The following is a 71,019-nucleotide window of genomic DNA, read 5'->3' as shown; positions in this document are numbered from 1 at the left end:
TTTACTGCTCAGGAAGCATATTCAGGAAGACCAGATACAGTGGTTATAAAATAGAAAGAATGAGAGTGGATTGTTGTAGGTTTTTCATTCCTGGTTTTTAAGGCTACTCCAATGAAAAATGTGAGAGGAAAAATGACATGTATGAGCAGTTACAGCAGGAACTGACAAGGATGAGGAGCATGTAAAATGTAAGTGTAACACCTGTTAACTGCTGGTTGGAGTGGTCACAATGGCAACTAAACCACACTAAAGCCACATGTGCTTCAGAAAGCATCACTGATAGATGCAGATTACCAAGGAAGGTGGTTTGACCAAAGTTAGATTTCCATCAGTGATTTGTGTGCCTCAACCTAAAGGAACCTACTAATGAATAAATAAATAAATAAATAAATAAATAAATAAATAAATAAATAAATAAATAAGGAGATTATAAACCTATTCAGTGCAATATATTTGCTGGTCTCTTTGCAAAGTGCTTAGTATACTTGGAGCACACCATAAATAATAATGATCACTTCCCCATTGCGATGGCCACTACAGCACTTTATCTTTATTCTTTGTTGACATGAGACTTGCTAATGAATTAAGTGTTTTATATACTATGAGTATTTTGAGTGCAGCTATCCTCAGAACATATATATCACTCATCCCCAGTGTATATTAACTTTCAATTAACCATGAAACAAGAAGCAATCAGTCTACTGAAAGTCAAAAATCACTTCTCCTTCAGTAGAGAATACTTCCGTAAATATCATTAATAATAAATTGGTTAAGTATCAGGATTTTACATCAAGCTTGTTAAATACGAGAGGAGGGGAACTGTCAGCAGAAATGAAACCTTGGGCGGATTAGGCAGTTTTCATTTTTGCCTAGGACCAGGCAGTGATGGAAGGTAATCTGGGTCTATTAGAAAAAAGTAAAATAAAATAAAGGACAGAGAGAGATCAATCTAAACACAACAGATCAATCATCTTAAACAGAACTCAAGGGTACCAGTACAAATACCCAGAAGAAAGATAAACCATTTGATAGCATAGTTAAACCTTGTAACGTTCCCATGACGCTGATAGGGCAAAGTTATGAACTTAAAGAAAGCTGAAGGTGTCCATTCAGACAATTCCCCAGATCCATGAGAAGGGACTACTCCTCTGCCTGGGAATTTCTCCATCAGAAGTGGGAAATGGATGGGAAAAGCAGCAGGAAGCTGCCCGAGTAGCTGCAGCACGGCTGGGATTGATCCTCAGCAGCCATGTCTGAGCTTAATTAAATGGGAGCAATGCAGAATCTCAACCAAATTCAGCAATGTCATCGACATTTTTGTTGGTTTAATTCTACTTTAACATTTTTTTTTTCTTTAAGCTATGGATAACTTTCTGGTTTTGAGATGTCTCATTGAGAGTATCCATGTTCCAAGAGAACTGGATCTGCCTGAGGCTATGGTTTATCTTCTTATTTTGGGAATAACTAGTTCATAGTTCGTGGTAGGAGTGTGCTTGAGTGTCCTCCCAACACCATAAAACAAGACCAAACTCCTGTGCAAACACAAGCTCCAAGATAGCCCTGAGCCTGAGTTGATACAACTAACTAGCAAAGAAAGCTGACATAGGGTATTAATTTTTCTCTTCTTATTAATTGCTGCTAATTAACACTTCAAACGGAGTCCCCAGCCATACTGTTAACAGCAGCATGCTGACCTGCCTGCCACCACCACCACCAAACAAGCACTGCATGCTGCCCTTCGCTGATTTCCATCCATCCAAAGAAACACGTGTCCCAAATTAAGGACCACAAGTAAACCAGGGGATGCGAAACTACAGCAAAAGATGCTCAAGGTGACACTACATCAGGCAGGAACAGAAGGAAAGGGATTACGAAATGCAACTGAAAGAGGGAGGAGGGAAAAAAGCCCCTGGTTGCAGATCCCTTGTTCACTGTGTTTGCACAGTGGTGGTTCGAACCGATCCGATGCTTCCCCCACGCAGCTCCCATTCCCCTGGTATTTAATTCACATCCAGACTTTTAATTCACAGGCAGGAAGAGCCAGCCAATATAAAAAAGAATCTCTTTTATTTGCTTCTTCCCACGGCTGTCAGTCTTAGCCGCATCATTATCTCAAACATGCTGCCTTGTCATCTCTATCAATATTGGCTCTTCGAATAAGTGCTGGCATTGGCTTTCTCACACCATTTTACATTTCTTGTCCCGTGTGCTCTATCCTGTTTTTCCTTCCTTCGGAATAAAACCCTGTAGGGAGAGGTCCGCGCACACACACACACAAATCCAGCACCTTTGGGTTCTCCCTTGGAATTACTCCTGAAAAACTCACCTTCCCCCTCCAACACATGCTTGGTTAATAGGGCCTGACATAAAAATGGTAGGCTGCTGGAACAGAGGATGCAAAAGAGATCCTACATCCTTGGAACTTCCTATCTGGGTAATTTATGTCCATCACTTTACGCCAACGTACTGCTGAGTCCTGAATGGAGAAGAAGCACCAACCCCACTGCTTTCCAAAGGATCTGGCCCCTGCCCCAGTATTCAGTAACACTCAGTGAAGGTGATGAGCACCACAGCCTTGCTGCATCTGCTGTGGGGCTGCCAGTGTTGCCCCATGCCCTTGGCAAAGAGCCCCTAACAGGGATATGGTTGGGTGTTCCTGAGCTCACTGCATTTCCAGAGCTCGACCCTAGATATGCTGGTGGGATTTCTTTTACCTAGACGCTCCTTTACAGCTAACCAAGAGAAACCTGCTCAGGGCAACTTGCGGGGCTGAAGCGAGACAACCTAAGCTTGCCCCATAACACCAGCCCTGGGGAGGGTCCCTGTGCTGGCACAGGGCCTGCTAAGATTTTAGATATTTATATTTGCCAGCAAGCAAACTGAAGGAACCAAACAACACAAGCTCTGCACTCAGGGTGAACTCAGCCCTGTGTGATTAGGTCTAGGATGCAGGCAAGTTGATCACCTCAGGATTGATCTTGAATCAGGCTCTCCCCCCTCCATCATCCTTAGGTGACCACAAAGGCACCTTGTGACCCATGGGACACAGTATGAGACCAGTCATCACCCAGCAGTCAGGGCAAACAGGAATCAAGTCAATCCCCAGCCCACCCTAAAGCATTTGCCTCCACAGCATCCCTTTTGAGGGACTCACCCTTCATTGGGTGTCTGACCCAGCACTGAGCTCCCTTCCCTGCTAGCCTGGAGATACACATGTCCCAGTGGCTCCCAGCCCCAGTAAGTGCTGGGCTCAGTCTCCCCAGTAGCCATCCTGCAGATCTCAACACACAACCTCTACTTTTTACAGCTCAGGTCAAGTCAGCAATGCTTTCTGCCAGGTCTAAAAGTCTGGATGTGCAGTCTTTGCCTTAAACAACGCAGGTGACCTTTTTCAAAGCTCAGAGACCACCTCCAAAAGCACGCAGGGCGATCAATGCGGTCTCCAGCTTCCCCCAAAAAGCCATCTCACAGGCAATGCTGCAAATCTCCCATTTCATTTAACACGACGATGCCCACGACTAAAGCTGTGCCTGAGAAGAAAGCCTGCTCCTCCAGGCAGAGGTCCCTAAATAAAACCATACTTCATGCAGGATTGCTAGTGGCAGCCTGCCACAATATTTACACCCCCCGAGCATCGGCACAATGCGAACGGAGGCTCGTTCAGAAGGGCTATTGAACACATCAAGGAGCAGCTTTCACCTCCCAGAGAAAGAGCCTGTCTCTCTTCCCAGACAAAGTACCAGTTGGAATCCTTTTAAGGATCACTTCTTCCAAATTCCTGTCCTTTCATTTATTTATTTATTAATTCGAGCGCTCCCCTCGCCCAATGTTTTCATTTATATCAAGTGACAATTTCTCCTTCACGTTGAATACCCCACAGGACTTGATTAGGGGCACATCACTGCTTTGAACAGCGCTGTGTTGGTGTAAATATATTCTAAGGTGGAAGAAACAAATTTCACCTAATCCAGAGAACCCGAAATGTTCAAAAAATACAAATATGTAACAAGCCACTGACCAGAGGAAGAGAATAATCTGCTTTCCATGTTCTTGGTGAATAGAACAGGAAGGTTTGGGTTTAAACTACAGGAGGAGGCATTTGGTATGGGCAAAAGAAAGAAAATCATTAATAATGAACTTGGTGAGGAAGTGGAATAGACTGTGGGAAGGACACAGGGCTCCCCTGATCTTTCTAGAGGCAGGTCTTGGAACAGCTATTCCTGCGCTAGGGTTAGAGATGGTCTGCACAAGCCCTGGAGGTCCCTCCAGCCCTCCTACCCCAGCCACTCAATAAGGCTGATCTTTCTGCTCTATCAAGCAGGGTGTTGTTTTTTTTTGTTTTGTGTTTTTTTTTTGTTTTGTTTGTTTGCTTTTGTTTTGTTTTGTTTTTTGCACCTGTATCATTTGTGCGCTAGCAAAGAAAATAGAACGGTTAACCCTGGAGGGAAAAAATGCAAAAATGGGAAAACAGAAGAACGATCAGAGCAGGGAAGGTCCAGATTTGGCATCCTAAAAGGGAAGAAGGGTGGGAATCAAACTCTCTGCAGACACGTGCTCAAAAAGGGATTATGTGGGGTGGTGACAGGCCTCTGTAAGTGAGCAGGTCCTTGCACTCCTCTGTCCTTGCCCTGGTGCCAAATGCCTCGCACTTTCAGGCTGATGGAGACAGACCTGTTTCACTAGGTGATTTTCTCCTCCTCCTCACCCGGCACACCATGGACTCCAGGATATGCATGGAGATAAATAGCAGCAAGATAAGATGACAGAAAGTAAAATAAACCTAATTAGAGCAACTAACTTGTTTACAGTGAAAAGCCCTGCAGTATTAGGATTAAAAAAAAAAAAAAAAAAGACAGATGAGAGGCAAGCACACAGATGTCTGGCTGAGGTACTCATCCCACTCTTAGCTGCCCTGTGCATAAATGCAGCCTAAGGACTCAGAGATAGACTTAAAGCAAAAACCTACCATGGACTTCAATGAGAATTAGATCAAACCTCTAAAATTAAAAGCACTTTTTCCTTAAAATTCCCTTCTTCCACATGAGCTGGAAGGTTTATAACCAAGCACAGCATCGCTGCCACACCTGTAGCCCTGCCTGCTAACCCTGGACATCCCCACCTCGAGCATCCCATGGGACACATGTGCAGGGCACGATCCTGTGCTCAGCACCCACACCAGACACCTGGGGGAAGCCTGCCAGATTTGGGTGCTGATGGCAGGATCTGGCCCCAAGCCACTTTTTTGTGCTGCCCCAAACAGCAGGGCAAGCCAAGGGGGCACCTCTCCCCTGTGCTGCACTTGAATTATTTATGCTCATCCCAAGCAGCTGTAAAAATCCCCTCCTGCCACAGCACAGCTATTTTACATCCTCTTTGCAGAGAGCTAAATGCCAGCAGAAGGTGCCAGGACAGGGAGAGGGAGGTCGCCACGTGCTAACCTTTCTCACTTCAAGTTGCTCCATCACCTGCTAGGTGGCTGTCACCTTCTCCATGATTCAACAGGCAGTCCCCATGATTCAGCCCCGCCTTGGCATGTGCTTCCACACTTGCTCAGCACTCACTGAACACCAGCTGCTTTGGGAATACGGCATATTTAAGATTAAGCATCTTTTAAAGCGCTCGGCTGAACTATGGCCATGGAGCAGACTGAACTGATATCCCCAATGCTGCCCTTTAAAACAGGAAAAAAAAAAAAAAGAAAGAAAAAAAAAAAAAAACCTGCAGGGAAGAAGCAGAGCAGCAACATCAACCATCTGCAGTGTCCCTTCTTCTGCCACCCCTGGGTCGGAAACAAGGGAGCCTTTTAGTGGGGTAACGAACGCGCACAGCTGCTTATCATCCCAAAACATCTCATTTAGCACCAGCCACGTGGACCGAAAAATAAAAGAAAAATCAGCCAGACCCCCACAAAGGGACCAATCAGCCAAGTCACCAGAGGGAGACACAAAACACTGTTTTCACAGACTTCATTTAGGGCCCAATTCAGAAGCCTCTCACCAGCCAGAACTCCAATTGCCCGGGGCAATGAGCGCTGCCTTTTACATTCTCTCTGACTCCTGCAGGGCACCACATTCTCAATAAATAAATAAATAAATAAAAATACGCAAACTGGAAAAAAAAATTAAACATCTGCCATCTGATTCCAATGCTTTTTAGGAAAAATGACATTTTAGGTTCCTGGCGCCGTTTGGTTCATTTACACAGCACAGCTGATTAGCACTTGGGCTTAGTCCTGTGTGTGTTCACACCCCTCCCAGTGCTTTACATCCAGATAAGCTCCATGAGGTGGGAGGATCTGCAAAACCAAATTGCAGCCCTCATGGACATCTCCTGCCACTCCTACCCTTCCCCTGGGACAAGTAGAGAGCAGCCAGCAGCCCCTGCCAAGGTCTGACCAGGACCAAATTCCACAAGACATTTTAATTCAGAGATCTGCAAGTCACATTTAGGGGGCTAATTACACCCCTTTGCTCCAAGACAAGACTGATTGGATTCCCTTTCATCCCACAAGTGGCCTCTGAGAGATGCCATGGCGAACACATGAGCTGCCCCAGGTCATCCATAATGAATTCCCCACACAGCAGAGGATCCCAACGTCTGGCCTTGCACCTTCCCAATAACTTATATTCAAACTGGAGCTCAGGACTTTGTCCAAGCAATTAGGGCTCCCTTGCACAAGCCACCTGGTGATGTTTGGAGCATTAATCACGAAAGCAAGAATCACGAGCAGGAGAAAAAAATAGCCTAGATTCCGCACATACCTTTTTTTAAGCTTCACACCTACTCAGAAATGATCTTTCGGTCAGCTGTCAAGATCTGCCTGGTTTGGGGGATTTTATGGCTTTTTATTACTATTTAATTTTAGAACAAACGTTTCTGATTCATGAAAGTGGAGTAACTGTGATCACACTTTCTAAAGCAGCCCTCTCAAAACCGCTTTGTTTAGGCCTTGCAAAAAGGCAGATCTCAAAATAAACTTTTTCAGGAGCTGTTAAATGTCAGTGACAAAGCCTTTTGCTCATACTCCTGCATTCCCTCTGCTCTGCAACCCAAACACTTTGACTCACCATAGGAGTGCCACCTAAGACACAGAAAACAAAGCTAATATAAATCTTCTGGCTGAAAACCCAAAGGGTGGATTTGACTGGCTTCCTCAGAGATGACTACTGTAAAAAGATCAACAGATAGTTTGAAACGATGAGACTTAAACGTTGGCAAGGTACCACCAGCCACTCTAAAATAACTGCTCCTGAGGATGACATTGCAGGGATAGAACAAATTCAGTATTTGCAAGGAGCATCACTATTACCAAGAGCATCTCATTTTCTGCACTGAGGGCCCAGCTGCACCACTCAATCCATGGCACACGTCAATACACAGTAATAAAGGACTTGGGACTCTTCTATCACCTTCAGGTCATCTGAAAAGTGGCCACCCCATTAATTTTCCCTGGGCACCTTCAGAAACGTGCCTCTGGATCCTCCTTCTCTGTTTCGTCTCCACAGCCTGATTCTTGGAGCTTCCACAACTCCTTGATTTTGTCACTTGGACATGAGCAGGGAGTAGCCACCTTCCTCAACCACCACCCCTGGGACCCCCCAAACTCCCCCATCCTACACCAATGTGAATTTAGCCAGCAAAAAGTCCGTGAAGAAACAACACAGCACCTTCTCTCCCACGGCCTGTCCCACAACAAGATATTTTTCACATCCCTTTGCTGATGCTCACATATTGTGGCCATATCCCTGCAAAAAGGTCTGAAAAAGCAACTTGAAATACATACAAGTATTTATTTTATTTATTTTATTTATTTTATTAATTTAAAGGGTCAGCAGCCCACCCTGCACAGCACAAGCCATGGGGGAAAAAAAAAAAAAGTATCCCTAGACTAAAGAGCTGACAGTTGCAGTATTGATTCTATTTCTGGCAACACCGCCATAAAGTTTTAATAAATGTTTCATTAAAACATCAGCTGTCTGTCCAGCCAGTCAATTATCACTCATAATCACAGCCACACAACTACATACTGCCTTCTACAGATGTTCTTACAGCTGCGCCACACACTCTCCACCACTGCAGCACCCTGGAAACATCTGTTGAATATCTGTAAAAGTTTTCTCAATATATAAATGAAATGATACTGGCTGCCTACTATCCTGTTATGCTGTCCAACCCAAAAAATCAGTAAAAAGGTACTATTTCCTTTTTGTTTGCAGTGTGCTAGTCGCCCAGCATCTCTTTGCTGTATCTATTTAAATGGCTTTTACATTTTCACTTAGTAACATATTACACTGAGCCTCCATCTTATCAGAGGAGTTATTAGGATCTAATCCTTTATAAACACTGAAGTTATTAGACTTGTGAGACTATTTTCTTCCTTTCCATAAATAATCTGCTGGAAAAAAATGGGGAAAAAAGAAAAAAAACAAACCACTTGTGTCCTTGTTCCCCTGGGCTACAATCACAAACTCTGAGAGCAAACCTGTCTTGCCCACGCCCCCCAACTCCTGCAGAGTCTACCAGCAAATAATCCCCTTGCCCCCCAGCAAAGGAAATCAAAAGTGCCTGTGAAGAATCCTCTCCCTTTGTGGGAAACAGGAGCAAAGATTTGGGGGGTGCAAAACCGTCCCATAAACACAGCTCCTCAGGGTGATGGGGTGTCCCCTGCCCTGGCGGGTCTGGGGGTTGCACCCCATGTTGGGTGGGGGTCTGGATGCAGAGCCTGAAATGGGCAACACTAGTGCAAAGTGAGGTGTTCCCATCAGAAAGCGCAGTTTGCAAGTACCATTTTAGGCTGCTTTTTCTATTTTGAAGCAAATTCCTTTAATGCAAAGGAAAGAAGAAGAAGAAGAAAAAAAAAATATATATATATATATACCCCCAGGAAAAGGGATCTGCAGAGACCTCTGCATTCCCTCCGTGCCCCCATCCACAGCAGGACCCTACCAAGTTGCTTTTGTGCTCAGCCTCCAGCTCCTTCTGCTACAACACTTCCTGCCCCAGTGCCCAGGGGCACAAAGTGCCTTCAAAAGCCCCTCTGCCAAGGGGCAACACACATGGAGAGGGGCAGATGCAGGGCAGGGACAGGGGAGTTTTTTCCCCATTTTGCAATGGCTCCATCCCTTCCCACCCCACAGAAGATCCCACAGGCTGACTCCACTCCACTTGGATTTTGCAAGCTCAGTCCTGCTGCTGTTTGACAGCTGCCCCCCAAGCAGCTTATAATTAATGCTCTGCTTATAATTAATGCTATTTTCTAATAACAGGTCAGAATCCTTCCCCCTCCCTCGTTCCCCCGGTCCCCACCCCTGCGAGATCAGTTTGCTGGCTCCCTGAGTGGCAAAACTTGGTCCTGAGCGGGAATGGAGGCTGGACAGAGGGCAAAAATGGAGTGGGAGGATGGAAAAGAGCCCCGTTGGAAGGCAAAACCATGCTGCGATGGGCGAACTGCATCTCCAACCCCTCCTGCTAAATAAAAGCATGGTGGGTTTCTGGAGAGCATCTCCAAGAGGCTCAAGGAAATCTTCCCCCAAGGATCCTCCCCGGCTCCTCTATCCCCGCGATGCTAGAGCTTCCCATCGCCTCCCAGGGCTGCAAAATACGGATGTTCCCAAGTTAACACCCTGCCACCACGGTGAAACGATCCCCGGGACAGCAGCACCAGAGCACTCCCGGCACTGGAACAAGGAAGTTTCTCCTGCCTCAGCGCCAGCCTCGCTCCTTCACTCCCCCGAAAAATGCATTTGCAAACGGCAGCCGGGGAGAGCACAAACAACTCCCGGCAAACTCCTCGCAAACTCTCATTTGCTTGCTCTGCAAAAGCTGCGAGTCGCCTCCGCCGTCGTGGGCTTTTTAGGGTCCCTCCGCGCAAGAGATGCTCGTTGCGCCACTTGTTTGGCAGCCCCGATTTTCCGTGCACGGCAATTTCTGAGCATTTTTGTTAAACAACAGAGGGGGGGGGGAAATAAAAAGCACATCCCCGGTTGACTGCGCCGAGCGGGGAAGGCTTGACAGCTCCAACAGGACATCTCATCCCACGACATGTCTACTCTTAATGCAAAATAAATCATCGCCGCGTCTCTCGGCATTTTTTTTTTAGCTCTCTCTCGTGGCACGCCTGCGATTTTGGCATTCAAAGGCAAATCGGCCGGGCTCCGAAGTCTGCGTGCCCCTTCTCGTGGTTCCTTCCCAGCACACACAAATCCCTTGTACTTTTCCCACCAGTGAGTCCTGCAGGGGGGGGACCCGGAGGACCGATCCCATCCCCACCTCTCTGCGTTTAGTTCACCGGCGCACCTCTCCCGAGCAACAAAAGAGAGTTGAGCCAACGTATGACACCTTGGCTTCTCTCTTTTTCTCCCCTCAAAATGTTTATTTTCAGTTTTAAAGACACCTTAACCCGCCATGTTGAACTGACAAGCTTTATAAATATTCATTTACCGCAGTTCGGGAGCGCTACGGGGGAAAATATGTAGAGAGATCAGGGCTGCACGTTTTGGCACAGCTGATTGCTTTCTTTTCTTTTCTTTTTCTTCCCCGCTATTTGCGGCGGCTTTTTTTTCACCCTTGCAGATTCGGAAGAAAAAAAAAAAAAAAAAAAAAAACACACCCAAAATAACTCTTTCCGAGACACGCAGCAATTTGAAAGGGGGGTTGCATGCGAAGGATGCCCCCGAAGGATGCCAGGGAAGACCCCAAAAAGATAGATTACTTTAAAGAGGAAAAAAAAAAAAAAAAAAAAAAGAAAGAAAGAAAGAAAGGAAGAAGAAGAGAGGGAGAAATGAGGGCATGCAGAGTATGCCAGGAAAAGAACCCGCTGACAGCCGGCGGGGAATTGCGGCCGCAGTGCCCGGGGAGGGTGCGCGGGGAGCGCCAGCCGCAAAGCCGAGCGCAGGTACCGGCTCCAGCCGGGGCTGTGCCCCAGCAGCTCCGCAAGCCTCCCGCAAACACTTCCCAACAACTCCACCTCTTCGCACAATACACCCACAGCAACCTTCCATCCCTCGGCTTCCCTTTAAAATAAGAGAAAAAAATCCACCCGACTCTCTCCACCCAAGCGCTGCGAAAAAAAAATAAAAAATTAATAAATAAAGACAAATGCCAGCAAGGAGAGTCCCGGGGGGTGCTGCTGGATGCGGTGCCTTACCTGAGGAAGTTTGGGGGGTTAATATTTTTTTTTTATTATTTTTTTTTTTCCGCGCCTCAGCAGCGGGAGCCCGCGGTGCGCGGCGCTGCGCGGAGCCGTCCCTGCGCCCGCACCCGCGGCAGCCTCATTCCAATATGGCATCCGCGCAGTGCGCATGCCTGCCGCTCTTTTTAGGGCTTTTTTTTTTTTTTTTTTTTTTTTTTTTTATTTAGCAGCCAACTCCTTCAGTGACCTTTTTCAGCAGTTTAAAAAAAAAAAAAAAAAAAAAAAAAGAAAAAAAAGAAAATCCCCCGCATCTCTCCCCCCCCCCCCCTTCCTTGCACCAGCCGGCATCACCGGGGAGCGGCGCAGGGAAGCGCGCAGCGGGGTCTCGCCTTGCGCGCAATTTTTGTGACACAAAATGCCCCAAAGCCAGCAGTGCTGCTAGCCGAGTGGGACATCTCCCTCCCATTTTTCCCTTCCCACCGTTCCCCGCAAGCTTCTATTTCGGGTTCTTGCCCGATTTTGTGTCGCAAAGAAACTTCCAGGGAGGATGAGGAAGCAGGGAAAGGAAAAAAAATGCACCGCGTCCCCTCTGCTCCGACTGCCTGGACTTTCCCCTGATCCTCTATTACCTATTCTTTCCCTGTTGCAAAATATAAAAAATAAAAATAAAAACAAGAGCAGGCGAGGCACAAGGCAAGATGCAAAATCAGCCGGGGCACTCCCCTCCCAGCGCGCAGGCACACACACAACTTTCTGGATGTCGTTTGCGCGTTGGTTTTTTTTTTTTTTTTTCCTTATTTTTTTTCTTCCCTCCCTCCCCCCCTTCTTTGTTTTTTTTTCCTTTTGTTTTTTCTTTCTTTTATTTTTCCTTGTAGTGGCTGCAGGGGATCCGCGGCAGAATCGCACCGAACGTCGCCGTGCGGGTGTGCTTGTGCGGGGGTGTCTGCACGTTCAGCCACACTGCGGGATTTTTCTGTTTTATTTTTTATTTCTCTTTCAAGATCCTGAAATCGGCCCCGATGTAGGGCTGGAAACCGCCCCATGCCCCCCGCCCTGACTGCTCCAGCACCCCGGAGGGGCGCAAGAATTCCCGGGGGCGATGAGGGCAATAAAAGCCCCCTTTGAAGCCATTTTTTGGGAGGATGCCCCGACTCAGCCATCTCCACGGCTTTCCCTACCCGGCTTTGCTCAGCAGCGGGGCGGTGGAGGATTTTGCAGAGATTCCTCTGCCTGCCTTGCAGCCCTGCCCAGAGGCTGCACAATGCTCCTCGCTGTCGATTTTGGGATTTTTTTTCATATCCCTCCTCCTTGCAGTATCCCTGATAGGTGTGAAGATGCAGACAGATACCTTTGGAGCATCCTCCGGGACTAGGGCTGGTGCAGCACATGCATATTCAACAGGTCCAGAGGGGAGCAGAGGGAAGGGGCTTCCTCACCACAGGGCTTTGTTCTTTCCACCCATGAAATTCACCCCAAACACCGGTGTATTTGCCCTCATGCCAAGACTGTAAAGTTTACATCTCCCCCCACAGGCTCAGACACAATCTCTATCTTGGTTGACTTTTTCTGGTCATTTCTGAGTGTAATAGAGAAGAAGAAAAGTGTGCTTTTTTTTTTTTTTTTTTTTTTTTTTTTTTTTTTCTTCCCTGGGATTTGTTCATGGAGGAGTTACTGAATACTGGAGAAAACAGCAAACTCTACAGACATTGCATTTCTTTCCCGCAAACCACCTTCTTGCCATTTGTGGTCCATCTCCAAAAGGCCATGGAGAAGGATTCAGCCCCTCTGGTTCCAGTAGAGTTGCTGTAAAACACATAAATCGGGCAGTTCGTATTTTTTCTGGCTTACAGGATGGATGGGATTTCAAAACAGCAAGGGAACACTGTCCAAACTTCAAAATAACACCCAAAATCTAAAAGATGCCAGGAAAGTGGCTGACATTTTTAGCTGGGAGGCATTTCAGATTTTCAACGTACTTTTGAAAAAAAAATAAAAATTCTGCAAGCACAATATCTGTGTGCTTGCTCCTTTTCACCTTCTCCAGATTAGGTCACACCGAAGTTCCCCTCACTGTAACACATCTGTAGGTGCTGCTGCCAGGCTCTGACACTACCACCATTCAACCTAGGGTAGCAGAAACAGCTCTCACATCACTGCAGATGTTTCTTCATCTCCTTTCTATTACCACCAGCTGCCTTTGTCCTCTGTTCCCATTCACACTTAAGGGCTCTTTGCTTTGGTTCCACTGACCTGGACCTCTTCTCTCTTGGCCCTCTCTTATTTCTATTTACAGACTAATTGTGAAGAGCTGAGAGCATGTTTGGCCATGTTCATAGAGATGTAGAAGAAAGCATTATCCTTGTCCAAAGAGTTTATCATCTAAATTAGCTCCATGGAAGGTGTCCAAAAAGGTGGATTAAAAAAAAATAATAATTAAAAAAAAAAAAAATTGAGGCTGAGGAAGGAAATCCCTCCAGATTTTTTTTCTAAATGGCTGCTACCGTAAGACTTTCAGATATGAATGAAAAGGTGCAGATTTATAGCAGGCCTGATCTGAACATGACTGTATCAGCTCCTGTTGGCAGCAAAGACTTTGGATCTTGTTCAGAGCTGAGAATACAAATTGGTTTGGTGGACATAAATTGCAGCAATATCTGAGCAATTTCATTTTAGTACTACCTTTCAGAGTATCCTTGGGAAAAAGGAAACACTGAGAAATGCTGAATTGTCCCAGCTGAGCATCCCAACATATAAAATGGATTTAATCCATCAGTGAAAAACCACACCAACATTAGCACAGGTTTTAGTCTCAGTGGCCCTGTGTTCCCAGGGATATGTCTCCAACATTACACTAATTTTGCTGCTATTGATGTTGCTGAGTGTCAGACCTGTTGTCAGCCACCTAACGCCCATACTTGCATTTGGAGTAAGGAATAGAAATTTCTCAACTGATATTTTTTGGTTGTTTTCAGGAAAAACACTTTTATGCAAATAGCACTGATAAAAGAATAAATTGACCTGAGTATTAAATACCCAAGTTATGATGATTGTCCATCTGCCTTGCCTGTGATATTCACCTCCAAAGGATGTTCACACCCTATAGTTTTCATAGCTGAACAAGAGGAACATTTCCAACCCAGTGAAATTTCAACTCCAATTACTTTAGATAAGGTACTGATGGTTTCTGACCTCCAGGATAGAGGAGATGTGGGGATATAAAAAGCCCCCCCTACACAAAGAGATGCAATAACATGCGCATACAAACCATATGACATTAACACTCCCAACTTCTATCTTTTTTCCAGGCTTGGGAAGATAAATGCCCTGGGGGAGAGCATTTGGTAGGATTTATGGATTGGTGTGCATCTTCACATCCTTTTCTGGCCCCAATTTAGCCAGGAGCCTCAAGGACTCAGAGTGTCCCACAAGCTTAACACAGGGCTGAGGTGATCCTGTGCAATGTGCTCTAGGTGATCCTGTTCGTCAGGGGGGTTGGACTGGATGATCTTCAGGGGTCCCTTCCAACCCAACCATTCTGTGATTCTCTATTTGCACACAGTATATGGACTTCTCATAAACCTAAATAAATGGCGTCAGTCCTGCAGGTGGTGCAAATAGTGGAGCTTGATACCACGTAAAAAAGGTAAAACTCTCCTGGAAGCTGGCACAGGGATGCTCTAAGCCTAGTTTCACAGTGCCATCTTCTGGAGAAGAACATCAAATTTACAAAGCGTTTTGCAGACGCTTTTTTTTCTCCCGATTTACCGTTGAGCGTAGGGTGCTTTGAAGGCAGGTGTTTAAGGCATGATCTAAAGGAGAGATTAGCATAAGTGAAGTTAATCCAAAATTTAAACTCTCTCGCTACGCTCCATAGTAAAAGTCCTGCTTGTTAAGCACTGCGAGCAGCAGTGAGATTACTGGTTTGGGAATTGTATTTGTAAAACCTTCCCTTTGGAAAGGGAAGGAACCTGGTTAGCATCTCCCACCACTTCGAACCCTTTCATTTACAGCACCAGCCCTGCATGGTGGTAAAAATCCAGTTTCTAGCTCTACCCTTTCTCCTGCAACAACTCAAGGAAACTGGTTTTAACATTAACTCAAAAATCTGAGCCAGTGCATCATGTCTGCAGCTCAAGAACGCTATGAAAATGTGCTGAACAGCAGCTCTTCCACCTTAATAGTAAATAAAAAGGAAGCACGTGTTATATCCAATAAATCACAGCACAGAGGTTCAATACTGAGGCTCGTAGCTGAGAGTCTTATTGATCACGCTTGCACTACAGAAGAGATCCACTCCCATGGCAAGGACTTGCTCATTTGTAGCATTTATTAACAGCTTCCTTATTTATTTTGATTATTTACACACCTTTACCCAGCAGGAAAACACCTCCTGGTGTGCTTAGCCTCTAGGAGCTGGGGTTGGGAAGGGAGGCTGGGGAAACTGAGGCCAAATTCTCTGACCGACAAGCAGGAGCAGGAGCTCATGTCTTATAAACAAAAGCTGAATTCTGCCTCACATCTGCATTTCTCGTCATCACTGATGTGTCCCAGTAGAGAAACAGAGCTTCTGCTGCAAGCTGAGAGCATTTTCTATCACAATACACAAAACACTGAGTTGTCCTAGCCCTCTGTGCACTCTTCTTGCACAATGGACTCAAAAACCAGCACAGGCACCACCACAGTTTTGGTACTGAATCACATTTATGAGATCATAGAATCATAGAATATCCCAAGTTGGAAGGGAACTATAAGGATCATCAAGTCCAACTCCTGAGGGTCAGTTGCAGGCTTAAATCTCCTGGCACATTCCCATAAAAGCTCAAAAGCCTGTCCACAACATGCTTTGTGCTGAAGTTTCTCCTGTGAACATCTCCCTTTGGCAATTTCCAATGAGATGGACAAAACCTAGAAGGGATGCAATATGCAAAAAGTACCAGGAAAAATTACTCTCAGGTTACAAAAACAAAAACAAACAAACAAAAAAACTCATCTTGCAACTGTATACTTGGCCTTTTCCTCCCTCTTTCCAGCCCCCATTCACTGCTACCCCCAAAATAACAGCAAAGAATTAAAGGGGCACGTAAGTAATGTTTTTGACCTACAAAGATAAGATGAAAATGATACATTTGGAAGTACCTCTCCAAAGCTGACTGTGAAGCAGGCACGTGGATGGCTTTTACTGTTTTAATGGCCCCTTCTGTATTAAGGAGAAAGATTAAGAATAAAATGCCACTAATTGCACATAAAGGCTTCGGTTTCCACAGTAGTGTAAATGTACATTGCATTCAGCTTAATCTCCATCTGCCCCTTAGAGCATAATTGATTTTTTATTTTAATTTGAAGGAGCTGACACTTCTATTTTTTCACTGCCAGGTTGCTAAACACATTTAATAAGAATGCATACGAGTGCAGGAGTCTGCAATATGCTATTAAAGGTAATAGGTAACATATTTAAGGTCATAATGAGCTCAGGACTAAGTATCTCAGTCCAGGGATCAGGAGCGAAGGTATATAAATACTTTACTTACTAGGATTCTGCCAAGCAAGACGTGGCTGTGGGTTAATAAATAAAGAAGGAATTTCTTGTGAAAGCTTTCAGAAAAGGAACTTTTTCTTACAAAGGGAATTTTCTGGTCTCATTTGAGGCCACGTCCCTTTGGCAGTTCATGTCCTACCTACTGCCAACTCTAGACTCTGATAGCAGACCCCAGCTCACCTCTGACAAGAGATGGTTTCCATGCCTCAGTTTCCCCATCTTTAAAATGGAGAGAGAAATACTGTGCTGGCTTTATAAATTGCTTGGAGATTCACTGCTGAAAACTGTCAGTCACTTGTGTCTTGTATTTGAGCCTTGTCATCTTAGTGAGCCCTTTAAAGCAAATCCTGTTACATCCCTCTTCTCCATTCACCAGAGCTTCATCTATGTCAGGCCCACTCCCTCCTGAGATAATGAAGTATTCCTAAAACTACATCTTAAAAAAAAATAAATAAAAAGTAATGTGCTTGTGGGTCTTAGCTGTACCTCCAATAACCCACAAGCCTTAAATATAGAGTTCCTGGAAAAGAAAGAGTTGAAAAACTAAAATTCCTGGCCAATTTGTGTGCACAGATTATCCTCAGCTGCAGCACAGTGATTTCTGTTCTCAAGTTTTTCTCTTCCCTGGTCTTGGAGAAGGTTTCCTACTGGGCAGCTTTTGGAAGTGTGTACGGCTGGGAGGGTGGTAAGGATGAGGAAGGCAGCAGTGTTGGGGCACAGGACCAGGGTGAGCTCTTACTGAGCCCACATCTGCATTAGATGGATTTTCTTAACAGACAATAAAGCACACCCCTGTTAAACGAGATGTTTTCTGTTTCAGATTTGAAGCTAGAAGATAGCAGAACGGGTGGCATCCAGCCCTAGATCCCTAGGGCTCCTTTACAGGTTCCTACTTCCCTTTCATGGTGTTCCGAGCTCTCTGTGGACTGTTGGGGAATCCAGCCACATAAATAGAGTTTTGACGAAAAGTACAGTAAAGGTTATTTGTAGCAAAAGCCTGATTCTTCTCTGGTACTGCTTGGACTCAGGGAAAATAGTCCTTGCTTCTTCCACATCCTTGCCTTATCCATTTAGATTCAGAAAAGAAGCATTGTGCAGGTGGGAGGCTGAAATGTAAGGGAATTAAAAGCCAGGTCCATAGAGGTACTTAAGAATTTAAGTCTTTGTTCGTCACTTATACTTTGTTTGCAAACAATTGATTTTAAGAATATAAAAATGTTTTTAAGAACCCCAAAAGGCTGGACCCCCAAGGGAAGACACCCCCAGGGAAGGCACCCCCAGGGAAGAGCCAGGGAGATAAGGTTGGATTTTGGCTGTGAGCAGACATCCCCACTCAGAGCTGGCTTCAACCATATACCCATTTGATTTTCATTAACTGGTTCCACTGGAGGCCAGGACTCTGTCCAGGTTTTTTCCAGCTGTCCAGTGTGGACATCTGACCATCTCCTAAATCCTGCCTGGAAGCCAAGGAGCAGTATAGGAACAGCTTCTGACATCCATGCTAGCCATACTTTTCAGTGTTTTCAGCTGCATTGTGAAGTATCCTACTTTCATGGCACATTCTTGTTGCTTTTGTATCAGCTGTGGGACATAAATATTATTTATCTCCCAGGTTTTCTTTTGGATTGAACAAACGAGTTCCCTTTGAGCTGAACCCTGGGTGTATTCAGGGGTTGTTTGAAGGATTTCCCTTTGTAGGCAGTATGACCCATGCTAAATTTGCCTCCTTCTGTCCTACCCAATCCTCCAATACTATCCGAGTAAGCCTCAAATCCTCAAGTACCCCTAGGACACTCTGCCAGGATCCCAATGGAGGGATGTAGTACAGAAATGCCACTCCATTGGGATGCATTTTGCCCTAAAAATTAACTCTGATCTTAGGACCAGAGAGATGCCATGTGAATCCAGGAGGAGCCCATGGCCAAGCACCAATGTATGTGGACACAGCTGGTGGCCCTGGAGGAGGCCAGCCATGAGTTGAATGGCCACAACTTGGCCTGGAGGCTGGACATCTCCCCTTGCAGCAAACAACATGAGAATGGTAAATACAAGAAGAATTCACCAGCATTGGGTGGGTCTACTGACCACCTTTCACTATAGTTGTGGTGGCATCACCATCCCTGGGGGTGTTCGAGGAAAGGTTGGTTGTGGTGCTTAGGGACATGGTTTAGTGGGTGACATTGGTGGTAGGGGGATGGTTGGACCAGATGATCTTGGAGGGCTTTTCCAACCTTAATGATTCTATGATTCTATATAAATGTAAAAGTTCTTTCAAGAAAAGAATAGGTTTAATTACTCTGAAAATGTTTTAATATGCCTCTTTACACAGGCAGGAATAATGTTTTTATTTTCTCAACACAAACAACTTCTGTTTTCACGTTCACTTCTATAATTTCATGTTGTAAAAACAAGAGAAGGTTTTACCCTGACAAATCAGTTTAGTGCTTGTCTCACTGTTCTTTAATTTGCCTCCTTACAAACAAAAAGATATTGCCCTGTCCTGTCAAGTGGAAGTGCCTGCTGAAAAGCACTGGGTTTAAAGTAGTGTTTGGGTAAACAAATCATGCTCATAGTCTAGTATTAATTAATTTTGTTACTGTCTATGAAATATCCTGTTTCTCCAGGATTCACAAGAGGCAGTTCAATACATTAGCATGAACAAAGAGTGCAAAGCAAGAGCTATGGCAAAGGGGGATGCTGGAGGAGATGCTGACAAGACAGGGCCAGGGCAAACATCTTCTGTTTAAAAAGCAAGAAGTTAGAAATGCCAGGGATGGAAGATCATGTAACATGTCCTTCTTAAACTGCCAGGTGTAATGTCACTGCCACGTAACTGGGATGTGCTGATTCCTAGCATTTGAAAGGTTTATTTGGGCGTGTTGCATTTCCCCTCCGTCATCGGGATGCAGGCTTCACTGATATCGCTCTTGACTCCCATTTGGCTTTACAAGAAGCATACCTACAAAATTAGGTTGTTGGGATGCAGCTCCAGATTAGCACACTTAAATCTAGGCACCACCAATGCAGGCATCTCCATGTAGGTCAGGAGATGAATTCAAGTACCCAAATGGAGATGTTCAGTGCCCCGTGATTTGTCTTAGTGTGTCCCCTTTGGTCTCCAACTACCACATTAAAAGGATTGGGTCTCAAACATGTCTTCTGATGCATCTGGTAGAAGATTTTCTGCTTTAGGTAACCAAAGCCTATACCACCAGGTGTCCAAGCTCAATGTCAATAGAAATCCAGCAGCCAGATTATCAGTAGGGTCTGGAGAACAAGACAGCTGAGTAAATGCTGGTACCCAAGGTAGGGGTGAGTTGAATTGCTTTGTAGAGTTGACTGACTGCTCTGACCAGATATCCACCAAGTTCAGGCATGCAGGCCGTATGAAGACACCTGAATTTGAACCTTCAGATTAATCTCACCTCATACATACTTCAATAATGCCCTTGAGAGCTTCTGGGTACCCAAGAAAGCAGCCCAGAACCAGGAATTGTGATTCTGTTCCAGAAAAATGTCAGTACATAATTGTGGTAATTTATTATGAGCACTGTGGAAAATCAGGAAACTGAAGTCTGTGAGGCCTTTAGTATGACTCTTATGTTCTTATAAGATAACTTGTGCCCGGCCCAGCAGTAGAATGGAACTGGTGAGCTAGATACATGGAGGCATATCCCAGTCTCATTGCTATGACAGCACAGGGAAGAGAGGTAGAGGAGGAACTTTCAGTCATGCCAAGCCTTAAAATGGACTTGATTTTCAGCACAAATATTAAAAAAAAAAATAAATAATAATAATAATAATAATAATAAAAAAATCCACTATAAATACATTCCTGGTACAGTTGGGACCCCACCTCCTGTCAGAATAGGCTCCAAAGACATTTGTCCAGCAATTTCAGCACACTCTGCTACAGCAAAAAAGACAGAAAATTCAACAACGATGGAAGATACACAAAGTAATTCAAAGGTGTTTGTTCAGCAGAGGCATAATTTTCAAAGGAGGCAGAGCAAATTCAGATCCAGTGGGAAAAGGCACAACATTTCCTTTGGACTGCTTGGAAAATCCTCACTCAGTGTGCTGAGAAAGAGGGCCCTTGTGAGGGCAAACCATGCATTTACAGAACAATTTCCAAAAAGGATTAGCATCAGCACTTGCCCGTTTGAGGCACAGAAAGGTGACTTTGCCACGTCACTGGTCACAGCCCAATGATCCATCATTAGGCCATTCTGCCTCTCCATTTTTCATCTCACCAGGTAGTTTTAATGCTAATCTTCTTAAATGCCTTTTTATAGCTGGTAGCTGGAGGCTAGTTGAGTTTTAAAACCTTTACAGTTGTACAGTCGTTTACAGGGCTGCTTTAAGACATGACATATATTATGTATGAAGCTTTAGAACAACCAGCCGTATCAGGGCTGATGGAGAACATGAAAGCAATACAGCAATGCTCCTTCCTATAGCACTTTGTTACAGGTGACAAGAGATAGGAGATCCAAACCTGAGTAAAAATGGCAGCAGGAAATTATTTTCCTAAGAGACTCCTAAAGAATTTAATGGCAAATAAGGTTTTTAAAGTTATTAATAAAGAAAGGGCTCCTTTAATTAAAAAGAAATCAGATTCTGTAAAATGCTTAAGGTTATATCCATCTGCCTGAATAAGGACATATTTCGACATCTACATTTAAAATATTAACTCCCTCTCTAACTTATGGGGAAATCACTATAGGTACTGGGCTTGGAAAATCATATCACTATAGGGTAACTAGCAAATAGTATACCTATGCTTGAGGCTTCCTAGTTCCCATGTTTGAGTATGATGAGAAGATGAGAAGAGTCCTAAATCCAACCAAGAGATAACAAGTCATGGTCCCATGGGAGCAGAGATTTCTCATAGGGCCGTGACTCATATGACAAAATTATGCCCGTATGTAAAAGTTTTCTGTACTGGATCTACACTGTTTTCAGTCTCTTTAAATTAAGCCCTCAATGAGCATCCATGGGGACTTCTTCTCCCAGAAGACAAACTGGAATCTGCAAAACTACCTTAAATTCACTGTGGTTGTAATCCTTCCCAGTCCATAAAGAAGTTTGAACCATTCTCCCTCCTACCCCAAAACAAAGTCAGCAACTCCTGTCTCCTCCCTGGGTCATTTTCCAAGGCTGATTGGAAACAGAAAGTCTTTGTTCTCCTGGAGTTTAAACAGCTTTGGTTTTATGCCAAAGAGGAGCACAGAAGTTGAGTTTCACTCTCAGTGGTTTCAGACTTCTTTCTGGAGAGCTCAAGAGCCGGCTCCTGTGAGTAAAACAGTTTCACAACACTAAAAGCTTCTCATTGACACCCACAGAGCACTTGAGATGTCTTTTCCAAGAAGTATATTTGTGTTCTCACTCCTTACCATGGTGGTCTACCTCCAGGTAAAGCAAACCTGTCCAAACACATTATAAGAAGTTCATGAGAAAGACGCATAGTCTATTGAAAGCCTGGAGGGAAAGCATTCTCTCCTAGGAGTATTATCACATTAGTGGCACATAGTGGTTATCAAGAGCTTATGTCCCCTTTAAGTGGTATCAAGAGCTGGAGCAATTGAAAGATAATAAGAAGAAAATGAGTAATGAATCAATTTTATTGGGTGCCATTAAACAGACCTCACTGGAAGAATATGTGTTGATACTTCCCAATAAAAGGGATGGATGGGAATAGACAGCATCAGGGGCTAGCACTCCCACACTTTCTGTAGAAATAAATTATTTTTTGAATGAATTTTGCTTTAGCCATAGGCATCTGCTGAAAAAAAAATATTTTATTGTGCCATTCAGTATAAGTGGAGCAAGTGGACAACTTACTCTTTGTTTACAGAGAGAAAATAGGAACTCGTTGGAGATAAAAATCCACTTTGCACACAGAAAAGCTGACATTTGTGCCACTCAGACATCCCTGTGGGTTTCTGCTTTGCTGTCACATCTCTTCCCTTTTTTCATGCCCTACATCCCTCAGCCACCATTCTCTGTTACACCTCTTCGGTTTGGAAGAGGTTCTCAACTCATGTTTGTGTCAATGCTGCAGCACACATATCTATCATATATATATATATATATAGCCATGTGGCTGCTATATATATGTTCCCTGCTGAAAACAGAGTAAAATGAGCCTGTGTGGGCATTTCTTCCTACTACAGCAAGACCAGTTCCTGTAAACTAGCTTGGTTATCTTCCCTCCACACTGAATTGTGGAGATATATGTAGAGCATGCTGTCTTCAGAGACAATGCTCTCTGATGCAAAGACTCCTGATTAATTAGGGCCATTTCACACACAAGTTCACATCCCATATTCACCACAGCAGCCATCCTCTCAGATACAAGTGGCTGATATAAGCTGTCTTGATGGCGATTATGGATAAACAGGCACCTCCCATGCCTTGATCCCAAGGACTTTCAGATATTTCTCATACAGCAGGAATTTCATGTCAGAGCTGTGTGTCATTGCCTAGAAGAACAGTCTAGACAACAATCTTAAGTGATCTTCCCAACTTCTCCTGGCTGATTCTCAGTAAGAGTCCCCCAGTGTCTCTGCATTGCCTTTATGGTGAGTTTTTGTCTTGGGATGGACCCAGCTCCACCGTACCCTTGTTGTAATCCCTTGTGGTGCATCTGTGAGTCCAAGATTGCCAAACAGGGTGAGTGGCAAGAAGAAAATCCAAAGCTATTTCAGTTCCATCATGATGAATGAGTTCCTTTTTTTTACTGTTTCTTATGCTTCAATGTTTTTATCCCTGTTTAATTCTTCATCGAGAGATAATTTATGTCTAATTTCCAGAATTTGAGTCAGCTCTGGATTTCTCTAATATCAGTTCTTCCCTGTGTTAACTTGCAAACATCTGTGATTGCAAACAGATGTCTTCTGGCCTTTGGAAATCCCTGGGCATTCGGGGCTCTGCGTTTCAGTTGTAACATCCAGTAGTGAAGAGGCCAAAGGACGAGAACATATGTTCCACGTCGGCTTTAAACTAGCAGATCTCCTGCGACATCAGCAGCCTCTTATTAGGACAAGGGTGAAAAGACCTACTTAATTATGTAGAAACACCATTTGGGGTGAATCTGAAAACAAAACAGAACACCAACCAACTGACCAAAAAAATAAATTTTAATTCAAGAATAAAACCTTATTGAATGTTATGCAATAACTGACCAATTCTCCCCCCAGCCAGAAAGTTTTGGGACCCCACCTTGAGCTAAGCCAAAAGCTAAGATCTGTGGGAACAGATGGCCAAAGTCACTTTGCTTGGGCAGAGTTCTCCTTGATAAAAGCTAGGTTTCCAGCCTGTAGAGCTGCTATTCTGGTGAGATGAATAAAAATAAGTAGGTCAGTTAAAGCTCCATTTTCAACAACATAACTGCATGTGTCACAGGGCAATGGCTGTAAAACATCACCCTTTGCTGTGTAACATTGTCAGAAAATCTTTTGAAGTATAGGTTTGGCCTAAGACATATATATATTGACTGGGGATCTGTAAAGCACTTGGACAAACATGAATTTTCTATCACTTTTTGTTGTGGTTAAAAGAACTACGCTGTGTTATGAAAAGCATAGTTAGGATTTTCCTCCTCAGGACTTTATGGAAAAGATTGCCTTGCAAATACTACTTGAAAACCCTGCAGAAAAAACAGTACGCATATTTCCATGGGTGTGTATGTGCATGGTCACTTAATCATATTTCTGAATGACCCCTTCAGACAATGAACGCAGATTTACCTACAGACACCCTTCAGATTCTAAGACCCACATGTCAGATCAGTCCCTAAACAGAAATAATCTTTGCTTGGCTACCTCTGGGAGCAAACACCAGAAAATTAAAGCCTATTTATCACCAATTGGCAGAGTCCAATTTGCAGAGCTGTTTGCTGGGAAGCTGTGAGTGTGGGTACAGAATCGCTTACCCTTTGCATGGTTGTCTTCAAGCAAAGTAGTCTAGGTAGGACATTAGGAAAGCAACACTACATCTTCCTTGTTCAAAGAACAAATGAATAAATAAATAAAAAAGAAACTCCCCTTAGGACCACCTTCTCACATTGCAAAATAAACATTTCAGTTCCTTTAGGGAAAGGCTTTTCTTTGAGGTTTTTTTCCCCTCTTCTTTAACAAAGAAGGGAAAGATGCCGTTTGCCTCGAGGTTATACCCATCCCTTCTGGCCTTGGACAATACAGCTATTCCTGGAAGCCACGTACAGCTCCAGGTACTATACGACCAAGGCTCCCTCCTATGTGTAGAGGAGGTCACCACCCTTATTCCAAAAGCCTTGCCATTTCCCACACTGAGAGAGATTGTGGCCATCTAATATTAGGCACTTCATTGTAGCAGGGAATGAAAAGCTGCTGGAGGAAGAGGAAGCAGATGAGATGCACAGATATACAAGCTGGAGCAACAATATGAGCAGAAGTTACAAAGCAGTTAAAGTCCTGTTTTTCAGAGGCTTATACCTGGCAAAATGCATCTGGGGAGTCTGCAAGGCAATCAGACAGCTGCTGGAAGAGGACAGATAGGGATTTCTAACCCTCCCCCCCAAAAAAAGAGCAGGGCAAAGGCTGTGGTTCTTCTCAACTAGACGTAGCTGTTCAGGAGTGAGTTGTCCAAATCCAGAGATGGGAACTGTTGGAGAGCAGTTCGTCTCACTATTCCAGACAGTGGTATTAAAAGGAGGTGAATCTCCTTTAGAAACTTTTGCTTCCCTCTGTGGGCTCTGGAGGGAGCTCGGACAGCTGAGACTGATGGACTAACTTCGGGCAGCTATAGCTGAGTGAGATTAATCTCACCCCCCTTGTACCGGGGTTTGGGTGGGAGATGAGTACCTAATGGTTTTGGACATCAAAAAACAGACCAAAGGCACTGCAGCCTCCTTAGGAGCAACATGTGGATGTGCTGAACTTATGGCAATCATCCTTTTTTTGTTATAACTGCCACCACCTTAGCTCTCACTTTTTTTATTACATTGTTTTCAGCTTTGCTTTGTCACCAAATTTTTCAGCAGAATCAACACTTTTTTATCATGATATATGCTCGGGGATAATACTCTTTCTGAGGAGATATTGCTCTTCCTTTATCTATTTTTATGTTTCACATTTAACTTTATCTATATAGATGCTATCTACCTCCCTTCAGGGATGCTCTTTTGTTGTTTCAACTCCCTTAACGAGAATCAGGGGTTGATTTGATTCCATCAGTCAAATGCAGCTACCTGAGGATGATGCCTCTAATTTAAGGCAGAGATTCAGGCTCCCTCTGTAGTCAGTGGAGAGAGATGGTTGCTTACAGAAGGCAATTCAGCTTATATCTGACCCCAGTTAGATGGTCTGCTTGGTGGGAGTGCTCCTTTCTCCTGCTGCAACTCTCAGCTGATTGTCCACGATCCTACCTTTTATACAGGTAAGGTTAGTTGAAATTCATCTTACCCATAATATTTGTGCATTGTTAGTCCAAATACAGGTGCCCTATTTCCTGAATATTAATTTTTGTCTTGGAGCAGTGTCCAGCTTACATCTTTGTTCCATTTTTCAATTCACTTCACACTAATAGAGCATCTTTGGCCAAAGAAAGGACACAGCTTGGGCTGATGCTTGCTTTCATACCACCTGTAGTCCTTAAGGCTGGTTGCTGAAAGCTCCGTGGTTGGTGGACTGTAGGATTTCCCTGCAGCATTTCCACCTCCCTTGCTTCCTCACCTCCTCGGTAGCATTAGTTTTTTTTGTCTTAAGCTACTGCTACACTGCTTTCCAGCCAAAACCATTGACTTCCCTGGCTATTTTCTGTAGCCCAGAGGTTGGACTCAATGATCTTGAGGTCTCTTCCAACCTAGAAATTCTGTGATTCTGTGAAATTATGATCATTTTTTCTAACTTTAAATTCAGATATTTTCACAAGCTCCTTCTGAGAATGCCTAGATTTTACTTATTATTATTATTATTTTCTGTGTGTGTGTGTGCCCATTCTCCTTTACGGCTGGCCTCAAGTGAGGGATTGCACGAACCCTCTGAAACTATACCTTTACATCAGAAAACACCATTTCTTCACGCTTTTCCCAAACCTTCTCCCTAGTTTGGTATTCACTGATGCACGCGACATCTTTCCTAAATGTCATTCCTTGCAGGAATGCAAAAACCTGCAGCACAGTTTGATATTCAGCCCCAGCATCTGAAAGAGCCACTTCCATTTAAAGTCTTGAGAAGCAACATCAAATGCAATGCCTCGTGTGAGCACTACAGTGCCTGTAACAGAGCTTCAGGTCTGGAGTGGGCACTGCATTTACAAGCAACCAGCTCAATAAATAAATAAAAGACTAATAAATTAAAGTGGAAAAAAAAAAAAAAAAAAAATCAGGGAAATACAGGAGTTTGTAGGCTCTACCACAAAGACGCTTGCCCTGGGGTAAATAACAATTTCTGCTTCTATTTCTGCTCACCACATGGTGTGTTTCCAGCATGATCTCAGTCAGGGTTCCAAGTTTGTGTATGGGGGTATCATTAATAAAAAGTAGGCAGTGCTGTGACTTGGCTCTGCTCCCTAGAGAAAATCCCTCAATCTTTTAAGCAATTATCCTGACTGCAACCCCCAGGGTTTTGCCAGTCTATCCCCCTAACACTTCAATTTCTCACTGGTCTCCCTGCCAGGTGGTGATGGCTCTGGGACCAGCCTGACCTCCATCAGCAATGCACATGATACAGAGGGTCTCCCCAAAGGCAGGGGGCGAGGAATTGCCACCCAAAGAGGCCTCTCAGTGACCAGAGGAAGCCCAAATGGGTAGCACAGATTACACAAGGATTATCTTGGACTAGATTCCACTTCTGGATGGCCAAAGATAGGTCACCATTACTTTCCAGCTTGTTCCTGTGGCACAATGCTCAGAAGTAAAAATGGCTCTAGCTTTAATCAAGACACTGCTTTTTTGTTTGTTTGTTTGTTTGTTTCTATTATTATTATTTTTCACTTTATACAGATGGCAAACCATGGGCACAGAATAGCACAGCAGTACAGTGCAGAAATATCCAGGATGCTGTCTAGGTACATCTCAGTACCAGCAGCAGTGACAAGCTAAGCAGAGGGTCAAGAGGAAGGTTTTCCCTCACCCGTGTTGTATATCCATATATAATAAAAGAAATCAAAGCTTTAAAATCTAATCTGCCATGAACTCTGGGAAGTATTCCAGGCAGTTATAGAAAACAAAAGCAGGGCTGTAGGATGGGATGAATTTGTACAAATATCTCTAGTGGCTGCCGTCTTGTCTCTACCCCTTTTTCTCTTGCTAAAGATAGAAATGCAACAAAAAACACTGACTGCTCTGGAACACAGCTTCTCTGGGCAGCTGCCATGCATTTCACAAAGCCTTACATCCACACACACTGCAGGCTTTGGGAATCAGAGAAAGAATTAGAGCCTGGCTTGTGAGCTGTGCTTATCCAGCTGAGCACTGGGGTTCCCTTTAAACAGCTTAGAGCAGAGTTTGTGTATCTTTATGCTTTAGTAGTTCTGCATGAAGAGCAGGCGTATGTTGGCTGTTGTGGCATGGGTCCACTGTTTGGGTACTAAAATGTGAGAGCACATCTCCGAAAAATTGACTCATTCAGCTGAGACTGCTTTGTAGCAGAGCTCATATGAGGATGTGCTTTACAGATCCAATCTATAGCCAGCTGGAGCCAGTAAAAACATTCCTCCTGAATTTAGAAAACATGGGTCTAACCTAAACAACATCATCACTGTGTCTACTGCTTGGTAAAATCACTGGGTCTCATAATGGTTGAAGAATACTAACGTCAGAGTGTGTGTTTTAGAGCCAGATTATGGTTACCTCCAGATTATTGCTACTACCAGATTTCAGGTAACCTGTCACAGGAGAAACGGGCAATTCCCTCCTTGGTATTTTCCTTTTGTTTCTTGCTTAAACAGAAGAAGTCAGTAGGCAGGGATTGAACCCAAATACCCAGTTAAGACATCAGCACGTGGTCCTCCAGGAGATCTGTCTCAGGCTAACCCCTTCTTCTGCCTTCTGCCACATTTGCTTCCTACAGTGCAAAACAAATGTTTGTTGGTTAGGTGGTGGACTGGGCTGGGACACACACTGGGAGTTAAGGTCCTGAGAAATTTAACACAAGCCTCATTGCTTTTGTTCCTCCCACCCGCTTCATTTCCAGTATGATCATTACAGACTCTCCTTGTGCTTCTCTTACATCTACCAGGAGTGTGTCTGTCTCCATACGTGAGTTTTATCCTGAAGAAAGGGGGTGGATGTTTCTCATCAGACACCAGGTAGGAAAGTAACAAACAGCACTTTGAAGACAGTTCACGTTTGGTTTGGTTTTGTGTTTGTCTTTGTTTGTTTGTTTTTGTTTTTTGTTATTATTATTATTATTATCATTATAATTCTTCTTACTATTGTTATTGTTATTATTTTATTTATTATTTTTTTCAGCAATCCCTTGGAAGAAACACTGCAAAATAGCACAGAGGTAGATTTTAATGAGCCAGTCAGGCTTCTTCCTGAATTATAAGAAAGCTTATTTGCTGCAGTATCCATTGCATCATTTTCATGACCACCCTGCTTCCTGCACACTCAGGTGCTCTTCTGGAAGGAAACAGTCACATCAATCCAAAGAGCGAAATTTAGCCAAAGGATTGAGTCCTCTTCAGAAAGCTTTTCTGTACCTGTGCACTTGCACCACGCTTCAAAATGCTCCTCACCACTACTTCTGCAGCTGAGATTGCACCGTAGAAGTGAAACAGAGTCCTCTGGCAGGTTATTAACTTAAAGTTAGATAGAATTTGCCACTTTAGAAATATCCCATGAGAGGTAGCTGAGGTCTCTTCTCAAGATGACAGTCTGCAGCTTCAACTGAAATAATATCACTGCTGCAGCTGTAAAAAATGCATTAAAGGAAGTCAAAACTGTCTTAGCAATAACATTTATAAAACATCAAGGGTGGCTTGTGAAGGAACCTGTGGTTTTCAAGTGCTAATTGAAGAAAGGCTTGGGAGCAGTGAATATTCACCAGGTCTTGGCAAATTAGCATTTTATTTCAAGGCTCTTGATGAGCGATACAACCCAGGGGAAAATAATCAAGGTCTTCTCTGGTTCATGCTACATGAATTTTGTGAATATTTAGCATTTAATCAGTTGGGTAGGTCCCCATTTCCTAAGTGATCTTTTCTCATAAATTGTTACCCAGAAAGTCAGATCCCAGCAAAAGATCTAAAAGGCCTCATCCATACCCACTTCTGTGGCCCTCTTTCCCCCGGGGAGATCTCAGACCTGTCAGAGAGACAGAAGAGCTGCAAAGAATAAAAACATATCTGATTTTTTTTTTTTTTTTTTTCTTGTCTGAGCAGGAGTCTGATCCTCTCAAGTGAAGGGTGTGAGACACGCGGACAGGCGAGCAATGTGATGCTTTCCTCCAGCAGCTTACAGCACCTCCTAACCATCCTTGCTCCTGGAAAAGGCTTCCTGATGCAAACCTAAATCCACTCTGTTGCAATTCAGACCCAGGGCACCCTGCCCAGGCCATAAATTCTAGTCTCCTCTCAAGCTTGAAGGAACTTGGATCTGTCCATCTCATTCTTACACAAGATGGATCTAAGCCATCAGTCCACACGTGGTGTGCTCCCAAAGCTCAGCACCGTGCCAGGTGGCACAAAGAGCAGACTGAAATTGTACTGCAACTTTTCTTTAACCGTTTGGGAAGGAAGTTTTATCTTCAAGGAATAAATGTATCAGAAAAGCAGATTTTGAGCCTTCTGATAACTTCTATTCTTATCTAAATAGCCACAAACCTGGCAATCATCTGACCTCTATAAACACCGTGTTTGAGGTGCAGACATCTGATATGCTTATGCAGGTGCTTGTACTCCAGTTAGGCAATCCCTGCTTGGCTGTCTCCTCTCCCTTGTTAGGATATAGGTATAAGTATTGCTATAGGATACCTCCATTTCAGTGGCAAAGTTGATCTGAGATATCCCAGCTCTATGGTTCACCACCTTCATCAGTTGTGCCAGATTAAGCTTTTTAGGAGTTTCCCTATACACAGCAAAGTGATCTGAGTTAAAGGTGCACCACATCATCTTGGCAATTACTTGCAGGGCTCCCAATATAATGTGCAAATATTGTAGTAAAGCCAGTCATTAAAACTAGGGTTTCAGTCCACTCTCACGATTATCATGATTAATCATTAACTCATTCTCCCATCAGGCTGGAACCCTACAAACAGTGGGTGAATGGGTGAGTCCAGGAAAAATTCTGCCCTCCAGGGCACCAGTAGTGCAGAAAGGGGATTTCTCAGCTGCTGAGCTCTTTGCAGGACTCAGGAGCAGGGTCTGACCTCCAATTGCTTGCACTGGTGAAGATGAGCTGCCCTGCCATCACTTCAATCTTCAGCCAGAGATAGTGTAGGACCACTGTAGGGATGCAGGGTGGTGTAGGATTGTCATCCCTGTAGGGATGTCGGGTGATGCAGGATGCAGGGAGGGTCCACCGTGATGTAAGACATCATTTCTGTAGGGATGGTAGCACCTGGGGAGGTCCCTCTGTGATGGTGTAGGACCTTCCGTGTTTGTATCGTAGCACAGGAGAAGGGATGGCCATGTAGTGAGATGTGTTCAAAGGGACTGATTTGCCCCAAAACAGCTGAGGGCATGCAAACACACTACACAAACAATACCACAGGCCCTGTAAGGTGTGAAGCTGTTCCCTTTTCACTCCATGCCAGGCACTGAACCTCTCATAATAACACAGCTCAAGCACTTATTGAATATACAGAAGAACCATCTTGTCAAGGACTCCCTGGAGTATCCTGCAATACTATGTCTTGCTGGATGTTAAAACTGGTGTTGGCCGTCTTCTTATGAACATAAGCTAAAACTGACTGTTAAATGTTCCAGACCCTGTATAAAAAGAAACAATTCAGCAAGAATAGGGTCTATTTACTCTTTAATCAGCAGGGATCATTGCTGCTGGCAGCATGAATGAAGTCTGTTTCAAGTATCAGTTAAAGCAAGCTTTCTCAAGGGACATTGTTTCAGAAGCAGTTTCTCCACCAGATGAAAAATAAAATCAAATAAATAATTTATGTCAGTGTCATCCAGAAGAGGGCAGTTTTCTGTGCCCTCCTCCAGCTTGTGGCAGAAACTGTCTGCAGACCTTCCTCATCCCTGCCATCACACTGGGGACCTCAGGGAGACAAAACACCTGAGTCCTTATGGGGCAAATGAGTTGAAGAAACCAATGTTGTGGTGTTGTAAAAATCAGCATTTCTGTTCATTTTTTAACACTTTTTTTTTTTTTCTGACACATGGGGCTGTCACTGAGCTGCTGGTGAACAGAATGAACCAACCAGCCAACAACAATAGCCCAACACCTTAATTCAACTCAACACCATGGACTTATTTCATGCATTTTCAGATCTGGCCAGCCCCAAACACTTGCACCAATCCGGCTGTTAAGTGCTTCTTTTGTTGATGCTGCTCATCGCTGATGTGGGTGCAGATGTGCTGAGCCCATCAGCATGACCACGTAGGGGGGGACTGGCATGAAAAATACCCTGGTGTTCTTAATCGAAGTTGGGTTTAAATGGTTAACGAGATGCCCTTCCCTGTGCTCCCGTGATTATGGGGCCCCACCGCTACAACTCAAGTGAATGAGCATGCTGACTTTGAGCCCCCAATTAACACATGGTTCTCTCAGTCATTGTCTTCTCAGCCAGAAGAGATATAAAGACAACTCACAGCAGTGCTGTCCTTTTGAGAAATGAATGAGACATGGAAAACAACCCTTTATAATAATTCCTCTACATGAAGTAGTTCTGTAGAAGCTGTTCCCCAATTATGCCTATTGCTCCTGCAGGCTTTTCTGGGGAAAATAAAATAAAAATAAAAATATCCCATATTCTTTCTCATTCCCACTCTCTCAAATGCTTGTCATTTTTCTTGCCTTCCTCTCCACTCCAGCATGCTCACCTCTTTGTGTGATAACAAAACTGGGCTGAAGATTGGAGATAATGGAGCAATGATCCCAAATATTCCATGAAACACTCCTGACGACCTCTTGGAACAGGATATGCTTTCCCCGCAACACCTTTTTGTTACTGACTAACACTTTGTCTGCAGGCCATTTACACCCCCCATCCTCTTCCCACCCAGGGATGCCCCATTCTCCCTCCCCATCATTCGCTGCATTTCATTCTGTTGACTTCAGAGCATCCCTCCAATTTCATGAAATTATTTCTAATTCTAACCCTAACCTCAAAAAAATGTTTGCAAATTCTCTTAACTTCATAGCTTTGCTCATCACCTAGGGGTGGCATTTCCCTTACATAACTTTAGATGCCTACCTGAGAGCCCTTGCACCTCTCCCAGTGCAGCAGCAAATGGCTTTCGGAGCATTTATGGGGGTTTGCAGGGAGGTGCTGCTCCTGCCTCCCACAGAGCTCAAGGCAGCCAGATATTCCCAGCTGATTTACGAGTGTCACCAGGGCAGCAAGGTAAACCTTCCTTGAGTCAAGGCACAGCCAGGCTCCTGCCTCCTGCTATCCAGCAGCCCAGCTGCCCCGTCGGAGCAGAAAATGAAACTGGCTTGGCGTGATTTATTTTTCTTAAATCCATGCTAGCTGTTTTTTATTACCTTATTATCCTCTAGGTGCTTATGAATCGATAGTTTGATAATTTTTAATAATATGTCCTCTCTCTCTCTCTCTCTCTCTATATATATATATATATAACTTGAATAAAGGTGGCTTGGCTCCAATCCACAGGGCCATGCACAATGCTTGCCCTTCTCCAGTCCTCTGACACCCCCTTGCCGTATCCCTTGTTAATCCCCCAAAAAACACCTCTTTCTCTGCCCATTTAATTCCTCCTGCACCCATTTCTTCAGGCCTTTGGATACCTCATATTTGCCTCATCTCATCTTTTAACCTGTTCTCGCTCTGTTCTCTCTCTTCTCCCCTTGTTTTAAATTAATTTTACTTGCCAGCTGGGCCTGGCTAATCCTTCTTTATAGAGTGAAACAGAGGAGGTATTTTCTGTGGTTTCCATTATTTGATTTTCCACTCTGAGAATTCACAGATTTCCTCCATCCTTCACTTTCCTCTGGCCTTCATGCATGTGCAGAATTGCCAGGACTGCTTTTTGCATCCCTGGTTACTCAAAACTATTTCAGTGTCTTGGCTTTTCTGATTTTAAGTTTAGACCCATGCTCTAATACTTAAATTAAGTTTTATTGGGTCTTTATTTTCTTTCTTTTGATTACTCCTTTTTAATTTCTAGTTCTTAGGGAATTTCTGGCACAGCTGCTTACTTGGGTTTCCTTTTTCTTACGTGGTTTCCTTTTCCTTAACTTTGCTATTTTGGCACGTGGCATCAATAATTCCCATCTGTATTTCTGTAAGCTCACAAAGACAGATGGAAGAAAATCAGCATCGAGTGACCAAAGTCCCGTGAGCCTCTCCAGACTTTTATCCAACCAAGGCTAAGGGTAAAGGAAGGATCACAGCCCTTCTCTTCTGTATCAGCGAGATTGCCTGGAGAGCCCTGCCATTACCCAGCTTTCAAGGGCCTTACCCTGGGCAGATAAGGGAACACGTTTTCTCTCTGAACTCATCCAAAGTCGCTGTGCCTGCCTGGAAAACAGCTTTGCATCAACAGCGAGGATAAAATTCACTCACACCAGGGAAATGACAGCCACCTTTGCCATTATCAGTGCCCTGCCTGCTAAGCGAGTTTGGGATTAAAAAACAAGTTTTTAGCTCCGTGATGCTGTTTCACAAGGCTTTGTGAACGATGGCTGAGTGCCCATCAGCTGTCTGCACCATGGGCAGAGAGGGATGGAAATACCCAGGGAGTGATTTGTGGATGAAATCCCACTTAGGAGCCCCAAAGGCAAATTTCCCCAAGAAAAACAACAAATTGAGATGTGGCACCTAAAGGCACCGACCCACTGATACGGGGTTAGCAGCTGTGGTGTTTGGAGCAGGGCTGGGGGTAAACAGCACCCAAAACCTCAGTGCCTCTGCAGAGAGATGAAAACCCCTGGGGAAAAAAAAGCAGGGAGACAGCTGCGGGTCATCTTAGATGCCAAAATAATACAGCAGAAATTTAGGAGCCCGAGCACACAGACTCTACATCTGGTACAGCTGAGCTTTGTTTTTTCTTTTTTTTTTTTTTTTCTCATGGGTTCAGAAAATCAAAATATTTTGAAGTGCAAATCATGTTTTTGCTAAGCCAAAGCTGTGGTTTCACGGTGGAGTGCGGAGAAGCCGCTCAGGGACAGCTGCCTCCTTCTGCAAGGAAGGGAGGGGAAGGGGCGAAATCGGGGTTTTTCTCGTAATTGCCCTTTTTATAGCCTGCGTGTTTTCACACGTGCAAAGTACCGGGCTCTCTTGTAAACGTATCTGCACTCAGAAGTAAGGTTTTGGACAACTTTTCATTGCTGAATGTGACAGCAAAGAGAAATCAGCAGGAACAGGGAGGATGCATGATGGGTGAGAGAGACTTGGGAAGACTTTCCGACTTTCCCCTGGTGCATCCCACATACAACCTTTGATGGATAATTTGAAGGTTATTCGAAGAAAATGAAGTTTTAAGAAATACCAATATAGTTTAAATGCTTTTTTTTTTTTTTTTTTTTTTTTTTTTTTTTTTTCTTTTGACTGTGTTCCCCAACAGCTGTGCTGTACTTGGGCAAATAGAGTCTGAGGCAATTCCCGGGTGAAAAATTATCATCCAGCATCCAATTCTTGAAAATGTTTCTTTAAGAGCAGCCTAGGAAATCTAAGAAAATGTAAAATGTTGGAGCCTAAATAAATCTCTGATAAAATACATACTTGCTTAATAGACGCTACCAGGGTGTTCAGCTGGCTTTTTGTAAGAATATCAGCTTTATTTATTGATGTTGAATTTAATATAGAGGCAACCGATTGCAAGACACAGACAGGTTTACCAACCCAGGGGAACGAACCTTTTAATGAAGCTACCGATTACTACACATATGAAATCAGCTGAAAATGACTTAGTAAAATCAAACTTCCAGCTTGCTGATTGAACTCATGATTAAACTGTGATTAGAACTGGTGACTTGAGCATCTGTCAGCCCACAATTTGCTTCTCCCTTGAAAAAGGAAGGACTGTTTCTGGTTGATGTGTTGGCTCAGCTGAGGGACAGTTCCCACGATGTTCTTCAGAGTTCTGTAATGTTTATCGTTGTTTTTAAGGCCATTGCTTGGAGTCATGCGATATGATGAGATCTGCAGCCCGCTTGGTTTTGTAACGTAATGCAAGCTCCTACACCTCAAAGTCAGGGAAGAAAACTCAGGCACGGGACCCCAGTGCTCCCTAAAGAGGGCCACAAGGATACCAAAAAGAGAGAAAAAAGTGAAAGCAGTGCTCTGGGGGTGGTTGTAAAGGGGGCTGGGAGCTGCATTAGGCAGAGCAGCAGAAAACACAGGTCTGAGAGTGCTGTTTGAGATCCCAACCCCATCAGCAGCCCCTGACATCTCTCAGATCGTCTTGCCACAGACCATAGGATTAGGATCATAGGACTTCCTGAGTCCCTGCCAGGACCGCTGCCTGCCCTCCCCAGCCCACCACCCCAAACCCAGCTAGGATCCTCTGTGCCCTTCCCATCACAGCACCCCAAATCCCACCAGGACACCCATCCTTGGGCCCAAAACCCCATTGAGTTCCCTACCCACCCTCCCTAACTCAGCAACTCAAACCCCAATGGGACTCCCCTCACCGCCAGCCTAGCACCCCAAACTCTTCTGGGATCTTCCCTACCCTTCCCATGCAGCATGCTAAACCCTCCTGGGACTCGCCTCAGCCCGGCACCTTAACCCCAAGTGGGACCCCAACCCTCTTTCCTCATCCCAACACCCCAAATCCCAATAGGACTCCCCTCATCCCAACCCCCCAAACTCCACTGGGACCCCAAAACCCTCTCTCCCCATCCCAACACCTCAAACCTCACTGGGACAGTCCTTCTCCCCCCTCCCCTGCCCCCCCCCCCCCAGTTATCCCAACTCCCCAAACTCCACTGAAATGCCAACCTGCCCCCATCCCAACACCCCAAATCCCACCAGAAATCCTCCATCTCAGCACCCCAAACCCACTTGGACCCTAACCCTCCCTCCCTTCCAATCCCAACCCTCCAAACCCCACCAGAAACCCTCCCACCACCCCATCCAAACACTTCAACCCCACCAGGACCCCCCAAACCCCACCAGGACACCCCCACCGCATCCCAACACCCCAAACCCACCGGGACCCCAACCTACACCCCATCCCAACACCCCAAAACCCCACTGGGACCCACACCCCCCATCACATCCCAGCACTGCAAATCCCACCAGGACCCCATCACTCTCCCCATCCCAACACCCCAAATCCTACCGAGACCCCACACACACCCTAAACCCCCCCAGGACCCTAAACCCCTCCTAGACCCCCCCCCTACATCCCCATCCCACCGCCCCGCCCCCGGGTGTGCCCTCAGCAGCCGGGACCGGGGCGGGGAGCGGAGCGGCGGCGGCGGCTCCGCTTTGTAGGCATCGGGACCGCTCCGCTTCCACTCCGGTTCCGCTCCGCTTCCAGCTCCGCTTCCCCCAGGCCATGGCTGCCCCCCGGCCGGCTCACGGCTGCGGCAGCGGAGCGCTGCTGGGGCGTTTCGGTGTGCTGCTGCAGGCACTGCTGGCACTCTGCGCCTTCAGCACCCTCATGTGTGAGTCCCCCATCGCCCCCCAGTCGGGCATCCTGCCCTGGGGATGGTGGGGGTGCTGGGGTTGCTGGGGGTGCTGGGGTTGCTGGGGGTGCTGGGGGTGCTGGGGTTGCTGGGGTTGCTGGGGGTGCTGGGGGTGCTGGGGTTGCTGGGGTTGCTGGGGGTGCTGGGGGTGCTGGGGTTGCTGGGGTTGCTGGGGGTGCTGGGGTTGCTGGGGGTGCTGGGGTTGCTGGGGGTGCTGGGGTTGCTGGGGTTGCTGGGGGTGCTGGGGTTGCTGGGGGTGCTGGGGTTGCTGGGGGTGCTGGGGTTGCTGGGGGTGCTGGGGGTGCTGGGGGTGCTGGGGGTGCTGGGGGTGCTGGGGTTGCTGGGGGTGCTGGGGGTGCTGGGGTTGCTGGGGTTGCTGGGGTTGCTGGGGTTGCTGGGGTTGCTGGGGTTGCTGGGGTTGCTGGGGTTGCTGGGGTTGCTGGGGTTGCTGGGGTTGCTGGGGTTGCTGGGGTTGCTGGGGGTGCTGGGGGTGCTGGGGGTGCTGGGTTTATTTCTGAGCCACCTTTGCTTGGTGCTGCTGGGGGCTTTTTATTTATAGGGCGTCCCAAATTTTGTGCGCAAACCATAGGGTTTGGAGCAGAGGGGAGTGCAGTGATTTGTGGCAGTTTGGGGTGCTGGGTGCTTGCTGTTAAAGCTGGTGTGTGAAGCCTTAATCTGAGTAATCTTAATCTTGATCAAGCAGCACGGGTTTGCAGCACTGGTATGGAAAGCTCAGCTCGGTTTGAGCTCAGCTGCTTAGAAAAGTTTAATAAAGGGTGAAAAGTTGTGGTGTAAGTGGATGGCTTGCTGGGAGGACTGAGAAAAATAGGCAGAGTCAGGTATGGTGCTGCTAGATGAGAGCACTGCTTCCCCTGATGGGGTTCTGGTGGTGTTTTGTTTAATTTTCTCAGCCTGGGAAGTGTTAGGGCTGGGGAAGGATTTCTTTTTTATTTTATTTATTTATTTATTTATTTATTTATTTGGTGTTACTGTGAGGGATTGGTAGGGGTTGGTAATGGAGAAGCCCTGGGGAGAGCTGGGGGCACTGAAAGACCTGCAAAAATTTACTCTCCGCACAGCTGCGCCTTGCTCCGAGCTCTGGGTCGCTTTTCTTTTGGGTTAAGTGATTTAACACAAGCTGAGTAACTTGCCAGAACTCGATCTGTTTTCCTTGTTTAAAGACCTGGGGCGACAGGGAAAGAAAGCTTTGACTTTGGTTAAGTAGCTGCAGATTTTGAGGCTCACTCATCCTCTTCTACTGTCTGGAAACCCCGTCCAAAGGCTGCTGCTAGTGCCAGGCTGCCACTAAAGCTGCAACAGGTTCTTCCTGTGATAGCTGATAGCTTTTTCCAGCAGCAGTAGCCAAACTTCAGTGCTTCTCTGCCTGCCTTTTGCCAAACACTGACTGTAAGAACAGCCTGACTTGGTGTTTCTGTTCCTATATGTGTGATGTGTGTGTGTATTGGCCTGTAAATCCCATGGGGTGTCCTGTGAAATGAAGGGCATTAATTGCATTAAATGCTCCTGTGGATGAAAGTTTTGGAGCACAGCCACTGCTGGCAAACTGTCAACCCCAGGGTTTGTCGCTCTCCCTCTTGGTGCAAGGGCTAATAGGTCCTTAATCATTAGCATCCTCTTGGCTAATTAGGAAAACCAGGCAGCTGGGCAACTGCTTCATCTAGGTGTGGGGACAGAGCCATCACTGGAGCTTGAATTTGAATGCAAAAAGTTTCCAAACTGTGCTCCTGCTGCTCAGACGATGCAGGAACATCTAGAGGAACTGGGACTAATGACAGGACAATGCTAAGCAAGATTTTTGCAGGTGCTTATCCATGGCTTGTGCTCACAAGGGTACATGTACAGAATATGTAGGGTTGTATGTATGGTCTGCAGCAGGATGGATAAGTATATATATGTTGTTATTAGAGTTTGTGGCCTTGATTTTCTGTCTCTTGGGTCTGTGGGAGGATTACCTCCTGCTAGGCTGTTAGGAGAGCCTAGCTGCACGCTGAGCTGGAAGTCAGTCCTGTGGGACTGCCTGAAGTGATGCTGTGTCAAGTGCATGTCTAGACAGCAAAGCACAGGCTGTGTGCAAGCCTGGAAAAGAATATTTAAGCATGTGGATCTGTCACCTGCAGTGTGAAGTGGGGTTAGGACAGCTCACTGGGTTCCCTGAGGCCACTTTTGCCTGCTGCAAACGTTATAAAAGGTTAATTTGGAGCAAAGGATCTTGAGCAGCAGAGGGAATAACTTCTTTCACTGTAGTAGGAGGAGTGGGATGTGTGCTCCCCTCGATGTGTATATGAAATGAGTCCTTTATGGGGTATAACTGACCCACAGGTAGAGGATGCCCAACTTTACCTTAATGTGGTTGTATTAAGCTCACCCTTATCACCATGAGCAGTGGTGAGGGCATTCCCTTTAAGCTCACAAATATTTTCTTGCTTTTCCAAGCCCTCTCCTGTAACGTAGTCAAATCAAATTGCGCTGTGGTCCTGGGCTTGCTCTGGGTGCAACTCAGCCCCACTTGGCAATCAAATAAAAAAAAAAAAAATGGGTTGTAAACCTTCCCACCTGCCTGCTGTGGGTGCTACAAGCACTGAGTGGGAGCACTTAAAGGAAGAGGCAGCAAAGCCTTGCAGCTGTGGGTTTTGCAATCCATCTCCCCTGTACAAGAGCCTTCCCATTGGGAGGTCAAGACAAGGAGGAGTGTGGATAATTGAGCAATCCCAGCTGGAGCAGTTCTTCGCACTGCCTTGATCACCGCTTGCTGAGTGGAGAAAGCAAGCTGCAGGAGCTGGGTGTGATTTGGGGGTTGAGACCCTGCAGTTGCTGCTACTGAAATTTAAAACTTTTTTTTTTCTTTTTTTTTTTTTTTTTAGGAAAGGGGCTGTAAACTAGCAAAAGTTGCCCTGATTTGTCACTTGGTCAGCAAAATCCCTTTGAAATGGGCGGAGATCTTGCACAAAAATCCTAGCCATAGCATTTTTTGTAGATTACCAGGGGCACAAGAGAATCAGATTTGGGGAGTTAAATGATTTTTTTTCTCCCTTGGGAATGGAAAAAGCTTTCCTTGGAGCAAACAAATTTGTTTCCACCCCACCACAAACAATGTGAAGGACATCTAAGATCAACTATTCCTCTTCCAATTTCCTCCCTTGCTGAGGCTCTGAGCTTCTGGAGGAGTTTTATTAGTATTTGTGCTGCAGGTGTTAAAATAAGCTCATGGAGGGGGTTGGTCCCACCAGGCAGGGAGAGCTCTGCTGCTCTGAGCTCTGTAACATGCAAGTAGAAAATAAAACATATGATTTTCTGCTTGGCTTCTGTAAATGGCTTTGGGCCTGCCTAATGTGACAGCAGTGTCCCTTTAGATCCTCTTGCAGAGCTGCTGGATGCTCCAGCACTCCTTGCCTTGAGTTTCTGAAGACCTTTTCCCCAGACACTGATCCACTGGCAGGGTTCAGTGATGGAGATGTGCTGTTAGCAGCTAGGGTGAGTGTTTTTATTGTTCTGGTCCAAGTAGCTTGTCCTGAGGCAGGCCCACAGAGCAGGAGCTTGCCAGACTGTAAAACAAGCAGTGGTTTTCATTCATGGTGGGGGATCCCTCTTGCTGTACATGTATTTTTTATCTTTTCCTGATCCATGTGGACTTACCAGCATCCTGTTCCAGTGCATCTGAGAAACTGACTGATAGATCACCGAATCCATGCAGACTTCTAAAATAAGTATGCCCAGGACATGGGAGCACTGCAGGCTTACCATGCCCAAGGCAGGCTCTGCTGACTCTGCTTCCCCTAACACAAATGCTAGCTCTGGTTATTTATACCTACTCATTTATACCTTAACCATAGTTCTTTGATTATTTTTACCTACGTTGGGACTTCACCACAACAAATGCTTTTCCCTCTTGAGGAAAGAGTTACCCTTTGTCGTTTTGTTGTCTCGGGAGGTGTGAAGCACAGGGCTGTGCTGACTCCAGGGGTCAGTTTGCATGTAGGTTAAGCAAAAAGCTGCATGTGGCAGGATTCTTACGATGTTTTCAGCTTCAATACGTTTGGAAACCCACATTGCACTTTGTAAGCTAGAAGGTCCACATGGTATTTGATGTGCTTTGTTACACCAAACACAGCTTTCCACAAAGCTTTTGAATTTTGGTTGGTTACGTTGACCTCTTCTTGGAAGACACCTTCTGTACAGCTAAACCTTGTGCTAAATGAATATTGTGAGGTTTCTAGTTCCTGAAGGGACAAATGGGATGGGATGGAAATGAGCTTCTGGTTCCAAGCACGACAATGGTGGCCATAAAAATCCATGCAGAAATAAGACACAGGAGTGATGCACCAATTGCATGAGGTAGGAAAAACTGAGACCCATCCTGAAGCACTGCATGGCCTTCACTTGTGCACTTAATGTGTTCAGATAGCTGGGTGCTCCAGCTGAGGATCTCAGGATGTCTCTGCACGGTGGATTATAGGGAGGTGTTGTTGTTCTGTGAGTTCCAGAGCTCCTGCACTGGGCTTGGGGGTGACTCTGGATTGGGATGGGGAATAGGAAGGGATGGGCTGAACATCATCAGCAACACAGGAAAGGGAAAAGGAGTAGCTGTTAGGTAGGATCTTGGGGAATAAATATGCCTAATTCTTTTTCTTTTTTCCAAAATAAATAAATGATTACCTTCCTTAAGGTCCACCTACATCAGCCGCTGAGTTCCATGGTACTGTGCAAGACTTCCAGGGTTTGTATTGCTCGAGCAGGGCTTTCTGAGGACCTAAATCTCCTATCGATGCATGTTCATCTTGCAACTTGAAGCCCTCTATGCCAGAAGAAACTCTCTCTAGAGGATGCTGTAGAGTAGCCAAGCAATAGCCAGATACCTTCAGTAGGAGCTACTGCCATCTTATGTCCCAATTACCTCATGTCCTGCAGAGCATATCCTCCATTCTTACTCCTTCCTCAAGTAAAGCATCACCTCAGCCAGTTTTGGTACAGGTGTGTACGTTTCTGAAGCCTTGGTACAAGGATGTTTGGGAAGGAATGACTATATACATATATAAAAAATCCTATATGTATAATACATGTATAGGAATGACTATATATATACTATAAACTAGAGAATATATGTCAATAGCCTCCTCAAACCACAGAGAGACCATCCCTTGCTGCTCTGTGATGTTGGGTATGTGTTCTGAGCTTTTCCAGCCCAGGCACGCGCTTATCTTGCCAGCAGCATGCTGGCTGCTATCTGCAAGCAGGGGCTGCTGCTTCCTCCCATTGTGTCCCAGGTCGAGCTGTCTGGGTAGCTGTGAGCTCAGGCTAAGAATAGTGAAGCCCCCGGGGCTTTGGTCTCCGTATCCTGCATGTTGGTTTCTTCCTGTCTGGGGCTTGGAAAAAGCCTGGGAAAGGGTGTGTGCTTCAAATAGGTTGAAACGTGTTACTGGCGACCCTACTGCCTATAAATAAAGCAGAGGCTGGGCAGGGGGAGACCTTCTGTTTCCTGCCTGGTACAGGAGCTCTGAGCCTTTTTCTGTAAAGGACAGAAATGAGGTAGTGTGGTGCTCTCTCAAAGATGGGCTTCCTGGCTTTATGGTATGGGTCTTAGCTGCCATTTGCTTTAAAGCAACTAACAGTATACCCAATTCTGTGTATTGCAGCCTGGGTTTTGGTGGGCTATTCACAATGTAATATATCCTCTAGAGCCTGTTGCTGAGCTCCATGGGGCCAGGCTTGGTCTCTGGTAAACCAAATCCTGGAGGATTTGAGGTTTAGAGTCGCCAAAGGGAGATGTCAGCTCCCTTCTTGAATCTTTTGGTTGTTTGCAGGACAACTTACCAAGGAGATGATCTGACCCTCAACCAAGCACAGCCAAGTTTCTCCTAGGGAAATAAGTTTCCCCCTTTGATCTTGTAGAGAACTCATTTAGGGGTCTGTCTTGATGACAGGGGTCTGTCAGCTGCTACTGAATCTAATGCTGCCTAAATTAGGTTTTATTTCCAAGAGGGGGCCACAGGCACACAGCTGCTGCCAAACATACATGTGGCTGATGAGGGATGCAGAGAGGATGCTGCACATGGGAGTGCTCCCATGCACGGGGTGAGGAACAGCGTGAGAATCAGGTAACAGGTGCTGTGATTGTCTTAACTGAATGATTATAATTGGGGATTAATTAAAATGAGTAGGTTGTAGGACAGCACTGCTGTAATCTCATAACTTTAAGAAGGAACTGTACAGCTCTAGGGCAGGCAAAGCTGTACTCTTTGTGCTATGTGAAGTAAACACCCTAATAAATGTCTACCTTCTGTTGCTCTGCATAAAAAAAAAAAAAGTAAAAATAAAAAGGGGATGGTTCTAGTTGAGCTTCTTGTCTTCTAAGTCTTTACATATCTGTAATGAAATACTCTTCTCCTAAATGTACTTTTTACATTTTTAGGTCCTTATTCAGATGTCCAACTTCACCCTAGCCTGGTGGTCCTCAGGGAAATTCAAGTGTCTATGATCTTTATTGTCCTTGACTTGAAAAGGAGGGGTCTGGGAGTATTTTGTTTCCTGCCCTGCCCTTTCTCAGCAGCAGACAGGGTATTTCTCATTGCTCATCTTCCTTCCCTTTGCTTAACTTCATGGTATTTGGTCTGCAAAAACTGGAGCCAAGTAGGGGGAGAGTAACCCAAAGGGCACCAATTCAAGAAGGCAGCTGTCCCCTCAGTTGTGATCCTATCTCTTGAATGAGATAGGTTTGGGTCTTCTGCTCCTAAAATAGTTAGGAGCAGCTTTTTCCTACCTTCCCAGCCTTTTCCTGAGATGTTTTGGACCACACAACAAGGTTAAATGTCACTCAGTGCCTCACCTCTGTGCTGCAGCACAGCTCAGGACAGTGGAGCAGCCTGTGAGCTTCTGAGTGGGCTGGGACTTTGTGAGGCTTCCTCTTGTTTTTGAAGACTGTCTTTGAAGCCTTTCCAAAGGAAACGCATTCCTACAGTGTAAACTATTTTATTGCTGACATCCACACGCTTTACTGTTAATTGATATTTAATTGGAATAATTGAGGGTGAGATTGGATTAGGGGCTAACCCTGCACTGCATCTGCAGGAAGAACCCAGAAAAGAAGTCTCAATTTTTCTTTCCTCCCCCCCCCCCCCCCCCCCCCCCCATGTTGCTTGGTGTAGCACCCTGCTCTGCTACAGGGGACCTCAGCTGTGAGGATGGGGAGTTCAGCTTTATTTCACCCACCATCTCCTATCAACCTATGGAGTCTGCAGCAGAAGTCTGCCCATCTCCTCTGACAGGGAGGAGTAAAACAGCTTCCCATGGTGCTAAAAGGAACAGCTTAACAGGCCATTGACCTTGGCTGGAATCACCTTAAACATGCTGCAAACAGCTGGACTTCACAAAGCTGATGGAAATGCTTTTTCAAGCTTCCACTCGAATCAAACCCTGCAGCAATTATTTCCAACTGGTATTCACCTTTAGGTTCATTTATTTTTTAAGACCTCAAAGACTGGTTTGAAAGTTTGCTTGTATTTTCAGTGATGTCTTTCCCTTAGATTTGCCTCCAAAATCTTCCTACAGGTTCATGTGAATTGTACTTGTTACGTATGATACTTCGACTAGTTTTCTGCTTAGGGATGTTGAAAGCACTAAGTTCAGGAGTACTTTGTGTGCATAGAGCATGCTTGGAAGGATTCCCAAAGAAGTATCGAGCATATGGGGCAAACGCATGTCAGCAAGCTGTGCCCTGGTAGCCTGGGGTGTAGTGGAAACTGCTGCCCTAATTGGGCTTGCAGGTATCTGGCAGTCGAGGAGGATCACTGCTATGAAGATGGGCAGCAACGTTGCTGCCCTCTGAGTGAAGGATTTCTTTCTAATAACTTGTCTAAATCTATCTTTTTTTTTTTTTTTTTTTTTTTTTTTTAAGTTCAAAGACATTACTCTTTGTCCTATCACTTCCCGAGGAAGAGTACCTCTCCAGCTTTGGGACACCTTTAGGTACTGACAGACTGCTATAAGGTCTTCCCTGAGCCTTCTCTTCTCCAGACTAAACAGCCTGAGCTCCCTCAGCCTGTCTCCATAGATGTGGCCCTCTCCTATGGTGCTCCAGCCCTCTATATTCTAGTGTAGACCCCATTACATCTTAGTATTATTTTTAGTCTGGTTGGATGGGGATACTCTCTATTCTGTTTTGTGCAGCTGTCAGCAATAAACTATTTTTAATTCGTTATAGGTGCTAAAATTCAAATTGCATTATTCTTGTTTGCACGTTGCACCCATGAGCATGCACCCAAAAAAAAATAGCTCAGTTCACCATTAATATTTGTCTGAGCCATGGCAGAAAAATAATTCCTACAGCTGATGGAAGAGCTGAGTTACCCCCAGTGAGTGGAGATGTGCTTATAGATGGGTAAAGGAGGCTTTAGCCATTCCCCAAGCTGAGCTTGTGCAGCTGCCCTGGTTGGGCTGTCTGCAAGGCTTGGGGGAGAGGAGGGACACGGTGCGGTCTGTTGCTCCAGAGCACAAAAGCTGCGCTGCTTCAAAGAAGGCTTTGTCAGCTACTCGAGGTTTCAGAGACCTGGAGCCATTTCTATGGGGGTTTAACATCACCCCTAACCTCTGGGTCACAGCCACTGAGCTACTTTGCTGCCAGTTTCAGCTCTAGTGGTCTTGGCTGGCTTTCTGGTTTAATTCGGAGACAGCCTGCTGCAGCTCTGCATGGTAAATGCCCTTTTAAGCAGTTAATTATTTCTCAATAATACTAGCTTTTATCTTTTAATACAACAGTTTTACTGTCTCTGATAATTACAGAGTCTCGGATAACTCTCTTAAATCTAATGAGGCATGACAAGCCATGTTCAACAAGGCACTACGCCATTAACTTCTTACCTCTTACTTGTCATCTCATCGTGCTGAATTACTGAATTCCCAGCCTGAGTGGCTGTGGGTGCATAGCATGTCACTTCTCATTAAGCCAACAGTGGAAAATCATCCCTGGTGCTCTCGTGGATGGGGCTGTGGTCAGCTGGGTGGCTTGGTGGCCTGCAGACCCCTTCCACAGCTTCTCGGTGGCAGCATGCTGTGCTCCAGCAGCTGAGCAAGTTTGTTGGGCTTGGTTTCAATTCTTCTGGCTGCTCAGCTTGGTTAGTCCACGTGTCTTTTATTTGTGGGTGGGTGAGATGCAAGTGGCCCTGGTGTTGGGTGGATGTTCCTAGCCAAAATCCTGGAGCTGGGAGGGTGCTCATTCATGTGTCACCTCATCATCTTGCCAGTAAGAGAGGTATGAAGCTGTACCTCTGAAACATGAAGACTCCAAGCAGGGGAGGTCCTGCACCTTTCACCAGACAGGGCTTTCCCAGGGAAAGGTGCCCAGATTGTGCACCTTGGGGTAGATGGTTGGGTTGTAGATGGCACACTGAGTGCTCAAGTACAGCTAGACTCACCAAAAGCATCAATTAATTAACATCTCGATGAAGAATAGCGAAGAGCTATTTATTTGGAAATCAACTGTATCTAGCTATTATGGTCTTTACTGAGCTCGTTGCTGACTGTGTGCTGTGAGAGGTGGGTTTGCCTTCTGTCTGTGCACCCCATATGAGCTGTGCTGTCAAAGCTGTGCATTTCCCCACTGAGAAGGGGGAAAATTGTTTCACGTTATAACCTGTTTGTTTGTTTGTTTTTTAATGGGATGCCCATGGCACGAGTTACCGTGGTGCACATAGCTTAGATCTGTTCCTGGCTCTGAAAGGGCAGTTTTTACTTGGACACAAGCTGTTCGCTTCACCCACGCGTTGATCTTTCAGTTAATGAGACCTCAGTGGAGTGCAGTCTGGAGTCACGGAGTAGGACATCAAATTGTGCTTAAAACTGTGTTGGTTTTACCAGAATGTTATATCTAAAACGGACTAGAGGAGTTGCTTGTGCATTTCTTATCCCATGGGGAACAAGGAAACTCATGCTTACAAAACTTCATCGCTTTCCCCACTGACGAGTGGATGCAGGTGTGTGGCAGTGATGCCTTGATTTTCATCTGTTGCACTTTGGGGCCCTGCTTTTGTATCCTCAAATTGCCTTGGGAAGCATACTGGTGTGCCAAGAGCTGTCAACAGTAAGGAGATCTCTTTGCTGGGCATAAAATTGAAGCATCACTGCTTATGTGTAGCTGGGGAGATGAGGAAGGAATAACTGCAACCAGTGGGGTGGTGCATGTCTGTTCTGGTGTTCGGCCGACTTTAAAAGTCACAGAGGAAGTTACGAGGCTAAAAAAAAATGAAGAGGTAGTGAGGATGAAATAGATTAGCTGATGGTCTGGGCTTCTGTAGCCTGCTTACTCTTAGAGTATTCATTGCAATGATCTGCATAGCACTGGGAACATCTGGGAGGTGTAGAGGGATTAGTAATTAATGCTCACAAAATATGCCCTTGGGATAGCCTCTCTGAGAGGGTTTAGACACTGCATTAATTCATACTCACATGTCCTGTAGCATCACTAGATGGCACCACCAAGCAGCTGTTCAGCTCATGTCCTGGGATGGATGGGCAGGAGTAGAGGATGAATTGCTGTTTGTTTCCATTTTCCTTCAAAAAAGTCACAGCTTATTATTTTTAAATTCTGAATCCTGTTCAAGCTGGCAATGTGTTTAGGAACTGATCATGGCAATTTAAATTGAGGTCTGGGGTCTACGCCCTCTGCATCTACGTGGGGTTTGGAGGCAGCAGCTGTAACTGTAGTGCCTCCAGGTACAGCTGTTAGCAACTCTGCTATAAATTAAGATGATACTAAATGTCCTTTCATTAATTAGGGGGGAAGGTAACAGAGTGGGAAAACCTCTTCCAGGCTTCATTATTCCAGAGCATTGATACCTTAGTTTTTAAGGGAGAAAAGTTGGCCTGATAGCTGATAGGTATTTTCCTAAAATAGGCTACTAGTTGTGGAGTGACAGCAAAACAGTCAAAAGTGACTTCTGCATGCGATATAGCAGAACTTTTCCATCAGCAGCTTCTGTTTGGATATATAAAGGCTGGATGAACCCAGGGAGAACATCAAATCTCTGGGCCAAGCGAAGTGGGACCCTTTGAGATGCTCTGCAATGTTCACACCACTGTGAGCAAAACTGGAGAAAAAATGGGTAAAAAACCCACTTTGTGCTACCTGCAGGAAGAAACAGGAGAGAGCTCTGAGCAGTGTGATACCTGTAAAGGAGAAAAACCTGAAGGGCTGCAATTCATCTATACCCAGAGGGACTTCATTAAAGGATTCAAATATCTCTTCCAGGGCTCGTGGCAGTATCAAAACCATATCTCCCATCTGTACCCAGTGGACATACAAAATGTTGCATGATAAAAACGTTTTTTTAGTGCCTCCAGCTAGCAGGCATGAGCTTGGAGTCATACCAGCTTGTAGGGCTCTGTGGTTTGGAGCTGGCACCTTCATGCTCTGTGTGCATGAGGTCCTGCTACCTGCCTTCTGGTCCTGGTAGCTGCAAGGAGGAGATGGCTTTATTGCATTTCAATGTTCATAACTTAATGTGACTCAAAAGCTTGATGGACTCTTGGGCCACGTTCAGTGTCACTACCATAACTTGAATTAGCCTGGAGGGGTTACCAAGGCAGGTAGGGAGGGATGATGCCTCCCTAGCTTCCCTCAGGCGCCCTTCCCATGGTATGAAAGTCTTGCTGAAGGAAGCAAGAAGCATGTGCCTATCTCCAAAACCCCTCTGCTGCTCATCCTTCTGCCCTATATGTGTGTTGCTTCTGGCTGGTTTGCAGTCAGGTCCTTCCCCTTTGCTGACAAATGCTGAGGGTCCTCCAGGTATTTTTTTTGGCTGCTTTCTGCCTTGAAGTCTGACACAGACTGCATACAGAATCTGTTCAGCTCTGCTGGTTAACATAACCCCTCTCGTTTTCTTTGCAGTAAAACGATTTAAGGAACCAAAAGAAGAGAGACGTCCCTGGAGGATATGGTGAGGCTTTTAATTTGGGGCTTACAAAGCCCATGTACCTGTAACACTATTTCCTCTTCTACTAGCAGTCTTCTAGGCCCTGTGATTAACTGGGATGCATTGGAAAGGATGGCACCTGAGCATAGTGTTGTTAGTATAGAATAAGGGGTAGATGCTGTCCTGTTTTCAGCTGGGATAGTTAATTTTCTTTTTAGTAGCTGGTGTTGTGCTGTGTGTTGGATTTAGGATGAGAATAATGCTGATAATACACTGTTTTTAGTTGTGCAGAGCAGTACTTACACAGAGCCAAGGACACTTCTGCTTCTCATGTTGCCCTGCCAGCAAGGGGCTGGGGGGGACGCAGCCAGGAGAGCCGGCCGAGGCTGGCCACAAGGATATCCCATACCATAAAACATCCTGCTGAACAATAAAACTGGGGGAGATTAGTGAGGTGGGGGAGCTGCTGCTGCTCAGGTGCTGGCTAGGCATTGGTCAGCAGGTGGTGAGCAATTGCACTGTGCATCACTTGTTTTGTATGTTCTTCTAATAGTATTTTCCCTTTTACATTTTATTAAACTGCCTTTATCTCAACCCATGAGTTTTATTTTTTTCCCTTTGTTTTCCCTTAATTTTTCCCCTCTCCCCCATCTCAGTGTGGGGTGGAGTGAGTGACCAGCTGCGTGATGCTTATCTGGGTTTAAAACCAACATCCTATCTGAAACTTAGTTTTTTTAAATAAAATGCCCTGCTGCCACTTCTCAAGGAAACCTCCCTAAAGCAGCTGGTACTCCCTAGGAATAAAATCTTCACCCTACATCCTCCAGGAAAGCCTGAGCTTTTCTGCAGGTGACTGAACCAGGAGGTTGTGTCTTCTCCAACCTGCTGCATGTGGGCTGTCGGATGGATCACGATGGACAGATCTTACTGCCTTTTTTCTTTCCCTCCAGGTTTTACGATACCTCCAAGCAAGCAATAGGTGCCCTCTTCATCCACTTTGCCAACATTTTTCTGTCTGATCTCACTGAAGAGGACCCTTGCTCTCTGTAAGTACCCAAGGTGCTTCTGTTCACATCCTACATGTCAAAGGAGGGAGCAAACCTGTGGGAAATGGTTATTTATGGTGAAAATAAAACCATTTAATGTACTAGGTGGGGATAAACTAAACTGCTACACTGATTTTTCAGAGCCTGGGGTATCCTCTGGTCTTTGCAGTCTCCTGGTCTGATGGAGATGAAGCAGCAAGATGACATTTTTCTGCTGATTAAAAGCACCACGTAATACCTTTTTTTTTTTTAAAAAAAAAAAAAAAAAAAAAAGCTGCAGTAAGCAATGCAGCAGTGCTCCATGCTCTTGCAATTTGTTTGTGTCCCAGGCTTTTCTGGTCTTAGAGCAGTGCCAAGTATGCTTTTGCTAGCTCTGTAGTTGAAAGCTTTTATCTGATGTATTTGATAAAATGTATGATCTGTTTTTTTTGTTTGTTTTTTTGTTTGTTTGTTTGGTTTTTTTTTGGAACTTTATCTGTACCCACTGCATTTATTCATGTAGTCCTGTTTTGGGACTTTCTACACCAGGATTTGAATTTAACGTAGAGTTGTCACCTGTATTCCAGACCAGCCAATTTGCAGCTACATTTCTAGTATCAGAACTAACTTTATCTTGTCCTACATAACTCCTCTGAGTCTCAACATGCTGCTTAAAACCTCCTGGCCCATCTCCTTTGTTTGTCCTAGTACTGCACCTTGATATGTTTCTTTAAACAGCCACAGGCTGGGGCTAAATAAAACATCAAAAATGATTCATGATTGCTTTTAAGTGGGCAGTGTTTTAAAATAAGCCCTTCTGTGCTTACACTGTGCCCTTCAGTTTTTCCTAGTGTGTGCTTGGCACTTCCCTGGTCTGCCTGATTTGCGATCCTGAACCAGGCAGCTTAAAACTGTGCAGCCCTGAGCCTGGGCTTTGACATTTTTCTGTGTGTCCTGCCCAGTTTTAACTGGGAGTTGTATTGGGAGTGCTCTGATTTCAGCAGCTGAAAACTTTAATAAACTAGTTCTGAACTCTTTAGTATAGAAAATCTTAATGCCACGTTTTTGAAGAGGATAGCAAAAGCAGGTTGTTCTTTTCAGTGCTTTTATTCAGAGGCAACATCAGGGAAATATTCATTCCTGTAGCTCTGTGCTTGGTTGTTTTCTTCACCATGTAGGAGTCTGGCCTGACCTGGCAGAAAAAAATTCCAATAACAGAAAACTGGCCAGAAAACATGAGTCCGACTGAGATTTTTCTCTGGAACCTGTTAAAATGCCCAGCAGGTCCCTCCAGGTCTCCAGCCTCTTGCTCTCTCTCCAGTGAGCCTTGATCCTCCAAAGCTGTGTTGCAAAGCCCTCAGACCTAAATCTCCTGGTGGTGTGAAACCCCAAACCAGAGGCTTTCAGGGATTCCAGGATGCCCGCTGTGGAGCCAGGACTTGTCACTTCTCCCAGAAATCTGCTTCTTGCTCTGCATCCCTGCTCATAGGAGCCCCTTGTAAAGTAAAAATGACTTTTTGCCTCTTCCCCCATGCAGATTGCAGAGCAGCTGAGGTGTCCACCAAGTCTTTGTTGTTGTTTTTTTGTTTGTTTGTTTGTTTTTGTTTTTGTATGAAACTGCAAGAATATTTGCTGCTTTTTCCATGAAAGTTAGGGTTTCATCCAAATAAGAGCAAACAATGCTGTGAATGGGGAAACCTTTTTTTGGGGGGGAGGGGTGAGAGGTAATCTTTTAAGCAAGGCTAGCCCTAAAAGCAATTAATACTGTGTGAATAAATGAACAATGCTAGAGAAATGGTGGAGCCTCCTCCATCCTCTGTGGAGTGGGCTCTTAAACTTAAATTGCTGGTAAGGCAATAGGAAAATCCAATAAAATAGGAAAGGGGATTTATTTATATATATATTTTTTGTTTTTTATTATATAAACTAATATTATATAATTGTTTCAATACAAATATATTAAATTAATCTATTAACATCAATGTATTATGTTAAATATTGTTATACTAATATAGAATATACTATGTTTTATAATACTTTTATTTTACTTTATATTTATTTTTTTATAAAATGAAAATTTCCAATAAAATAGGAAAATAAGGATTTTGAAATCTTGTTTGTTTTCTTTTGATGGATTCCCATATGGAAATAAAAGATTTGTTAATATACTTCTATATAGCCTTAAGAACACAGCTGAAACCCTGAATTTTGCAGCTTTACCGAGTGGCCTTTTCCTCTGCTCTCAGCTACCTCATTAACTTCATCCTTGATGCCACGCTGGGGATGCTGCTGATCTGGCTGGGCGTGAAGGTTGTCTCCTGGATCGTGCAGCACCAGAAGTACACGTACCTGGTCTTCGGGGAATATGGTAGGGGTCAACTCATCTGCACAGAGCTGGCTTGCTTGCTCTCTTCTATGAATGGGGAGAAAAAATGGCAGTTTAGGGAGAAAATGTGGGAGCAACCTGCTTTTGTTACCTCTCCTCTGAGGTGCTAGCAGGCTGTTGTAGCTATCAGCATGCTGCGTGCTGGGACAGCTCTAGGTTGTGGGAACTCTGCTGTGGTAAATGTTCTTGGGCAGAGCAGGCTGGGGATGAGAGGCTGAAAGTGTCCTTGGGGGTTTCATATGCCCTAGGACATGTGCGTGATAAATTAAAGTGCTTGGATGTGCTGTTTTGTTGTTTTTTTTTTTTTGTTTTGTTTTGTTTTTTTGTCTGGTTTTTTTTTTTTTTTTTTTTTTTTTTCCTGTAGGGTTCTCTTTGTGTTCTTTTTTTTTTTTTTTTTTCTTCTGTTTCCCCTAAATCTTTAAAAGATTGGCAGCCTCTCTGCTTCGATTCCTGCCCTAAGGGAGGGAAAAAAAAAAATCAAAACCAAACCTTTCTCAGGCAGCCCCACTAGAGGGTAGCACTTCTCCTCAGAAAGAGGAGAGCAGCGCTCCTCCGTGCTGCTGTAAAGGGAGAAGGAACCTTTGGGGCTGTTTTTACATTGAATATAATGTAAAGGTGAGTTCTTTACATTATATCTAATATAAGGATGAGTCCATCTTTATACTTAGAAAATACACCCTATTTGTACCAATAGCTTTTCCACCCTCAAGACCTTAATCGTGAAGTCTATTCAGAAGGTGGTCCCACTGCTTCGTATTTTTAGTAGCTTGTGAGATTTGGGTTGAAGCGAGATGAGTGCAGGGACCCCACTGACTCGTAGCTTTAGCTCAGACTCATGTTCAGTGTGTAAGAGGGGAGGGCTGTGCCTGGGTAAATGGGTTTCAGCACAGGATGGAGGGGATGGCTGGGTTTGTGACACAGAGGAAACATCTGCAGGCAGAACAGGCTCTTAGTCCTGCCTGAGGGTGGCTTTAAAGGCTCCAGTGGTCTCCAGAACAGCTTCACCCCAAGCAAGCTGAGCATCCTGACAGCATCAATGAGATCTATTTGCGGGGGACGTGAGGAAGGCAGCCCCTGTGAAATAGCTGAGGATCCAAGCACAGCACAACAAAATCATTCAGAGGAGACAGCAGAGCAATACAGATATTCTTGGGTCAGGGACTGGCTTTTTTTTTTTCCTCTTTTTGAGCAGCGAGGACTCAAAGCCCAACCACAGCCATCCCAGAGCACAGCCTCACACGCCACGTCTGCAGCTGAACAGAAGCAAGGAAACGTTAAAGTGCACTGACAGCTCGCCTTCACCTCTTGGAGCAGTAATAAACTTATGTGGAGCTGGAGCTCCCCCCTCGAGGAGGCTGGCTTCGACTACAGAAACGGCTCTCTCCAATGAGGAGAGAGGAAATCTTGCTTTCATTAACAAAAATTAGTTTCTGCTGTTGCTTGAGTTGAGCTCCTGAATGGGGGATTAAATATCTCATGTGCAGGTCTCCAGCCAGAGTGAGCAGGATGGAAAAAACCAGACGTGATATTGGACTGCCACCTAACACCATCCTGCTGCAGGGCTCGGGAAGAAAAACTCTGTTATCCTCATCTCGGGTGTTAAGTAACTTCCAGGCTGGTCTGGAAGATGCTGGCAAGCTTTGTTTGGTCTGATACAGGCTCCAGAAATATGATTCATTTTCTGGACTAATTGCTGTACCAGACTTGCATTGCTTTCTACGGTTATCCTGAAAGCTTCTCTTGCAGTCCTGCAAAGAAAGAAGGGCAGGAATACCAGGAAAACACCAAATCTGTGCTGCAGACACTGCCATTGCTTCAGCTATCAGGAGGGAACAGTTGTCTTCCTCCTGTATAGCCAGTACCCATCCACCTGCATGGTCTTCAAGCAAAAATCATTTGCAACTGCTTCTTTTTGGACACTTCAATTTTTGGCTGCATCCCTGCAACCTGTACGAATGCCTGTAGTTATGTTCTGAGGCTCCAGCAGTCCTGCTCTGAGGTTGTTTTCCTTGTCTTCTTGGCCCCAGGTAGTTTTCCTTGCATGACAGCAATAGCTGGATTAATAATATGATTATATTAGTTATGTTAATAATATTAATGTCAAAAATATAAAGCAGCAAAGAGGAGGGAAGGGAAATCCTCTAAACCTGGGTCGTTCTTTCAAGCCACCAGCAGTCCAGAACCGAGCTCTTAAAAATTAACTTTTAAAAAAAAAAAAAAAAAAAAAAAAAGAGACACCCATTCTGAGATCAGCCTCTTCTTGTGCTGAAGCCTTCAGCCAAAGACAGCTCCAGCCAGGAATGACCTGGTTTTAGCCAGCAGAGAGTTAAAGACTTTATCCTGCTGTTCCTCCAGCTTTACCTGGCAGCCCTTGATTGCTCTTTGGGCTGCCTTTTAGCATAGGAAGCTGCCTTAGAAAAGGCTGCTATGTCTTCTGAAGTTGCTTGGCTCTGAAGACTGGAGATATTCAGTCTTCACCTTGGTTAGAGCAGGCTTTGGGAAGCAGTGGTTGCTCCACGGGTCCTCAGGACACCACTGCTCCAGCAGGGCAGCAGCAAACCACGTCTGGAGGTGCTCTTCCTATGGGGAACCCTGCAGGGAGGAGAGCAAAACAGCCTAAGCTGCAGATGCATCAACTCACTAGTATCTAAAATAATACTTGAAGGTAAACAAATGCTATGAATTCGCGTTAATGTGTGGTTTCTGCAATGTGCAAGCCAAATGCTGAGAGGAGCATTAAGAAATGATGGGAGGAAAAGTGGGTGTCCTTGTTGGAAGAAGCCTCCAGGGAGACGGGTTTGTGTAGGGCTGTGGTCACCGCCTTGTCTGAGCTTTGTTCATTTTCTGTCTGGAAATGGAAAGGCATGTTGCTTGGAGGCCTATAAAGTCTGTTTAGTGGCCTATTGAACTCTGTTGGTCAAATTTAGTTATAGGAGAGCGTGCTCCGTGCCAGCTGCGGAGTTTAACTGAGGACCTGTGTAGGCTGCTTTTGGCCCTGCTGTGATATTGTACAAAATTTCCATAACAAATATTCCCACGTCCCGAAGCAGCCAAGGGAGCTGGCTGCTAATGCTTGAGGAAATACTGCTGAAAATAGCTTTAACCTGAGGGGATGTTTTGTCCTTAGTATGTTTGGTCTTTCCACCCCTAGGACCAGGGGGGAAAGAGTAAGGAAGGAGCTGGGGATTATCCTCAAATGGTTGAGTGCACGGTCAGGTCCCTTGCATTAAGCAGCTGTGCAAACTTTTGGACCCTCCAGGATGTGGTCCATGAGGAACACCAGTGCTTACCCCGTTTTAACACCAATATCTCCAAGGGTTAAAGACCCAAAATAATGGTGACACTGCAAACTGGGGCTGAGTGGGATGCCCACTGGTTGCTCTGACACCAACTTGTCCTGCCCAGAGCTGGTAGAAGTGCTTTTTGCACGCAGTCTCTGAAAACCTGGTCTGGCCCTCCAAGTGAACACTCCTGTGTGAGTCAGATGCTTTACTGCTATTTCTTATCCTGCTCTGCACTTAGCATCAATAATTACATTCCTTTTGTTTTGGAGGTGCCATTTAAGTATCTCTCCATGAAGAATTTCTATTGACTTTCTCTATCTCCATCTCACCCAACATTTCTTTCAGTGCTTTTAAATATTAACTTTTCCTCACTTTTTCACTTTCCCTCTCCTCTGGCTCTGGTTAAACTTTTTCCTACCTGCTCAGTGCATGCATAGTCCCCAAAAGACCGTAAATAAAGCTGTCTGGCAGTAGCATGTGGGCTCTGACAGCTTGGAACATTAGACAGCCTGGATTTTTAACTAGTCCCATTGAGTGGTAACAACTGAAATGCCTCAAGCAGTGCTGGTTTTGCTCAAACACAGACAGAAGGAGAACATGAGATGTGTTTGTGAGGCTGCTGCAGGCACTGGTGATCCTAGGTGTGCCCCCAGGAGCTATTGCTGGTGGTGGGGTAGGGTGGGGAGCACCAGCAGCGCTGCTGGAGGAGGTTGGTCAACATGCAGTGTGCGTCAGTTGGGATTAAAGGCTAAGGGAGATACTTATTTCTGCCATGGTGGGAGCTGGCTGTAAGGAGGATTGAACAAAGTGCTCATACAGCCAAAAGGAGAGGTTGGTGGGGAGAGCTGAGGTAGCAGGTTACCTTCCCACTGGGACTGGGGGGGAAAAATCTGCCCTTGCTCCAGGGGTTGGCTCAAAGGGAGCACGGTACGTGGCTCCTAGCAGATGAGATGCAGAGCCTGCAGAGATCCCTTACACCTGTTCCTCTCACCTTTGCATGGAAAGGGAAGCTCACAGCAAAGACAAGAGCATTTATTTAGTTCTAGTCTCCAGGGCACGGATCAGGTCTTGTTGGCTGGCTGTCTTGTAGGGCAGGAACAGCCTCGTCGGCACTCACCTGAATTTTTCTGATGGAAATGATAATGTAAGGAGAATCCTCTCCCATTCATGGACTAAAGTACTTCTAGACAACATTTTGTCCATTAAAGACATTAAGTTGCCTCTAAAGATGCCTCTGGCCAACTGTATGTAGAAAACCAAACCTCAGTGAGGTGCTGTGGCCAGTTCAAGTTCTCTAGCATCATTTCCTGACTGGAGAGAAGGAGATATGGCCAGTCTGACTTCTGGACTTGGCTGGGGACCATGCTGAAGGTTATGTCTTCCCCCATGAGATACCAGCAGATAGAGGTGTGTGTGTGTTACTGGCACAAGTTGGTGAGAAGTTAGACTTGGGTGACCTCGCTGAGGTAAGGAGCAGCCAGATGAGCTGCTTGGTGAAGAGGAAACAAACCTCTGTATTTATGGCCAAAGTCATAAATCTTTGTCATCAGTTACTTCAGTACTGAGCAGCCTGCTGTCCTTGGGAGGCCAAGATGCTGGAAAAAAGGTCTGCGGACACCCTCTGGTCTTCCTGCCAGGGAGTGGAAATAAAGCAGTCTAATTTTGTGCCTCGGGATGGATTCCTGTGCAGAAACATCTCATCCAGTAGTCTGAAAAATCTCAATCTAAGAGGGGAAAAAAGACACTAAGATAGTAAGGGTTGCAAGACAGTAGCAACTTTAGGCTTAAGGTTTAGGCTTAGAGCCACAGCTGGCCTCTACACGGGTCTGTGAGTCTCTGCACATCCTTCCACTGTTTCACCCTGGCCACTTAATTGCTAAATAAACATTCAGGTGATAGAAGAAGGATCAAGAGTGACAAGTCTGAATGTTTGATGCCCTGTGCTGGGGTGGAGGCACATTTGACCATTTGTGGTGGGGAGTAAGGAGCACAGATTCACCCCATTTGGTAGCCCAGGTTCTATCCCATTTACACATGCACCCAATTAACTGGTGAAGCTGGCCTAACTGGGGCAGGCCTGTGGCTTTTGAAGATGGTGGGCTTCCATAATATGAAGGCTACGTAGGAGGAGAGGGGAAAAAAAAAAAAAAAAACAAAAAACAAAAACAAACAAACAAAAAAAGCACTACCAAACAGGCTTTTACAAAATCCTGTTTAAAAGTCATGGAGGGAAAAGTGCATGGTTTTTTGTCGTTTTTTTTTTTTTTTTCAAACTGATGGTGAGGGGAAAGTGTCTTGGGTGAGGAGGTCTTAACCTTTGAAGTGGGTGAGTCTGTGCCCTGGCTGGGTTAGGAAGCAGGGTGTTTCCCTTGGTGTCCGGATCTCAGCCTGCATCACCAAAACCTGCCTGTGGAGATGATTTGCTCAGGGTGTCAGGGCTGTCTGGTACGCAAAACCAAGTGGTTTGTGGTAATGGAAGAGCAATGCCCCCTCACTAAAAGGCTTTGAGGGGGTAGATATTTGGGATACCTTAGATTCACTGGTGCTTTTCAGGCAGGCTGGGACACCAGTGGTATGCTGTAAGTGCTGCTGCGATTGTGGTGCAGAAGAGCAGCTTAGCAAGGGGTGCTGTGGCCGCTGTCCCTGCTTCCCCAGGGGGGATGGAGCACCACAGCTGACAACACAGAGTGAAAGGGAAGGAGTCCAAGCGCAGGAAGGAAATATCAGATGTGTTTGTTTTCCTGGTCCATTTGTACTCGGAGCTTTGATGGACAATGGTAACCTGGGGGCTCGTGGCAGGGTTGGTTGGTCTTGGGGTCCCTGGCCAAAAAAAAAAAACACACTATATCCAACCTATGCCAGAGATCAGACAGCACCAGAGGCTGCGAGTGCTTGAGGAGCAGACTTTAATTGCAGAGCACCATTAATTGCTTCTCTCCCCCCCACAGACCACCCAGAAAGCTGCTGCCTGCCGGGCAGTGCAGCCGTGTGCTTTCTAAAGTCCCAGGGGCTCTGCTGGTTGCCCTTGCACGTAACCTCCCTGGCTCCCCCCTCTCTGAGCGGTTGCCTGCTGCTCTGGCTCGCTGCTGGTTGGCCTCGTGGCTCGGCAGCTTCCTGCAGCCACAGCTTCCTCTCCTCTCCTTCCCTTCCTTCTCAGTCATGGTTTTGGGTATTTAAGAGGTAGGGATGGATGGAGGTCTCTGGCACGGAGACGCCATCTGGATGCCTCTGCTTCTTTGCAAATATTTTGTTACATTGCTAACAAATGACAGAAAAAGGACAAACACGCACGTAAACCTGTGTGGCTCTCCCTGGGAAGTGGATTCTCCCAGCCTTTGGTCAGGCCCCAGCTCTTCCTAAATCCTGGCACATGCTGCTGGTCTCTGCGACCGGAGGTATGAGCTGTGGTTTGGACACATCTGCTCTTGCAAGCTGCTTGTGTGGGCTTCCCTTGGTGTGTCACAGCAGCACCGTGCTGAGAAAAACAGGGCACGGCTCCCAGTCTGCTCCCATCCAAAATGAGATCGTGCCCACCTCCCGCAGCGGGTTGGGTTCTCTTGCACGGATGCAATTCCAAATTCTGGCCCCATTCCTCTGCAGACAAGTGTTGCCAGGGATTATCTTTGAATTTGAGTGGTAAGAGGAAATGCTGCATCTTTCCCAAGCCAGATACTGTGGCTCGGTTTTGCAGACCCAAGGTATTCTGGTGACATGGGAAGGAGATAACCTGCTGGCAGGGTACTTACAGAGGGCTGAAGCAAGCACATGTAATAGATACGGTACCATTATCATTGCTAACAATACAAATATGCTTTTAATTATTACTTGGTAAGTACTCCATTGGAAGCATTCATATTTAATTAGCATTGATTCTTTTTTAGTGAATAGCTGTAAAAAACAGGAGCAATGGAGCCCCTGTCTCTTGCTTAGTGTCGCATAACCAGCCATTCACTCCATCAGCAAAAAAAAAAAAAATCATTCTGTTTAGGGCTGAAAGCTTATGCTTCCTGTGTTGAAATTGGTGGTGAGGAAACTTTTTGGACTGTTGCTGAAAACTGAGCAGGTAAGACTGTAGGTGATAAATTTATTTTTTGACAGAGGAGTGTGCAGGGTACTGACTGACCCTTGTATAGAAGAGCATCAGTCTGGCACTTTTCAGTGCACTTGGGGAAGGAAGCACACTTCAGTGCACACTTCAGTGCACTTTTCTGGGGATTGCATTTGGGACAAGCTTTAATTCAAAGGTTTATCAGACTAAAATACGGATCAAAATGGGCCGGGTTTTTGAGCTATGCCTATAAAACTGCCCATTGGAAGAGGGTAGAAAAAATTTTGGGGGAAAAATCTGTCTTTGCAAACTTCTCTTGGTTTGCCAAGGTGAAGAGAAATGAAGTCTCTGGTACCCTGGAACCAAAGTACTGATGCCCCAGAACAGTGCTTGCTTGTGAGGAACCATGAGGAGCAAGGTGTTTTTGAGATTTCTGAACTTTCAAGCTTCCTCTCTGTGCAAGATTTTTAGTCTTCTGTGCTTTAAGCACATGGGTACTTGCTGCCTTGTACAACCAGGGATTTCTCCCCTTGTCCCTGTGTCCCTTCAAGCTCAAAATAGCTCAACACCATGGGCTGGGTATCTGCAGTGCCCATCGGTGGCTGAAACCGGGGAACATCTCCACGGCTCTGTGCTTCCTTCCCCAAGTGGAGGAGATTGGATCATCTCTTACAAACCCTATTTGGGGTTATAATCTCCTTAAAGTTACTAGGAATAGCTCTCTGATTAGGCACTTGTGATGCTGCTGTGCTGTGGCTCCAGAGAGCCCAGGTTTGGCTGCCAGATATGTGGTTTTTGAGCGAGTGCTGGGGCTGCTGGAGGAACACGGGGGATTTGGGGGCTTCAGGCTGTGCCCCTCTGAAGGTGCCTGCCTGCCTTGTAAGGCACTTCTCAAATGAGTGGAAAAAGTGGTTTCTAGAGGGATGGCTCTCTTGCTTAAAGCCAAGCTCAGTTCAAAAGCACAACTGCAGTACGAGAGAGCTGCCCTGATACAGGGAGCCTGCACGAATGGAAATGGGGAGCACCTTTTTATTTCTGCTCTTGTTTCTCTATATCAGCTTGCAAAATGTGCTGCAACTAGTGAGGGATGCATCTTTGCAAGCCTACTAAAATTTCTTCAAGTTAGATTTGATTTTTGAAATGATAAATTAGAAAGCTTTGGGCTTAGATCTTGTCATGTTTTGATCTTCAGTGGAGTAACGATCTCTGGATCCAGTAGGGACAACAAAACCTTTTACTCCAGGTGCGTGGTCATACAGCTATGGAATCTCTCCATCATTATAACTTTTTCTTTGCAGGTGAGCATTTGTCTCACTGCAGAATTTGCAATATGGGAACCCTTTCCTTGTCCCTCTGATCAACTTGGGTATCAGACACGAGGCAATTTCTCTGCAAGGCTGTCTCCTCCTGTCCTGTGTCAGATGCAATGTCCTGTTTTTTCCAGGTGACCCTCCACAAGCTGCTGCCTGGATTGGTCAGTGTATCCTCTACTTGCTGATAATGGTTTTTGAGAAGACTGCAATCAGCCTTGTCCTGCTTATCCCTGGTTGGACAAAGGTAAGCTCCCCAGTGCATTTTTTTTTCTAGCTACAGCTGCTGCAGCTTGTTTCTTGTCAGCTTTGCATTGTTAATGGTTCACATCATGGTAGGTCTTTAATCCCTATTACTTGTCGACAGTTCTTTGATAATTAGCTATTACTTAATTTGGGGAAAACATGACTTTCATAACTGCTTGGCTCCTGGTATGTTCTCCTGCTAGTCAAAAATTAGTGGAATAAGGCTTTTCTTTAGCTTTCTCCTCCATCCTTGGAAGGATAAAATGGGCTGGGTTGGCGGCTGAGCTACTACAGTTCTGCCAGGGGATTTCCACATTATCTTGTCAAGTCAGTTTGTTATTTGTGATCTCATGTCTAAACTAGTGGGGCTCGTAGTTCTTTCCAAATTCACCTCTGTCAAAGCAGTATCCCATCCTTCAACCCCTGTTTCTGAATGGTACCTCATGGTAACTGTGCTGGTCATTAGACTTTAGGATCTAGTATGTGACTGCATGTGAATGTGTTCAGCAGCACTTTGCTAGCTCCAGAGATGCTGCTGGATTCCTGTCCATGCACCTTGTGCATGGCTGGTGTTCCTACTTTGCAGCTGAGTCAAGGACAGTCCCATCAGTTGTTGCCATGGGTAGTTAAACTGAAAGATCAGCAGTATTCGCTTCTTGCTCTATACAGAATCAAATGCTTCTAAATCTCTTTTTTTTTTTTTTTTTTTTTTTTTCTTTTCCTGTCTGCAGCTTCAGCAGATCCTCCTGAGTTACATCCCAAACCCCCAGTTGGAGCTCGTCCTGGTCATGCTTGTTGTGCCTTTTATAGTTAATGTAAGTTATGCCTCTGCAAATATTGGATAAGGTGGTTTGGAAATTGTGGTGCCTTCCAAAGGGGAGAGTGTAGAGGATCTGGCTTGGGGCAGCCTTGAGTAATTGAAGTGAATGGGAGAAGAGGGGAGTGGAAGTAAAAATACTTCTTACCAGAAGTATTTCACTTGTCCAAGATGCTGGGTGGCTTATTTTTTACTTTTGGGGGAAAGTTGAGGCTCATCAGCTGAGAACTGCACCTCAGCAGCAAGTTGCAGGTACAGGGATGCCCCAAAGCCCATTAAGTGACTATAGCATGGCTTATAGTCAGTAGTGACTTTTGGCAACCTGCTGTGCTTTCGGTTGGAGGTAAAAGAAAAATGCCTGTGGGAGAGGGGTGGAAAGAAAATGAAGATAATTCTGTGCACCTGAAGAGCAAAAAGCTGTCCTCTTGCTGTGATCTGTTGACAAAAAGGCTGTCCTTGATCAAGAGAACTTTTTTGAAGTGTACTGTAGCCAGAGAAGGAAAAAACAACTTGATATCCTTTGTTGTACATGCCAAGTGAAGAGTCCTTACAAACAGCACAGGGCTTCAGATATCTCAAACGCATCTTATTTGTACTCAAGCCTGAACAACCACAACAAAAAAAAAAGTTCTTTTTATATTTAACAAGGCTATTAAAGAGTGGCCAAAAAACCTCTCTTCCTCAGAAATAGAGGCTGGAGTCCCACTAAAGTAGTAATCTGGTTGTCCTGGGAGCTCATCAGTCTTCTGAAGTTCATGACAGATTCAGATAGGTCTCTCTGCAAATGTTCTATGTATGAGGGCAGCAGATTGACCGTGTGCTGTATAGATGTTGTTGTAATGCAATATGGGTACAAAGGGATGCTAAAGCAAGAGATGTGAATGCTCAGACAGGTGTTGGGTGTTGTCAGGAGTAGATCTGCTGGACATGGTCTTTGTCCAACTGAGTGTTGTAAAGCTGTGATGTCACCTTCACAAAAATTAGTAAATGTATAAAAACATCACATCAACAGAAGTGCTGAAGCTTTTGTAATAGGTATAGGTGTAATAGGTGTAGGGAGTAAAGAACTGTAATTCAGAATTTGAAGTTGACTATAAAGCAATTTGTCCTGCATGAGCCATTTGCGTAGATTAAGTTACTATGTTGAAAGGTGTTTGGGTTACCAAAACAATTGATATCCTCAAAACTAGTTTGGCAAAAGCTCAGGAGTTCCTAGTTCCCCTAGTCCTGAGGAATATTTGAGCTGCAGCTCAGTTCCTACCAAGATGGGAAGTGAGAACAAGATGTTAGCATTAGGATCTCTCCTGGACAAGCAGTGACTTTTACTCTTTGTGACTCTTAAAATGGATGGAGCACTGGGAGAGTTGAATTTACCTGCCTGTACCTCTCCTCCCATCCCCATGGTGAGCTTCCTTATTCAAAAGCAAACTGGTTCTCATAAAAATGACCTCATTCTCAAAGTGGTACAGACAGAGCAGATAATAGGAGCTGGTTCAAAGGTTACTTCTGGCAGAAACCTGGCTATCACTGCCTGTTTTCACTGGGTCCCCAGCAAATCGGGAATTGACAATTTATGTGAGGAAGGGACCTCGGGAATTTGCCTCATCCAACCTCTACAGACACATAATGAAGGATTATTTTGGATATCAGCTCAGATTGCTGGGAACTGGAGATCTGGAGAATCCAGATGAGAAAAAGAAAAAGTTTTAGTTGTCTTTGTATTTTGGTCTCTGTAGTCTAATTTATGCAACTCCTTCCTCCCCAAGGCCATTATGTTCTGGGTTGTGGACAGCTTGATCATGAGGAAATACTACAAGCAGAAAGACAGCCTGGACATCAATGGATCCATAGAAACCCCTCGGGCGAGGAGAACTGAGGAATCTCAGGTAAGACCAAAGATGTCCAAAGACCAGGAAGAGCTGGCCTGGAGTGGCAGGCTGAAGCTGGTGGGCACCCCCGTGCTGTCACTCAACTTTGCCATCATTAATTGTGGTCAGTCTTGGCTTCAAAGAGCTTGTTTTGCTCCTAGTGTCCTCCTTTTTTTTTCCTTGAGTTATTCAGATTGATAATGGCCTTGTAGCTATAGAAAACTGTTTGGTGCAGTCTGAGCTTGACCTTAAAGTTAAGGAGAGCAAGGGATGGGGTGGAAGTGGAACACTTCAAGACCAGCAGGCTTTATTCTCATTATTAATGATACACAGCTTGCCAGGCAGGTAGTCTGTGCTTCCCATCAGATTTTGGGCTACAGCCACAACCCGAGCCACTGGGTTGAATTCCCTTCCTTCCCCTGGCTCCCAGCCCTGGTTTCAGAGTGCACATTGTATGACTCCTGGTATCGGCAGCTGGCTGGCAAGACCTGCTAAGATAAAATAGCTTCTGGCAGTTGCAGGCTTGCTCCTGGAGTAGCTTCTGCTGAGGAATTTAGGATGAACAGAAATAGCTCTTGCTCTGAGCTCTCTTTACACTCTGCTCTTGTGCTACTGAATGGGATGGCTGATTACTGGCAACATTGCAGTGCATGTAGAGGTAGTCGTGTTTGAGGGTGTGCTTCATGGTCCACCCAGCAGCGGTGGATTTGATGGTTCAGAGGTGCAGTGGGGAGCTGGTTGCTGCTGCTGGGGATCCAGCATCGGAGGAATCCTTCCTGCAGGAAGGGCAGGCAGATGCAAGCAGCTGGTGAGACAAGTGAGTCATTCCTCCTGGCCTGTTCTCCAGATAAACAGTTGTAGCTTGGCAAGGTTACCGAAAACATGTGAGCAGCGTGTCCCAGGGAGTTTCCTGAGCTGTGTGCATGGCTGGGGCATCCTTGAGAAATCTGTATTGATGCGGGGAAGGAAAAGAGGTCTGAGCTGAGCAGTACCAGTACATCTAGATAGGAGTCCTCAGTTTCAAAGCACAGCTAACTAGGAGCTCCTACCTTGTCCAGAGAAACTCTGCTGCGGGTGTTCAGGGCCAGGCTGGATGGGGTTTTGGGCAACCTGGTCTACTGGGAGGTGTCCTACCTATGGCAGGGGGTTGTAACTGGGTGGCCTTTAAGGTCCCTTCCAACCCAAGCCACACTATGCTAAAGGTGGATTAATTCTGTGCACAAACTTCTCCCTGGTTATGGCACAATCCTGGCTTCTTGGTGGTGGATGATGTTTAAGAATGGTATTTCCTTGGAAAAGTTAGGTTGGAGGTTGGCTCAGAGCTGGTGGTGAAGATTTGCCTCATTCACTGGGTATGCTGTTGTGTTCCTGGAGGTTTAAAATCTGTTAAAACTACCCCAGCTCAGAAGCAAGGGCAAGGAGGTGGCATCTCCAGTTGAGACTCCAGCCTCCTTTCCAACCCATTGTGACCTAAACATGGATAATCTAGCCTCATAGGTGTCATGGAAGCCTTCAGGCTGCTGCTGCTGTGGATATACTGATGGTGTCGGAGTTGCTGGATCTCTGTGGGAATGGAGTTGGCCCTCTGCCTTGCTCTGCTGGTTTTGTGGCCTCTAGCTCAGTTTTTGGATAATCTAAAGGGAAGATGCCTGTCAATCTCTGCTTGCTAAGGCTCTTCAGATAGCTTGATGTAGGTTATTTCAAGTGATGGAAATGGGGCTCCCACAGGGTGACCCTTGCTGTTGAAGGCTTCACCCAGGTTCCAAGTATTTGACTCCTTTTCTCAGACAAATTTTTGCTGAGACCTTCAGCATGCAAGCCAGCTGTCAGTCCTGAAACTCTGATTGCCCCGGGAGCTATCAGGGTGAAAGGCACCCCATCAGAGCTGTCTGCAGGGTCTGCCTCCTTATGCTCCTGTGCCTCTGATCCAGCTCTACTAAAAATAGTTTGGTCAGGGAAGGATGCTAAAACAAAATAAAATAAATAAAATAAAAACAACAAATGAATGACCTTCTTTTCCAATTCTGCTTCTTGGCATTGGGCCTTGAGGTGTAGCTGTAGGCTCCTGCTTTGTCATCACTTTCAGGCTGTGAGTTAAAGATCTCTTTGGCTGGCTAGCGCTACAGCTGGGTTGGCTGGGATTTAGGCTCCAAACCAGAAAATGAGGGTTTTCTGGTCTCCTTGCTGCTAATAACCTGTGCAAGTGGGGGAATTCCTCTCCTCATGCCTGGCTACAGGGGAGAGGGAGCTGGGAAGCCTCTCCAAGCAGGGCAGGGCTGTCTGAGGCTGATGTCCTGTGGTTTATCAGGGTTCATCAGGGCTGTCTAGCAGCAGGCGCCAACAGCTCCCCATCACGCTACCTTCTTGAATTTCAGCTCTCTGCCTATCTTGCCACTAGTGTCATTATTTTCACTCATACTTGCAGTTTGTCTTTGGAGAAGGAGGGGGAGTTTGGAAAAGGCGGGGACAGGGAGTTAACCTGTTAAAAACCTGCACTCAGCATTTAACATAGGGGTAGCGGGAAAAGTCAGTTTGGCCTTTGTTTTGGTAGGCCAGCTGGGTAGCAAGAAGAGACTTAGCAATCCACAAATGTTCATGCCATCCTTTTTTGCCTTCTGGTGGGATGAAGAGAGGTCTCAGGAGTACTGGTCTGAATCTGGTGCTATGCAGGCTGGGGAAATGCATTCAATACACGGATTTATTTCTGCTTTGCATGTGTCCTGCCCTTGACCCAAATCTCTTTCCCTTGCCCTTGTGAGCGTCGATAAACTTTAGATCTAATCAGTGGCTTCTTTGTTTTCTACGCTCAGGAAAACAACTCAGTTTTTATCATGCTTTATTTGATCTTTTTGGACTTGTTTTTGTTTTGTTTTTCCCCAGGGAGGTGGGTGAGTTTCTGCTCTTTCTTTTTGAAAGCTTACATTTCGAGAGATGAGCATTAAAGCAAAATTAGTTCTAACAGCAGTGGTATTTCTAGGAGCCACCAGAGTGAAACTGGAGGCTGGTTTAAGGCTGGGAGGAAAGCTGGGACGCTGCGTGGGACCTGTCTTTAGTTATTGTGGAGTTCAACACCAATCCTAATCACCTCCATAGGAACTGTAACTTTTGGCCACATGCTAGACTGGAGGTGCTGATGAATGCCAATACCTCTACTGTTTGCTTTAAATATTGAAAAATATTCCGAGAACGAGCTTGTCCTGCTTGTTGGCTAACTGAGCTGATGTTTAAATAGATCAAGCCTAGGATGAGCTTGGGTGCTTGCTCATTAGGAGAAGTTAAATGAAGATGAGTGCCTCTGGAAGGAGTCTGTCCCACTGATACGTGGCAACTCATCTGAGCTCAGATGTAGGAGGCAGGTGAGATGGTTCCTGCCTACGCATCAGTCTGGTAGAGTTTTAGGCAAACAAATTTCTATTGCTTGCAGGGAGGTAGTCCCTGGGCTTCTCTGTTTTCCAGTTCATGTCTCAGCTCTTATCACTCTATTTAATTTCTTTCTTTGCTGCTGAGAAGACTGGATCATCCGAAGGGTCTGCGTGGAAGGGTCCCAAACCAGTAATGAAGCCTCTTCTCCTGGACAGTTGAGGTTGGCATAACATAGGGCCAGCCCTACTTCATTAGCATGATCTGGGTTGTTTTGTGTAACATGACCTGGATTGTTTTGCAAGCTGCTGTCCTTGTGTGGGGAGGAATGTGTGAAGTACTTGAGGACTGCCTGGTGAGACAGCAGCACCTTGTTTTGGGACTGCGAAGCTGTGGTCTGTTCCTAGCTGTGCCTCTGGCCTGGGTGCATCTGTAAGGGAAGTGCCTTGGCCAAGCTGTGCTGAAAACTGTTCAAAAAGCCATATCTGAGGGTGTGAGCCATGACTGTCGCAGGGATGAGATGTCTTCTCACGATGAAGCTCCCCAGGGAATTATGGTAAGCTTACCGGAGGACTGCTGGCTCAAGCAGCCTCGTATGAGCCATACAGGGGGCAGGTAGCAGCCTGAATGGGTCGGGATCCCAAAGCTTAGTCAACCATAGCTGATGTAGCAGGCACTGCGAGAGGGTTTGAGCTTGCAGCTGAAAGCCACCGAAATTACCAGCTCATCAAACCCCAAAGACAGCCTGTTGCAGCCTGTCAGACTTCAGTGATTTATAACGCTGCGTGTGACTAACTGCCTGTTTTTTCAGGTCCGCCAGCATCACAATATATAAATGTTAAACAGAGGAAATCTTTGCTCAGAAGAGCTGGAACATTTCCAGTGATGTCTTGAACAACAACAAATCTGTGTAGACCCAGTTTGGGGGTGGATAGAGAGGAACGAGAGATCTTAATCTGATCTACTGCTATCCTAAATATCTGAAATATCTGACGTGCTGCTGTGAGGATAACCAGATCAGATGGAGGGGCTGGAGTGTGTGTGAGGATAGGGAGGAAGTCTTCCCCTGCGGCCCTTTGGCCTCTTTGAAGTCACTGATTGATTGCAGTTTGTTTTTCCTGTTTAGTTGCTCTGGTGACTGGCCCTGACGCTGCCTAAATGAACAAGTGGAGGGTGTGTTAATTCACAGCTGGGCCTGGAGGTAGCCATCAATAGGACTAAATTTAGGGATTTAGTCCCTGTGCTCCTGATTTTTCCCCCAAGGGATGCTGGGCTCTGGGACTAGCCAAGCTGTCAGTGGGATCTGTTCAGCTGGAAGCCCCTGAGATGTCCTTTAGTTGAGGTGGAGGGCCACCATGGGATGGGAATGGGGGCTTGATAGGGCATTGGTTCCTGCTTTGGAGCAGGATCAGATGGGGCTGAGGCTTGGATGGGAAATTTATGCTGCCTCACTGCATTTTTTTTGGTGAGGGAAGTGTGGTAGCTGACTTTTCTTCCCCATGTTGGCCACAAACTAATGATTCTGTTTGGGTTCTGTGATGGGGCAAGTGGAAGAGAAGGGAAAGGGCTTCTGGTACGGCTCAGAAATAAAACTGAAGGCCCTTGACTGTGCTGGGAGGCCTCTCTAGAGTCAGGTGCTAAGGTGCCAAGGACCTGGCCAGGCTTGTGATGTGTGTGACCAGTGTTGACCAGAAATCTTATGGCCTGGCTCCCAGGTACTGCTGGTGTGACACAAGCCCTAGCAGAAGGGTTGATGAATATTAAATATACTTAGGGCCAGCTGCTGTTGGGGCTGAACGACAGTAGGGCTTCTCTTGCACAAAGCTGGGCTTCTGTAGTAGAAAGAAGGGATAGGATGGGGTTGAGCAAACAACCTGTCAAGCTGTGGATACTATCCATGCAGACAGCTCGTCCTGAGGTGTCTGTGCGCTGTTCTGGCGCCTGCAGTTCAGACTGAGCTAGGAGATCCTGTGCTAGGTGGAAATAAGGTGGTGCCAGGCCAGGACAACATCCTCGAGCTCTCTGGCCATGGCTGAAATGAAGTGTAGCTCAGCTTGCTCCCCTGGCTGAGCTCTGGAGATCACAAGCAGCTGGGTGCCTGGGGAAATGTCTCCCTTTGGCGCAGATGTCTGTGAGATGCAGCCTAGTTTTTGTGCGTCTCCTCCAAAGCTACTGAATGTGAATATCAGGGTGTGAGTCCTGCCCCTCAGTGGTCAGAGCTTTTAGCTGCCTGCTCTGCTTTTGAGGGGGATCTGGGACACTGGAGCAATAGTGTTTGTACCCACATGGGCCTGGCTGTCACTGGAGTAGTCAAAGTGATCTCAAGACCTCTCTCCTCAGCCAGGGAGGGTGAAATCTTGCAGCAGACCCCTCCATGGCTGCTTGACCCCTTCACAAGCTTCTGCTTGGGGATGTTTCTGACAGTATTAAGAGCACAGTAAGCTCCAGTTGGGTCTGCCTGAGTACTTGGACTCTGCAATCATCTGTCTGTTCTCCTCCCCAGGTGCTGCTCTCTCCAGACATGGATTTTGAGCAGTCTGAAAGCGACCAGGACACTTTGGGACTCCAGGGAACGAATCAGAAGATGAAGCAGCCCAGCTATCAGGTGGTCATCTGACAGCACCGGGACGAGGTGGAGGAAGGGGAGCAGCACTGTGATCCTTGAGCTGGCCAAGGAAGGGCAGGGTGGGGAATGCAAGTTGAACCCTGTGGATCTGTGGAGATCCGGTTGCCTGCCTCATGTAGACCCATCCCTCTACAGTGGTCTCTTTGGGATGGTGTCTGAGTATCCTGTATGGGCTTGAGCAGTATCTGCTTTAGCTGTCTGACCTTAACCTCAACACATGCAGGCATGTTGAGGTTAGGGGTATGGATGTGTACTTCCTCTGGCTGGCCAGCTGGGTATAACTGTCAGGACTGGAGGCTGAAATCCAAAGGCTGTGTGTTTTTTTAATGGAAAAAGAATCTGTCCTGTACCGTCTGAACTCTGACACTTTTATATTCACAGATGCTCAAAAGAACTGTTTTGCAATATGTATTTAAATATCTTGAATTGGAAAGACTCTCAGTGGATCTGATGCTTTTTTTTTTTTTTTTTTTTTTACCGTTTTATAAAGAATGCAATAAATGTTTGACCTAAAACTGCTTCAAATATGACATTATCTTGATTATGCTTATTATTTTTGTGGGACCTTAACCCTGTAAAGGGAAAGAAGTGGGATCTATTGAGGTCTAACTGATGTGTTCCTTGTAAGGCAAGCTGCTCCCCACAGCAGAGCTGTCCTGTAAAATTTACAGAAAGCTGAACCAGCACTGAGTTT

General features: G+C 45.5%; 2 protein-coding genes and 1 long non-coding RNA gene across 5 annotated transcripts in view; 2 read left to right on the top strand and 1 right to left on the bottom strand.

The window, feature by feature from the left end:
• Positions 1 to 11,288, bottom strand: part of SFMBT2 (Scm like with four mbt domains 2) — a 146,252-nt gene extending 134,964 nt beyond the window's left edge. For all 3 annotated transcript variants that reach the window (XR_014691379.1, XR_014691380.1, XM_084514423.1), the window contains exon 1: positions 11,147 to 11,288. The gene's annotated coding sequence lies outside the window, so the exon portion shown is untranslated. The remainder of the gene's footprint in view (positions 1 to 11,146) is intronic.
• A 14,653-nt stretch (positions 11,289 to 25,941) lies between these two features.
• LOC311424733 lies at positions 25,942 to 30,430 on the top strand. The gene is made up of 3 exons (XR_014686172.1): positions 25,942 to 26,087; positions 28,892 to 28,961; positions 30,039 to 30,430. It is a non-coding gene; the product is annotated as an uncharacterized lncRNA (long non-coding RNA).
• A 6,753-nt stretch (positions 30,431 to 37,183) lies between these two features.
• On the top strand, positions 37,184 to 70,761 carry LOC311429975 (store-operated calcium entry regulator STIMATE-like). Its single transcript, XM_084506296.1, has 8 exons — positions 37,184 to 37,413; positions 49,331 to 49,379; positions 50,306 to 50,401; positions 52,627 to 52,748; positions 61,543 to 61,655; positions 62,386 to 62,469; positions 64,238 to 64,357; positions 70,203 to 70,761. The coding sequence occupies exons 1-8, from the start codon at positions 37,305 to 37,307 to the stop codon at positions 70,314 to 70,316; spliced, it is 807 nt and encodes a 268-aa protein (XP_084362422.1). The 5' UTR covers positions 37,184 to 37,304; the 3' UTR covers positions 70,317 to 70,761.
• The last annotated feature ends 258 nt before the right edge of the window (positions 70,762 to 71,019 follow it).

Source organism: Aythya ferina (assembly GCF_964211825.1).
Source record: "Aythya ferina genome assembly, chromosome: 1".
NCBI classification, from domain to species: domain Eukaryota; kingdom Metazoa; phylum Chordata; class Aves; order Anseriformes; family Anatidae; genus Aythya; species Aythya ferina.
This window is presented reverse-complemented; position numbering and strand designations above follow the sequence as displayed.

Excerpts from the sequence above, each read along its gene's own strand:
- LOC311429975 (XM_084506296.1), top strand. The coding sequence starts at position 37,305 with ATGGCTGCCCCCCGGCCGGCTCACGGCTGCGGCAGCGGAGCGCTGCTG. Across the intron at positions 49,380-50,305 it reads AGACGTCCCTGGAGGATATG|GTTTTACGATACCTCCAAGC; the intron begins GTGAGGCTTTTA and ends CTTTCCCTCCAG. Across the intron at positions 50,402-52,626 it reads GAAGAGGACCCTTGCTCTCT|CTACCTCATTAACTTCATCC; the intron begins GTAAGTACCCAA and ends CTCTGCTCTCAG.